This window comes from Rhipicephalus microplus, chromosome 2 (genome assembly GCF_043290135.1).
Source record: "Rhipicephalus microplus isolate Deutch F79 chromosome 2, USDA_Rmic, whole genome shotgun sequence".
NCBI classification, from domain to species: domain Eukaryota; kingdom Metazoa; phylum Arthropoda; class Arachnida; order Ixodida; family Ixodidae; genus Rhipicephalus; species Rhipicephalus microplus.
Genome location: NC_134701.1, coordinates 169,446,428 through 169,518,516, shown reverse-complemented (window position 1 = coordinate 169,518,516; position 72,089 = coordinate 169,446,428).

Below are 72,089 nucleotides of genomic sequence, written 5' to 3'. Positions count from 1 at the left end.
TTTAAAAATTCTCGCTTGGCAACATCTGATTTTTCTCATCTCAAGTACCCCTGGAAAAATTGACGGTGCTCTTCTAGAATGGCGGAGATATCAATTACGAGAATATGATGTCGAGTCTTCCCCCATTCCCCCCCCTCCCCTGAATTTTTATCTTCACAGCTTCGGTCTGGTACTGTCTCCCAAATGCCTCCACTTCAATGAGAGTGAATCTCTTCATCATTTCCTCTTAGCATGCAGGTTATATACAAATCAATAGTACAGACTGTCAGGAGAACCTCTCCGTAGGATGTCTCTAAATTTATCCCTTCCGGTGGTCTTTTCTTTGGGGCAACTGAAAAGGTATTTAGCCACAGGAACGTTTGCGAGGCCGTATGCGATTTTCTAAAGGCAACAAAACGTATAGAATGATAAGCTGAGATATAAATTCACTTCATTTCAAACCATATTAGCTAACTCTTTTTATTTTTTATTACATTTATTAATTTTATTCCATATAGATCGTTTACCAGTCTGTTCTTTGTTGAAACATCTCTATCTAAATATTCCGGCTGGAAAAACAATTCTATCTCACAAATGAGATACCGTCCGTTTCGTGGCCGATCCCCCGTGGTGGGTTGCGCCTGGACTCCTAGGAACAACCAACCAACCATTGCGTAACTGCTGCAAGCACACTTTCTTGATACCCACTACGCCAATTGCCGCCAGCGTGCCTTGTGGCCGATACTGGGGAGAATGAGACGAGAGATCCTCGCGTTCCTCTCCGAGGAGCTTTTCTTCCTCAGGGAGCAAGAGTTTCTGTGGCATTGGTCGTGCCCTTTCGTCAAGGTGGAACACGAAAGGATACAACTCATTTTTCGACCGACTTGGCGCTAAGCAGCGCCCGTTGAGTTGTTATATATGAATTCATTTGTTACAAATTGTGTTTCATTTGGATCTATTGTATCGTTATACCCTTGTATCGTGATACCACAATTAATTCTTGTGTACATGTATGCCAACATAATCATGTATATTAGAGCAAATGTCTTCACTGTAACGTAGTGATGTTAGTCGTGAAATATAGATGTGCCGAAGTGTATCTGCCCTGTTACTGGAATGGTATGAAGCCTTTGTGTTCTGTACATGCTGTAAATAATTTTTTCTAAACACGGCAATAATAATACAATCTTTAGGGTATGTAGTAGGCTGGCATTCGTTATGCTATTTTTCGTTATTTTTTTGAGAAGCATGGTATCCGCTAAACACCTTCAATAAATTTTGTGCCAATCGTTCATACAGTTACTGACGACGATGAAAAATTACGCCTAAAGTGAGAAGCACCACAGTAATTAGCTGAACAAAACAAGCTTTTGTAATGTGTTGGAGCATTGGACGACCTACTCATTACGCTATTCGCATTGTGCTACGACGAGTTGTTCTTTCACTGTTTTAAAACGCTTTTAAAGTCGTATAAATGCGGTTGCTTTCCCGACATCAAGCCTGCCTAAGAAAAGTTCGCCAACAAGTCCCAAGCACCGGTGTGACTCAGTGGTGGAATACTGGGCTGGCACCCAGTGGACCCACGTTTGAGCCCCACTGTGTCATTGATGCTAGGATTTGTTGTGATTTTTTTGCGATCTGGTTACGAGCACCGGTGGTGGTGGCGGCGGACAACTGCGCGCGACCCGGTTGTGATCTCATAACATCTTTCGCTGTAAGAAAACACGCGCACGAATAATGACTAGTGCACGCAGTAATAGCAATAAGAACATTTGGCATGAATGAAGGTATTGGAATTGGCATAGTTGGAGTGTGATCGTGACTTCCAATGAAGACAGTTAGTATACAAAGGGCTTCCCTGGGAGAGGTGTTCGGAAGGGAAAAAGTTGAATGCGCCGAGCACAAAGAGTACTGGAGCACAGCGTGAGCCGACCTAAGAAGCAACACAGATAAAGTGTTAGTAAGAAATAGGGGTATTAAGAGCTACAATTAAACCAGCCTAAGCTACTGTCAAACTAAATTATTCATACTATGCTGTGATAACTGACTTTATACGTCGCAAATAATAATATTACAAGTTTCTCTGTCCAACAAGGCATTAGTTATGTAGAAACACAACAGTATCACGAAAAAAAAATGTGTGCTTCATGACGTAATGTGCATTGGTTTATGACTCAGAATTTCCTATTGGCATTGATAGCAACCGAATACTTTAAACGTATTTCGGTTAAGCGGTTTGTTCTTTGTACAGGCGCATTTAGGTATAATTAGGATGCAACTGCATGGGCTGGCAGTCTTTCAGCCAGTGGCTGATTGAGTTGTGCCGACGTACCTGATGAAGTTTCCAATGTAGTTACACCACGTCTGAAATGTTTGCAGAAAGAAAAATACACAGGAATACGCAATCAAGTGCAGTCTTAAGAACTGGTACACGTGTGTCGCTTCGCATTTCTTGTTCCACAGGTGACTAAAAAACCACTATTCCTAAATAGTTAGTTCTACCAGACAATGGTGTACTCACAAACAAAGAGCCAATATGAAGAACGAACACTTCCAATGCTTCAATTGGCTTATTCGAAATGCGTGGATTGAAAAACATGCCGCTTAATAAAGATGAAAACGGTGGGCAGCAGTCAGAAAAGGAGGCAGGAACAAATACTATCTTGCCTGTTGTTGCGTTACTACTTTACGCTGAATGCTGTTGGGGCTTATAATACAGCAAACACAAACACGGCTCACGCGTGCTGTCTGCGAGCTGGCAGCCAGAAACTGGCAGCTGAAGCTCTCCTCGTATACGTGACTGGCAAACGGGAAACAGACGCTGTTCTCGAATTCACCCCTTGTTTCCCTCTACAAAGAGCCTCTCCTCGTCGTCTCTGGGGAAAGACTCTCGATTCTCGGAGTTAGTATCGGGTATTTGTCAACTCGTTTTTCTCCGTTCAGCCTTCATTCTGCGCCAACATGCTCCATTACGTTTCCCGTTTGTGCGAATAAAATATCGACAAAATTGTAGCTGCACTTCAATGAAATGTCTGCACAGTAGTGGTATTGCAATATGATAGCGGGAAAATTGTCTGTAGAAGTGCGCAGCATAAACGTGAATGGCGTTTTTATTTTCTACACTGTCGTTTCTTACTAACCATAACAGAGTAATTGAGGTGCATGGCTGTAATCCATTAAACCAAGATTGAAAGTAGGACACCAACTAGCAAAAGCAAGTTTGAAAGAGTTAAACTAACGCATGAGAATAGAGATTGTTGCAAAGTCTGTCAGCAGCAGGCTGGTAAAGCCGTTTTACTTTCTCACTCTTCGTCTCTTTCGGTCACCATCTACACTGCACGAGCACTTTTATTTTGATTTTCTTCACAATTCGTTATTTTTCGTAGCGTGGAATAACGGAGCATGGCTTCTCACTTATCGTTCGACCATGGCGTGCGAAATGAGTTTTGTTCCGAGTACAACTCCACCATCTATCCTGGTTTCTGGATGTCGCAGTGCTACTGCGGCATTTTCTTTAATCTTCTTTTGCGTCCACGTCTATCTATCTTTCAGACCTATTGTTAAGCCTCGGAACTTCTGCACGCCAGCTGTAGTATAGTCGCTGCGAAACTTGGCTTGGAAGCCAGTATATCCCATGTTGATCAGCGCATTATATCGCTGCAAAATAAAAAAAAAGAGGGATACATCCTCGACTGTTACTTCTCAAGAGTTGTAAAAAGAAGTAGCGGGAAATTAATGGCCTTTCGCGCCTCTGGTTTCAGATGACTCGAGTGCACTTCGTTTGTGTTTCATGTCTCTGCTTATCAGAATAATAGACGTATGGTGGTTGGTGGAGGCCGAGGAATCCGTTATTTCTGCCCACGTCATGTGGCTCTATATGTATATGCGCTTTGAGGCAGGCGTATTGTGAAATACGCTCCTCTCTGCGATGAAAACCTTGAACCACGAGGCGTGCAATGAAGTGCTGTCGCAATTATTACAGAACGAAATGACTTAGAGCATAGAGCTCGAAGGAGCTTTGCGGTCTTCATGAACCATTTTTCTGGGACTCGATATCTGCGACAGCGTCTTCGTATTATGAGCTTATGTATGCGATCCCAGCATCAGGATAGCGTATGTATGAAACCTCAATAACTGCGTGAAACTAGAATTTGTAAATAATGTAACCTATTGGAATTCCTCTATTGCAAGCCTTTATATAGAAGAAAATGTACTAAATAACTTTCTGAGACTGTGCTGCCTTTTGTTTGATTGTGCAGTTGCAAACTATTATTACGCGGTCTAAAGCAGTGGAGTAGAAGATAACAGGAACCAAACAATAAATGTGCTTTCTGTAGAGGCACTGGGAAGAAGGAAGGACGGTAATGGCTGGTACGACAAAGAGGTGGCTAAAATGCATAGTATTTGAACATTTAGACTCAGTCACACAAATTTTTAAATTAACTTCTATTTTTGAATTTCTAATTTCCAATGTTCTAATTACCACAAGTATTTTTTACCCCTGTTACAGCCTTCAATAACAATAACATTGTAAATAATTTTCTTTTTTTACTGCTCGTTTGATTATTCTGAAACGGCTTTAAAACAATTGGTGTCTCTTATTCACAAGTGCAGTGCCAAATTTATAAAAGAAAACACGGCACCACCTGCGCGCTCCGACGGCACGTTCAAGCGGGAGCAAAAGCAACCACAGCCTCTTTTCGCGTCATCTTGAAGCGAGCGAAACAAGCAGTCATTGGTGATACAGATATGAAACCAGCGGCAAGACTGTAACCGCCTCCCTTTTGAAGAATAATAGTCAAGAGGCCAGTAATCGCTTTGTAGGGGGAGGGCGTTGGTATCTCGCCTCTAGTGGCATATCTCTATTTACTGCTTGTATTGTTCGCCTCGAGATGACACAAAGAGAAGCTGTAGTTGCTTTCGCTCTCACTTGAACGCGCTGCCAGACCACACCGGAGCACGCAGGCCACGCGGTCCCATGTTCCCTTTCATAAAAATTCAGTGTACAGACAATCAATAAAGGAAAATATGAACTGCGGTTAAGATCTTTTCAACATAACTGCTGTAACATGTAACCGTTACTACGCGTAGGACAAACTGGTGGTTGCTCGACAGGCTTCGCGAACATGCTAACAATGTAACAAACAAGACGGGGGAGGACGGCTTTCACTTCATTGCAACAGTGGTGGCTGCTCAGATGAGTTTCCAAAGTGCATCACAGTCTCAAAAAGCACCAAAAAATGATGCGCATAATTTTTTGAGGCACATAATCACCGCGGTCTCAAATATCAATGTGTAAGCTAAGCGTGTATTTTTCTATCAAGCAAAAAAATAACGTATCTCAGTAGCACAACACGTGTTTAAGTGTTTCGTATTCATATGTACTATTTGTCAAGCGCTATGTAGTTCTATATCGGTACATAAGGCTACATCGTTCTGCTGAGAAAAATGTTCATAGTGTGCACTCCGTATGTTTCGCTGTGTCCTTTTCTCGCACGCACTCGTAGCGGCAGGTACAACACATGTGTGAAACGACGCACTTTACCCCCGAGTTTACCTTCGTTTTGCCTATCCTGGAAGGCTGTGTTTCTTTTTCAACCATTTTGGTGAGTGGTGTACCCTTCTTTTTTTTACTATTTCTGACTTCTTGGTGTATTTAATACCGTGCACGTACATTTTCTTGTGAAAGGGTTTGTTTCTTCAGAAGGGATCTCGCTAATGAAAAGAAAGCCATTCGCAGACAAGGCGAAAAGTCCGTTAAGAATCTCGAACTGGATACTTCTTGAGCAATCTCCAAGACAGCACCATTTGGCAGGTATAAGCTTCGAGTTCTTAAAGCTAAAAGGTCAACCATGCTCTTACACCAGTTTTACCAGAAAACTGAAAAAGACCATTGTTCCGGCACAAAAGAACAGATGTCTAAGGGATTGCTTTTATCGATTTTCACGATGGCACACCAGCCTTTCAGGGAACGTCTAAACCTGCTACGACGTACTCATCTCTTCCCCTCTTTATTCTTCTCTGTGACCACGCAATCAGTGAGCTCTAAAATGCTGTACTTCGCTTCTTCTTTTTTTTTGACTCTTGTAATGTCCTTAATGGCGTTCTAACGTCTGCTGTGTACTTTCGGGATTTTGTGTTTTCTTATTTGCTATTTTTGGTAGTATTTCTTTTATACACTCTTCATATTTAGTTAACCTTAGCACATCGAAGGATAAAGACAAATTCTATAATTACAGGATATATTCGTGACACGCACGGCTAAAACATATTTCATACTTTTTTCTAACTCTCATACATAGTTCAAACAACCCTTTGCTTTTCCAATTGGCTTTGGCATTCTACATCTTTTAAACACCGATGCAAGAAACAGCTGTGAAAACATAGGCGTTAATAGACTGCTTAAAGCATACCGCATGAGGGGACTACTTGCAGAGTGCCATGGAAACCCAGCTCTCCTAACTAGTGTCAGCGCAGCACTCAGGTAGTATAACGCAAACACCTAGATTATGATTGTCCAATACAGCTTTTTGACCCAATTTTTTTATTTAGCCTCTATCACAGTCTTCCGAGTAGCAGAAATCCTGAAAGAAGCAAGCAAGGATGCGCATCTGAAGTTATTGAGAACGTGTATTGGAGATGAACTGTATTCAAATTTCAATGACCACGTAGTTTTGTAACTAGTGTATCATCATTGCATTTCATTTGAGTTGTTTAAGTGTTGCTGTCAAGACGAGCCATATAAGTTGCTCGATGCTGTACAAAAACTCGAAAAAATATCGCAAGACACGAGATTGAACACGTATGGCTCAAAGAATCCACAACAAACACTCCAGTCAGTGTTTCTTCCTTTTGCCAATAGAACTATTTCTCAGCGGTTCAATAGGCAAATGGGTGAAATAGAAGAATTCAACAGTGCGTTTATGGATTGAATGAAAAGTGGGCGAAGCTCCGGAGGTACAAAAGTAAACCATGCATCCTGCGAAAATCTTGTCCAGTTGGTCATCTAGTAAAGATAGTCAGCACGCGCTGAAGCCGTTTTAAGAGCCTTTCCCTCTGCTACCTTGTCTTCGTCGCTCATACTCGATGGACACAGACGGCTGGAAAAATAGGAAGTGCGCCAAGAGCGAACTCATTTCGATGCAAGAGCAAACGTGATCTCATATCACACGAGAGCACGCATTGGAGTGGAGCGAGCACAGCAGCACCAGCTAGGAGGGCTCCGGAAATTTCGTTTACTTGGGGTTCTTTAACGTGCACCCTAATCTGAGCACACGGGCCTTGCAGAACTTTCGCCCTCATCGAAAATGCAGCTACCACAGCCGAAATCCAATCCCGAGACCTGTTAGTCAGCAGCCGAGTACCTTAGCTACTAGCCACCACAGAGGGGACACATATGTACTTGTTCTTTCACATGAAACATCCTAAAAAACAAACTTTTATTCACTAAAAAATATTACCCAACGCAACCTTTGCCCGTTTCTCTTGCCTTTTTTTGTATGTTCGTTTGTAGGGTACTTCTTTTTTTATTATTTGTTAGTTTGTTTTAAAACTCCAGCAGGGATAAAGCATACTTTCCCCCCAAAAAAAAACATTGCACAGCTGAATTAGCCAAAAAGAAATCTCTGCCGCAAAATTTTGCACAAAAAAGCGGAAAATGAGACCCATCCGGGCGCATTCGCTTAAACCGAAGGCATTACCTGTAAGTTGAAAGGTCTCCTCTGAAGTCAACATCATGGTGGCAAAATAGGTCTTTAGGTCATCCACCTGCCATCAAGATGAAATTTTTGTTCAGACTCCGACTTGAGGCTTTCCTAATTAGAAGCTTGCGTATTCAGCTGTACCTTATTTTCTATCCTTCGGTAATTTTATTACTAGGTTTGTCACATGCTGTTGCTTAATTCTATTTCCGATGCATGTCTATAAGCTTAGTATAATAGTCACACTATATCACGCAATACTGTGCAGTAGCTCAATAATGTCGTGATGATCTTCGTTTTTTAAATGATTCGTCACAGAAGCGCTAAATATATATACCCCACTAAACGCCACCAAACCCCATTTGACACGTTTCAAAAGCAAAAAAAAAAAGCTTGGTTGGCTTGAATAATCTCAGACGAATTGCGCTAATTTTCGTTGATGTATTTGCTTCCTATAATTGTTTTGGCAATATAAGCGTTCGCAAGTTTATTAGTACTTAGGTACTCCACGGCACATGATTATTTTCTGTGGTGGCAAAACTTCATAACTGTAGTTATGATCGACATCACATGAATTTCATAGAATATTTATAGCTTTAAATATTACACTAAACATGTAAATTAATGCGACTAATGTTTATTTATTCACAATACTGCCAGTCTCCAAAGAGACCATAGCAGGTGGGCACTACGGTATACAGTTACAAAGAGCACTTAACACTTTCAGGATTGTAAATTGGTAAATAATGTGTAAAAATACAAATCAGCAACCTTGAAGCATACAATCAGCACTTATGCACACCATACACACCAAATACAAGTGAATGCTGGTTTGCATGTCACAGAAAAGCAGACATATCAAGGACACGAAAAGACGTTATTTTCAATTCTTGATAAGAAATCGCACAATGACTGGGCATTAGTGGTGAAAGGGGTTAACAAATTCCATTCGTGGATGGCAACTGGAAAAAAAGAGTATTTAAACGCATCATTGTTACATTTATATTCTAATAGAGTATTTGTATGTTGGTGCCGGGTAGCTCGTGTTTGCGAATATTCAACGTAGTTTGAGACATCTATTTTGAAATAATTATGTAGGAGTTGATAAAGAAATTTCAAACGTGCCTGCTTCGCCCGTGTTTCGAGCGTGGGAAGCCCAGAAACAGCTAGAAGGGTAGTGGGTGAATCAGCCAGTTTAAATTTGTTATGTATGAATCTTATGGCCTTCCTTTGTACCTTTTCTATTTTTTTATGTTAGTCACGGTATGAGGAAACCATACAGTATTTCCATATTCAAGGATTGGCCTAATGAATGTTTTGTAGGCTAGTAGTTTCGTTGAGGTGGGTGCCAGATGGAGCGATCTGCGAATAAAAAATAGTTTTTGCATAGCAGAAGAAGTAACAATATCAATGTGAGCGTCCCACCTTAGATCTGATGTTATTGTTAAGCCTAGATATTTATGTCTCTGTACATTCGTGAGAGCAGCACCATTTATGTTATAGCGAAAATTAGAGGGTTCTTTTTTCCGTGTTATCGTCATGCATGCAGATTTTTTTACGTTGATTGTCATCTGCCAATGAGAGCACCATTCTGCAACGGTATTAAGAGACTTGTTGAGAGAGAGGTGATCTTGTTGATTGTTAATTTCTCGATAAATGATACAGTCGTCTGCGAATAACTTTATTTTACTATCTATATTAGTAGTTATATCATTTATATAAACGAGAAATAACAAGGGTCCAAGCACGGAGCCCTGGGGCACTCCTGACGTCACTGGTACTGTGTCTGATGCAAAATGTTCAAAAATAACAAACTGGGATCTAGTAAACAAGAAATCTTGAACCCAAGCAATCATTTCTCCATCTCCGATAAGGCTTCTTAGTTTAGCTATTAGCTTTGTATGACAAACGCAATCAAATGCCTTGGATAGGTCGAGTAGGATTATGTCGGTTTGGCGGTGATTGTTAATGCCTAGCGCGAGGTCGTGTAATACTTCGGTTAACTGTGTTATGATGGATAAACCTTGGCGAAAACCATGCTGGTTATTGGACAGAATGCCTTCTTGTTCAAGAAAAACGGTTAAATGTTTTAGAATGATATGCTCGAGTAGTTTACATGCCGTGCTGGTTAGCGATATTGGTCTAAAATTTGTTTCAATGAATTTATCTCCTGATTTGTGTATCGGAATAATTTTTGCTATTTTCCAATCTTCTGGGAGTTTGGATGTTGAGAGGGATTTCCAAAAAATAATCCCCAGGTATCTGCTGCACCACTGTGCGTATCGTTTAAAAAATTGATTTGGTATATTGTCCGGACCGCAGGCTTTTTTGGTGTCTAGGCCAAGCAGAAGATTAAGAACACCGGCGTCTGTGATAACGATTGGCTGGATAGTGGGACCAGGCCGCGGATGTAAGTCCGGCATGACACCATTATCTTTAGTGAAGACAGAACGGAAGAATTGGTTGTATCTGTTGGCTTTATCTTTTTTTAGGAGCGAAGCTCCTTAAGGCGTGGGCTGTGCGTCCCCTGTATGTAGCCACCTCTCGTGGCTACATACAGGGGACTGGGGACTACATACAGTGGCTACATATAGTGGCTAGCGTAGCATTACGCTAGCCACCGCCCGATCTAAAGGGTACAGCCATATCCATCCGTCCATCCGTCCATCCGTCCATCCGTCCATCCGTCCGTCCATCCATCCATCCATCCATCCATCCGTCCGTCCGTCCGTCCGTCCGTCCGTCCGTCCGTCCATCCATCCATCCGTCCGTCCGTCCGTCCGTCCGTCCGTCCGTCCGTCCATCCATCCGTCCATCCGTCCGTCTGTCCGTCCGTCCATCCGTCCGTCCGTCCGTCCGTCCGTCCGTCCATCCGTCCGTCCGTCCAAAAGATGCAAGATGTTATAAACTAGACGGCGGTACGTGTAGTTGATTATGAAAGATGCGAGGTGTTATAAAATTGGAATGATGCCACATATGGCGCGTGTCATCGTTCGATATAGTGCGGCGACGTACGCTAGGGGGAGCGTTGCAATAAAATCGAGTGGGCAAAATGTACGGAGGATTCATGGTTTACCAGGTTTACCTCCGGAGCTTCGCCCACTCATCATCATTCACTTCGTGGATGTGGCGGCATTTTTTTCAATGGACGAAAGCTTAGTTGTGAGTGTGTTTTTTTGGCTGAAGTGGTTCCAAAATCTATGTGGGTTGTTTTTTAAGAAACTGGGGAGTACAGTGTTGAAATAATGACTTTTCGCTTCTCTGGATTTCTGTTTAAAAGTTTTTACTGCAAGCGCTAGCCTGGAAGCGTTAGATGGGTTGGTGCCTGGTACCTTGTTTGCCTTCCGAATCCTTTTGAGTTGGCGTTTTGCATGTATTACTTCACGTGTAATCCATGGGTTATTTTTTAACGGTTTTTTTAACCGCACAGGAATAAAATGTGTTACACAGTGCGACACTATATCTTTGAAACACAACCAGACATCGTTTACATCAGACAAGGGATCTCAGGCCAATTCCGAAAACACTGGGAATTTATGAGCCAAGTAGGTTTGTATGGAAGCGTCATTTGCTTTGTCAAAATTTATTATGGTTTGCGCTGCCGTTTGCATCGGTATTGAACAATCTAGCGGTAATACATACATCGGTATTCTGTGATCTGATATCCCTTCAATTATTTCAACCTGTGTTTGTTCTAAAAGGAAGTTATTACTCAACAAGATTAAGTCAAGTACACTGCGACACTCGCCTTGTACCCTTGTGGAGCATTCCACAATCTGGTGCAGGTTAAATCTTAGCATAATGTTAAATCTTAACATAATGTTCTATTATGTTGTCTGCTTGTAAAAGGAAGGAGTGTTTTGAAAAAGAGTGTACAGACATCTACATCCTCATAACTCGAAAAGAGTCCCAGGTGCCCTTTCTTGATTATTGCAAACAATAAAATTGAAAATAAAAGAAAATAGTATCATTGTTCGGTTGACTGACACGAAAAAAATATGACACCATATTGAGAACAATTTTCTTCATATTAATATACAAACAATAATGAATGTATGAACTGACAAGCCAGTGTACAAACACAGAATTTTTTGGCTCTTTATATATTCAAAAATAAATTTGTGGAACAAAATGAATAGCAGTCTGGTAGAATTGAAATGAAGCCTGGTACATCAGTATCTGTGAAAAAGTCGCCAAGTATTACTGTACTGCCATATGCGAATTGTCAGCACAGGAAAGAACAAGAGTTTCAGCATTCTCAGCACGTAGTGCTGCACATACCCGACTTGTCGTCGAATCAAGTCTCATTTGACGCGATCACGCTCAAAATAATATGGTCAAATAAAGACCTGAAATAGAAACATCAATTGTCCAACCCGGGTTAAACTAAGGAACATGGTGTAAAATGACATTGTTAATAAAAATAACTGGCAATAAATTGCAATAATCTTTTCAAGTCTCTTACAACAAATCGAAAAGAAGTGACTCGACCGGAGTCGTGCAAGAAAGGGTGCCACCGCCTTGCTGAGCACGTCATTCTTGCTCCTACCACCAATCTTCCGAAGCCCAATTAGCACGCCCTGTGTTAATTGCATCTGCACAGGGCCCTTGAAAATCATGCACGCTTCTCCACTTTCACTCTCTATACCGATCCCACCGACCACGAGCGCATCAAGCGTCACTGAGCAGCCACCACTCAACAAGCTAGACATGGACAGCGACTACATTCAGTGCCGACTCCTTTCCGCAACAACACAGCCATAGCATAACAACATTTATTCATCCTTACATAATACCACACAAATTACCACGTGATGCGCTGGGGACACCATAGAAGCAACTTTTCAACACCGGCATTGATAGCCTCACTAATATATTGGCGGTGGATCTGTCTGCTTAGCCGCAAATGTCATCTAAAGACGATAGTCTTCGGTCGGTCATGCAGCTTTTTATATTTTGCCTTCACTCAAACAGCGCCTTCTCTATGTTGAATTGGCCACATCTGGCTGGCATTGGTAAAATAGAGGAGGCACTGCGTAAGAAATGGACTCCATCTTCACGAAACATGAGCTTGTGCAGAAGCAAAGGCCACTGCCAAGTAGTGGTGGCGGTTGCAACTGCGAACATGCACGTTTCTAAGCTTCTCTGTTTCCTGTACAGATATCGCAAGCGCTAATCCAGGGCCTCTTCCCCTCGAAGTAGTCTACACCGCATGCCCTTGTCGACTGAAGCCCGATCACAGTCTGCTGTGCGGCGAAACGGCAGTGCGGTTTTCTTCCGACCCTATAAAGAAAGCATCTCGTCTAGAGCATTGACAGTAGTGGCGGCGGTTGCAACGGCAAACGAGCGCGTTCGTAAGCTCCTCTCTTCCCTGCACAGGTGGGAGTGAATTTTGTCTCTTCTAGTTATTGTATATTGCAACGGCCGCCACTGAGAAAGTGTTGATCTTTTATTTATCATTCCCTCGAGTGTTGAGCTCGCGAAACTTCTTGACGTACTTAAAAACGTCTTGCAGGGGTAACTGTCTAGCCTTGTAGAACAAGTTTTTGAGAGCGTTAAACTGAAGGTGTCCACAGTACCCCAAATGTTCACTGAAGCCTTTAAAAATGAGATGAACGAATTTCAGGTGAGCTTGGCGTACATAAATGAAACTGATGAGAGTCTGAAATTCAAAAACGAGAAACTAGAAGTACGAACTCGTCTCTAGCAAATCAAAATGCTGCTCTAGAAAAGAGAGTACATGAGCTTGAGCATTGCTCTCGCAAGCAGATCGTGTCGCAATTCTTCAAGCCGTTGGAAGCAAAATTCATTGCCCTGTGTTGAAGGATGACATAGACATCACTCATAGAGTTCCCTCTGCTTCTTATGCGAAAAACCTGATCGCGAGATTCACTTCGAGGGCTAAGAAAGCAGAGTTTATTAGAAAGGCTCGAAAGGCGCGCCTTCATATTCGCGACATTGGTTTCCGTGGAGCATAACCTAGGCCTCTGCATGTCAACGACCATTTGACGCACGAAAACAAGCAACTGTTTGCGAAGACTCTGTCACTTGGCAGTTCTTATGTTTGAACTCTGTCTTGGCAGTTCAAAACGTTGGCAGTTCTTATGGACAGGCGACTGCCTGATCAAGGCAAGGAAGAACGCAGACAGCAGAGGTTTTCGCATCAGAGACGAGGATGATCTGAAAATCTTCTTAACCAAGCATGAAAGGATTTTGTTCTTGTTTTTTTTACTTACAGTTACATTGATTAAAAAAAACTAGCACCTTTATTGTCTAATTCCTGCTGTTCAGTTATTTATTTTGATGCAAGAAGTTTTAAAAAAACACTACGATGAATTTTACCTGTTCTTATCATCGTTTCCTATCCCATTTTCTCCGGTGTGCGTGTTACAAAAACTTGTCTAAGCCATAAAGATAAAAACTTGCTTTCACTCCCATCATACACTCCGGAATGCTGTCATCGCGTATCATCAACCCATGGCAGCGCTGCTATCTTCATTTGTCGAGATATTGACTATATACGCAGATTAGATTTAAACCTTGACCTGCCAGACTGTGAAACAGTGCGAATTGAAATGAATAAGTCATTGTCTAATACCAGTGAAAAAAGCATTATTTTTGGCTGCATTTACCCGTCCCCAGGTTCCAGCGTGACCACATTTCGCCATGCTCTTAACAATATACTGCATATTGCTTCCATCGAAAACAAGAATATCGTCCTACTTGAAGATATTACTCTCAATATTCTGGATGAATGTAGTTTTCACAGCAAAGAGTACGTTAACATATGCCATGAGTACGGTGTCGAATCGTTACTTCATCTACCCACTAGAAATGCTACTAATTCAAGCAATCTCATTGATCATGCGCAAACAAACCTGCTTCATCCCCCTGAGGCTTTTATTGTCAGAAACAATATAAAAGATGATTTCCCAATCATGTTGAGTTTTTAACGGTTTAATCATGCCTTCAAAATTATTTGCATTATATAAATTTTGATAAAGATCATTACAAAAATCTAGCCACCAGATCAGACTGGTCGCTGAGAGTTCTTACATGCTGAGACTTCTCAGGTGCTGAGGCTTCTTACAAAAAAACTTGTTGAACTAATCAAAGACTCTATATCCTCCTCTACAAGAGTGGTCAAGTGCCGCAAACGTTTCACTTCTCCCTGAAATCCCATGTGTAAAAAAGGAAACCTATATCGCAAATGTAAACATCAGCCATTTAACCGATCACTTAAGGTTCGCTACAAAAAGCTTTGCACTTTGCTAACACATCTGATCAAAAAAGCGAAGAAAACTTACTATGAAAGCTTGATAGTTAAAACTGGGCATGATTCCCGAAAATAATGACAGATACTTAACGCGTTTCTGAGTAAAAATAGTATTAGTAAATGCGTGACGGAAACTCAAGAAATAAATTTTGACAAAGCAAATGACGCTTCCATACAAACCTACTTGGCTCATAAATTCCCAGTGTTTTCGGAATTGGCCTGAGATCCCTTGTCTGATGTAAACGATGTCTGGTTGTGTTTCAAAGATATAGTGTCGCACTGTGTAACACATTTTATTCCTGTGCGGTTAAAAAAACCGTTAAAAAATAACCCATGGATTACACGTGAAGTAATACATGCAAAACGCCAACTCAAAAGGATTAGGAAGGCAAACAAGGTACCAGGCACCAACCCATCTAACGCTTCCAGGCTAGCGCTTGCAGTAAAAACTTTTAAACAGAAATCCAGAGAAGCGAAAAGTCATTATTTCAACACTGTACTCTCCAGTTTCTTAAAAAACAACCCACATAGATTTTGGAACCACTTCAGCCAAAAAAAAACACACTCACAACTAAGCTTTCGTCCATTGAAAAAAATGCCACCACATCCACGAAGTGAATCATGATGAGTGGGCGAAGCTCAGGAGGTAAACCTGGTAAACCATGAATCCTCCGTACATTTTGCCCACTCGATTTTATTGCAACGCTCCCCCTAGCGTACGTCGCCGCACTATATCGAACGATGACACGCGCCATATGTGGCATCATTCCTATTTTATAACACCTCGCATCTTTCATAATCAACTACACGTACCGCCGTCTAGTTTATAACATCTTGCATCTTTTGGACGGACGGACGGACGGACGGACGGACGGACGGACGGACGGACAGACGGACGGACGGATGGACGGACGGACGGACGGATGGACGGACGGACGGATGGACGGATGGATGGATGGACGGACGGACGGACGAACGGACGGACGGACGGACGGACGGACGGACGGACGGACGGATGGATGGACGGATGGATGGACGGACGGACGGATGGACGGATGGATGGATGGACGGATGGACGGACGGATGGACGGACGGACGGATGGACGGACGGACGGACGGACGGACGGATGGATGGATGGATGGATGGATGGATGGATGGATGGATGGATGGACGGACGGACGGATGGACGGATGGACGGATGGATATGGCTGTACCCTTTAGATCGGGCGGTGGCTAGCGTAATACTACGCTAGCCACTATATGTAGCCACTGTATGTAGTCCCCTGTATTTAGCCACGAGAGGTGGCTACATACAGGGGACGCACAGCCCACGCCTTAAGGAGCTTCGCTCCTAAAAATGGGCAGAGCCTACGTGCAGTGGGAGTCGATGATATGCGAATCACGAATGAGAAATGTTGATATATCACTTTATAATCAGCTAAACATTACGAAGTGGAAGTAAATGATGCCGTACAAGACTTCCGTGTCATGACTATCATGTTTGGATGTGTCGTTTACCTGCGTCATCTATTCACGTCATATAATGCTAAATTTAGTATATGTGAAGCGAGGGAAACGGCCGGAGAGCACGCTATAAACGTGGTACGTTGTCCTGTTCTTACATGACACGCATGTCAGGATTATCATGCTTGCACCAGTCATATATTACGTCCTCCATTAAGGTCACGTAACACCAAATTTGGTATATGTGGAGCAAGAAAAGCGGCCGCGAATGCATAATGAAGGGCCCAATATACTCCAACGTGACGTTGACGCACGCGCACGCTGGGCACAACGACGCCATACGTTAGCAAAATGCGAGAACTCTATAGTCTTACGCCAGGCGTGACCAGCGTCCATTTGCACGGCCCGATAGTAACCAAAGCGAAATGCGACATGCTGCATTTCGCTCCGATGCGTTACCCAGACAGCACTACATCTGCCTCTTTTCGTGACGGAGGGACGCCGGACGCGCTGAAACGCGCATGCGTCAAAGCAACGCATCGCGCCTGCGAGTGCGTGGCAGAACTGGCGCCAGGAGTGGCCGCGCCGGCGTGACGCGACGAAATGAACGCCGGCGCCCACGCGTGACCTGTCACGTCGAAGTGTATTGGCACCTTGAGTGTGGCATGTAGTCATGCTGTCAGATGACACATATCTCATGTTTATCATCTTGCACCAGTCACATACCTTCGTAATCCATTCACGTACCGTAATACCGAATTTGGTATAAGTGAAGTTAGCGAAACCGCCGCCAGCGAATCATGAGCGTTGCATGTAGTCATGTTGTTAAATGACACACATCTCATGATTATCATGTTTGCACCAGTCACATACCTTCGTCATTCATTCACGTAACGTAATACCAAATTTGGTATATGCGGCGCTAGCGAAATCGCCGCGAGCGCACAATGAGCGTGGCGTGTAGTCATGTCGTTACATGACACACATGTCATAATTTTCATATTAGCATTTTTCGCTTGTGTTCGCCATGCAATCATGTCTTATCATACCACTTTTGCAACATGTTATTTGAATTAAACTACCGCAAGAGCAGCAAGATCATGAAATATAAATCATGACATTCATGACATGCATGTCACGATTTTCATGTTATGACAAGTCAAATATGCTCCTCATACAGTCATGTTATGCCATACCAAATTTGGTATCGATACCATTATTAAAACGGCCAGGAGAGCTAAAAGTCGTAGGCGGATAGAGATAGATAGATAGATAGATAGATAGATAGATAGATAGATAGATAGATAGATAGATAGATAGATAGATAGATAGATAGATAGATAGATAGATAGATAGATAGATACGCTCAAAGTAGCCAAAATTCGCCAAGAAATGCTTCGCATTTGAAAGCGTAAAGAGGGTGTTGGGCATCCCCGTGCGAACAAGCACTGAACAGCTTATGCAGCTAGGAGTTCATAACACCCTAGATGAGATCATTGAAGCCCAAGAGACCGCACAGCTAATGCGCCTGTCGTCTACGTCGGCTGGTAGGAAGATTCTGTCCGTCCTAGGCCTCAGTCTGGCGCTCCTTGAGGATCACCGTCTTCAACTACCGGATGAACAACGTAGTGCCATCCAGGTCTCTCCGTTTCCGCAAAACGTCTATCCTCAGCAGAACGTAGGAAGGCGCTGTGCTAGGGCCATCACACTTCTGAAGGACATCGGGCAGGAACAATTCTTATTCAGTGTGTTTTGTCGATGCCGCTAAGTACGGTCGCTCAGCTAGGTTTTCTGTTATTTCCGTCAATCATATGAGTTCTATTATCAATGCTGCGTCAGTTAAGGACAAAACTTCCTCAAGAGCCGAACAGTTGGCTATAGCCCTTGCTCTTTTGGATGACAGTGGACTGCAAATCTTCACCGACTCAAGGTCAGCGGTCAAGGCTTTCGCCTCTGGTTCCGTTTGCACTAAAGTATTTAAACTACTTGAAAATAGGACATTTTCTCCACATACCATTACCTTGCTTTCTGCACATCTCGAACTCCTACTGGACTCTCTAGGAAACCTGAACGACACTGCTCACTCCCGGGCGCGCGCACTAACCCTCCGCGCTGGGGAGGACGTAGTCCCGCAGGTTGGCAGTGAGATGTTCAGGGACGCCTTAATTACATTCAGAGAAGTAGCTAAACACTACCAGTTGAGTAGGCGGTCAATTGCTCCTGTGCACAAGTTGTCTAGATCTCAGGCCATCACGTTTAGAATGCTCCAGCCCAGGTCCTATCCAAGCCTATTTTTTCTCAGCATAGTCTCCTCAGAGGCTTTTGACTCTACTTGTCCTGATTGTGGTGAGGTTAGTGACTTAGCACATATTCTCTGGCAGTGCCTCTCGTTACGGGGCCCAAGTCGGCTCACAGAAGAAGATTGAGACTCTGCCTTACGAAGTTCAGAGTTGCTACCACAACTACGGACTGTCCAGAGAGCCCACGATGCTGCGGTGAGGCTAGGCCTCCCTGTTCCTACGTGGGAGTGGCCCGCGACATTGCTCTAAAGGAGCAGCGTTTCTCAGAGCCCAATAAAGTTTTTTGTCTGTCTATCTGTTAAGCAGTGGGAAAAGCATTTCCGAATAATATATGCCTATAGTCTATGGCAGCTGGAAATAATGAGCATTTCTGTGAGTTCGCGTGATTTACAAATTGTCTGGGTATTTTACTGTTGCCTGTTCGAAGGCATTACCTCGCGTGACAGTGTAAGTATGCCTAATTATTTTATTCTAAAGTGCCTATGATAGAGATGATAAATAAATTTCAACCTCCACATTATTCAGCGAGCAGATATATCGAATGTAGGTCAGCTTCTTCATTAAAGAGGCTGACGCTGTTACTTCGTGAATACTGCCGACAATTACCGACATGTAAATAACGCAAGACAAATGTCGGCATACGTATATTGTCGACAAACTATTAACTATGCCCCTTCTTGAATATATACTGTGCCGATTTAAAAACGTACAATAGTTAGCACTGTCTTCAGTGGGCTCATTGTCTCATGTCACACAATAATCTACCACACTGCAAAGAAAGATGGACAGATGAAGCTTTAGAACGTATAGGAGTCTGTTATCCATCAGTGAAGCGAAGGTTGGGAGTTTCTTGCTTGCGGCATACAATAAATTTGTGAACTGGAGATTATCGCAGATCTACTATGAAACACAACACCAAAAAGTTATTAGCTGAGTATGATAGTAAAGGAAACCGCGGGCAAGGAATACTGAATGTCGGGGGGTGATGGATGAAGTTCAGCAATTCATTTGCAGAGAAGCCACGAGAAGAATCACGCGGAAGCCATCTCACAAATGACGGAGGGGACCCAGAGGGCTCGTAAACATCGAGCACTCAAGACCGCTGTTCACTCACCTCAATGACCTTGTACACTTGAGGCGTTCACTGAAGGCAACCTCCAGGATCAATCACAGTTAGCGAACCTCCTGGGACACATTGTTTTATTTTTGGTTCAGAAGCAGCGAGCTGACAGAAAGCTTTTGGCATCTCTGGGATACTGCTAAAGAAAGTTGTGAACCGGTTAGGCCTGGCGTCTTCTGTACTAACTGTTCCTCAACTGTTCAACTAGAATAGGTACATAAAGTTTTTCCGAACTACTGGATAAACTATAGGAGCGAAGCTCCTTAGGCTCGTGCGTCCCCCGTTGTCGTGGTGCGTAACCACTGCATATCCGAGAGAGCAGGTATGTGCCTCAGGGGAAGGAGAGAGGTGATCGCGTGACCATAATCGCGATGAAAAGATGCGAGATGGTGGTACTTGGAGCGTTCAGTAGATATACGGGCAGGCAGACGCACGGATGGTCAGACAGACAAGCAGACGGACGGATGAATGGACACGCGTATGGATGGACGGACGGACGCATCGATGCACAGATGGATGGACGGAAGTGCGAACGGACTGTGTGACGCTTCGCCCCACTCATCATCATTCGTCCGTGGATATGCTGTGATTTTTTTCCCTTTTCTGGTTGCTCTCGGCTTTCTGAGAAAGTGCAAGCGTACCGCCTCAAGCGTTGCAGTCCAACTCACCCAGTTTTACGCGCATGCGTGGTAAAACGCACACATTTCACTCATCACTGCTTCTGCCTATTCCGCACTGCAAAGGCCTTTTGCACCACATTGCATCTACGTAGAATGCCGAAAATATTGCTCATAACCTCATTACGTTCCTTGATACGGCCGTATGAGGCCCTTGTTGTAATTTAAACAATTGTTTTATTTTTTTTGTTTAAGAAATTTAGTTTTGTTCTGTTCCTCGTTTACTGAATACCTTCCAACTGTCATTAAGCCACTTAACAATATTTAAACGAATACATGGTTACACACCAAGAACACATGGCCCACTTAAGATGTGAGCACCACACGTGTTATCTGTCGCCATTTGAAGCGCGTTATAAACCAGTAGAATGCAGTCATGTGTGCAGACGGAGCTACCTTTATGCTTGATATCGATTCTGTTTTGTCTTGTGAGGGAATACGTTGAAGATAAACTACGTAGACTTGATACATTGGCATAAAAGCTTGTCTATCAGCGTTTTCTGCAGGAAGGTACAGGAAGAAAACACCTATGAAGACGATGACGAACAATAACAACTAGAGTGCTGACAATTACAAAGCAGATAAGGAAGGAAGCGGAACTTTAGAGCATAATATTATAAAGTCTCGTGAATAGTAAGATCCAGACAGTTAGTCGGAATAGCAGGCTTTCTCGCATGCGTGTCAACGTGCTGTAGTGAAACGTCTTGCGAAACCCGGTGGGCTCGGCGGGGTCTTTCCGAACTGACATCGGCTCTCCATTTTGACGCCCACGGAAACCACTCGAGACCATTATTTTATGCCTATTCTTTCGCACTAAGGCTCATCACTGCCTCCACTCTATCTATAAACTTGGCTTTGCCGGGCATGGCCTTTCTGGGAGACAATATCCTCTTTGCCATAATCTCCAAGAGGCCTCAGGATTCAGTGCGAATTCCGCATTAACGAGCCGCGCATTTATGAATTGCCCAGCCTGCGTGCACGGAAAGAGTATTGCTCAAGAAAGGCCTCCTGACACGAAGCCTCAGATTAGCATCCTTTGGTGTATTGATTATCCTTTTTGATGGCAGAAATGACGTTTCAAATACACACTGTTCAGCCGTCATAAAAATGCTCGCGTTACAGGCAGCGGATGCGAAAAACATACAACATAGAAGTAATATTCAGATGAGCAGACCTGCAGTAAAAAACAGCCAAAGATGAACGGAGATTCGCTCTGCTTGAGTCGTTTCTGTTAGAATAGCCTGAAGAAGTACGGGCTTGTTACCCTTTCCTGCTATTCTCGAGTGCTTCTTGCCGGAAGAGGTTCTTATTAATTGGCGAGGTTTTTTTAAGGTGCTCTCCAGTCACCGTACAAAAGGCGAAGTGGCTTCTCGTGTATCGCGTGCATGTGTTATTGTCATCGCCATGAAACTGCTTTCAGAGCGGAAATATCAATTGCTTCTACTGCACAGAATGCATCATCGCGGCTAATCAGAGGACATTCCTTCTTTTCTTCAGACACCGCATGTCTTGAACACGGTGTACACGCTTCTCCGAAGCTCACCGCTCCTTTCTAAGGCATAATATATTACCTTTCTTTTGAGTAAAATGTAGGGCTTCCATTTTCAATAGTGTAATAAGGAGTCTCTTGCTAGTATTCTGCATCTGTACTGCTACACATAGTCACGTTGTTTTAAGCAATACGAAGATGAAATCGCTTAAGGAGGAGCATATACCCACAAGTATATATCTATATTAATGTAAATATGATAGTTTGTCATTATTCAAAAATTTTACAGCCTGATCTTTTTTTTTTGAATTATTCGTAATGAACTGAAAAGGTGCTCCAGAAAGCTTGAAAATTCACAAACTTGTCAGCTGTGAGATTCCGCGGCGATCGACGATTTCTTTCAAAGCAATCTTTATTGGCCTCATTGCTTGTTCTTCAAGTCTCTACTACGCGTAATACGTTCAGTTGACATCCAGAAAAAAAATGCATCAAACACTTTGTCAAAAACTACGTACTGTCATCATCATTATTATCATAGACTATAAATGCGAGAGGAACGCATCTAAAGAACACTAGGGCTTCAGCAGAACTACCGTTCCAAGCTCATATATACGCCACAAAGTGGTCGCGGAGATGACCAATGCTATAGCTCAGTTGGTAAAGCAACAGGCGCAATTTTTGAAAATCGCAATTTTAGTCTCTACCAACAGCAAACTATATTTTCCTCCAAATTACTATGTAAACAGGCATGTCGTAACTACTACAAATAACATTCTCTATACTTTCCTCCACTTTCTTGTTTGTTAGTTCCCATTAGTATTGATTAACAAAAAACAAGTTCTTAATAATCCCCTTTCATTCATTCATAACGAGGGCCTTGTTTTGGCGGACTGATTGTATCCGGGCAGAATGCGTTGAATTATTGGTCAGCAGTCAAGTAGTGAAAAAATCACGTGTTGCATGGTGCCGGCTCGCAGATAGAGCATGTTCCATACAGGCCGTTTTGACTATTAGCAATGCTCACTAAATCTATCAGGTTTCCATAGCCCTCTTACAGGGCTGTGGTATATAAAGTAAAATAAACAACAAAAAAACGCCAGGACTGTGTGGAAGGCCGTGCACAGTCGCAGTCAAAGCTAGAAGAGCAGCCTTTCAGAGCCTTTCAAAACACACATCGGGTAACTACTGTACACATTGGCTAACACTTGCTTAATTTCCACTGGGACATTAATAATAAAAATTTTAAGGTAGTAGGCCGGCCTTGGATGCTATACTTCATCATTTTTCTGAGAAGTGTGATATCCGCTAAACACTTGCAAGAAATTTTGTGAAAATTGTTCATGCACTGGCTGACGAATTATGCCTGAAGTGGGTATGTGCCACAGTTATTGGCTGAAAAAGAAGAAGCTTTGTAATGGGTTGGAGCATTGGACGACCCACTCGTTACTCTATTCACATTGTGCGACGACTTGTTGTTCTTTCGCTGTTTTAAAACGCCTTATAAGTCGTATTGACGCGATTACTTTCCCGGCCTAAGCCGGCCTAAGGCAAGTTTGACAACAAGCCACAAGCACCGGCGCAGCTGAGTGTTGGAATACTGGCATGGCATCCGGGGACGTGGGTTTGTGCCAACTTGTGTCATTATTGCTAGTTTTTTTTTTACTCAATTCACGCGATGTTGTTATGGACGCCGGTGGAGGCGGTGGTGGACCGCTGCTCGCGACCCGAGCAGTGATCTCACAACCAACAGCTTTCGCTGTAAAAAATTACATGTTCCTTAAAGTGAACGGGCGAATGGCTGCTGCAGTATCTTTGATGGTAGAGCATCGTATGGGTTATTTGAATGTGCAGGTTCGGTTCCTGCGTAGAGCAAGTTATCTTTCCGCTTCCAAAACCCTTTCATCATAACTACTGGAAATCACATATCCAACACTTTAAATGGCTTTGCCTGATAGTTAGCATTATTGTTCTGCGCCTAGCTTGATTTTCTACTGCCTCCAAGTGGTTTTATTGCAATATCAATTATAAAGAGACTCTCGGCCTCGGCGGGATTTTGCCGCCGGCGTCAGCGTCGCGCCCCGGCTCTCGCCGTATATATATATATATATATATATATATATATATATATATATATATATATATATATATATATATATATATATATATATTAAAACTCAAGAAAGCAAAAAAAAACTAGAAGACTTCAGCGCGCGGCAGCGAACGTGGGACCTCTGATGAGTTGTGAATGCGAGGCGTTAACCACTGAACCACTGAGTAGCAGCTCATTTACCGTTCGAACATCTAGCTATTTTTATCTACCACTTAAAGCTCTTGGTAGGTATCTTGAGGGGGAACTATCGCGTTTTCAGCATTATCAGCAAGATAGCACAATGAGCTCGCGGCGGCTCTCATCTTTCGCGCGTACTTTGGCCCACGGAGAGGAAGGGAGTGGACAATCTCTTGTGCGCCCTTATCTCCAGGTGGGGAGGATCATACGCCTTGGCTAGCGTTGCGTTTTCACTGAAACGATTCTGTTGTAGTAACGTGCTGCACAAAGGTCACTGCAATTGTTCCACAGTCTCCGTTTGCGAAAAGATGTGCTTTTCAGACGCAGCGAATTAACAACTGAGATGCTTATTGGCGTTTATCTGTACTGTGATTGCATTTCGTGCGTCATTTGTGCGTTGGAAATGCGTGCACGCTTCGATCTGCTTACCATTCTGCGCGTGACCTTTCAGCTGGTTGCTATCACGTTCATTACTTCGCCTTTGCGACAAAGCTGTGACTTTTTTTTGCACCTCCCGCGATTTCGTGCTCTCCGAGATGGCCCAATCATTGGCGAAGGAACGAGGTCGTGGAATAACTTCGTCAGCCCTATGCGACGTTACGATGACCTCATATGATGACGTGATAGGATGATGATAACTTTTGCATCTCCCGCGTCACCACCACTGATAGCGGAAGATGTCACTTGCACATTATATATGCATGGAATCATAAATGATTACTGGTGCTTTTTTATGAAAAATTACGCGTCAATATTACAAAAAAGTATCTGTAGTGCTGATAGTAGCAGAGGACTATTTATGTGCATTCAAAAACGGACGTTATACCTTTGGGCGCCCTGATTAGCTTTCGTTATTCTGAATAAATATAGCTAAGTCCTCCAATGTCCTCTACCTAGGATATAAATGCCTCTCCATTCCTTGTTGACATTTGTTCAAGTTCATTTCTTGGTATACTTTTATGCAAACTTAATTTTACAACCTATTAACCCCGAAAGCGTGGGAATCTTCAGATAATTATTCTTGTGCTTATGATACTGTAACGTCTTCTATACTATGAAGAATTTTGTGCTGTTAACTATAGCAAAGCTGCACCTCTTACAGAAAGGACTTCATCCGCTAATTGAAGCCACACTAATTATATATCACGGGAGTCTAAAGAGCCTAGGTATCTGCCCTTGTTAAATCTATTGAAATAAAAATTGGGCAATGCCTTATTGTAAGGTCAACCCAAAAACAGTCCTGAAAAGTAGTCGTCAAACGGTGCGTGTATTTGTTTCAATTAAACTGAAGCTCATATATCGAACTAGTACTATGTCAACTGTCATAAAGAGAACGACCAACGTCACATTCCTTGTTGACATTTGTTCAAGTTCATTTCTTGGTATACTTTTATGCAAACTTAATTTTACAACCTATTAACCCCGAAAGCGTGGGAATCTTCAGATAATTATTCTTGTGCTTATGATACTGTAACGTCTTCTATACTATGAAGAATTTTGTGCTGTTAACTATAGCAAAGCTGCACCTCTTACAGAAAGGACTTCATCCGCTAATTGAAGCCGCACTAATTATATATCACGGGAGTCTAAAGAGCCTAGGTACCTGCCCTTGTTAAATCTATTGAAATAAAAATTGGGCAATGCCTTATTGTAAGGTCAACCCAAAAACAGTCCTGAAAAGTAGTCGTCAAACGGTGCGTGTATTTGTTTCAATTAAACTGAAGCTCATATATCGAACTAGTACTATGTCAACTGTCATAAAGAGAACGACCAACGTCACAACTTTCAATTATTTCATTTTTGTATTGAATCTTTGCTATTACAATTTATTGCACAAAGAGTTTTTCGGGGAGAATTGGTACTTATTCTTGAATACAATGCTGTTGGGCCAAACATTTCCCAATATAAAGAGGTCGACTTTGTCACTTCTTCTTGCTTTTCAGAGATCAAGTTTTGTACTGCAATACCATGTCCTTCTTTTAAAGCAAGAGATTATGTTAAACGCGAATATTTTTTGCGTACTGCAGAAAACTTGAGCGTCTATCTATCTATCTATCTATCTATCTATCTATCTATCTATCTATCTATCTATCTATCTATCTATCTATCTATCTATCTATCTATCTATCTATCTATCTATCTATCTATCTATCTATCTATCTATCTATCTATCTATCTATATATATATCTATCTATCTATCTATCTATCTATCTATCTATCTATTCGTTTGTGTCTAGGAGCTCTCGCAGTCGTCTGCTTAACTTGGGGTGAAACAAAACCAATGAAAAAAAAGTGCTTGATTAATGTTACTGTGTGGTTATCACACAATTATTGAGAAACCTGTCGCGTATAATGATAAATGTTCTATTCCAGACACAAGTGACACGTATTTGTATACCACTGGTCGCAAAATGGGGGTATGCACCATAGGTCTGTGGCTGTTATTGTTTCCCGAGGAACAAAATAGCGAAAAGAAAAATTGGAAATTTAAATGCAAGAGCGTTAATAAAAGCAGATATTCGTAAAGCTGACAAAAGGAAAGCAAAGGAAAATTGTGGCAGCAGGAATCGAACCTGACCCTTTCGCGTGGCAATCAGGTAATCCACCATGAACCATGCCAAGTAACTGCTTTCGAAAAAGACCTTACGCATGCCTATTGTGAGTGAAAAAGCAATTGTGGTTGCAGTGTCGCTCACATAATTTTTAGAAGCATTACTTATGTAGTCCAAGGATAGATGCGTTGTCGGGCTAACGTCATTTGTAGTGAGGTGCCATTCACTGACGTTGGCTACAACACTCGAAAGTACAAGTGCTACATTTCAGCTTACCCGTTCTGGTGTGGTTAGTGGTGTCCTGTGTGGCTAGTGTTGTCTGTGCGGTGCAGTGCCGTGACTCCGGGCTGCGTAGATGCAACGATAACAGGATGTTACAGCTACGTATTGATGGCCGAAAATTCTCCATTGCTTGCACCGTATGTAAAACACAGAGCTATAGTTCTAGCAATTGTTTATCAGGCCACCTGCTTAATCATTCAAAGGGGCGAAAAACTACGTGAAAAGAGCAATGGGCGGAGTCCAAGTTGTCGCGAACCGTTGATTGATTGATTGATTGATTGATTGATTGATGTGTGGCGTTTAACGTCCCAAAACCAACATATGATTATGAGAGACGCCGTAGTGGAGGGCTCCGGAAATGTTGACCACCTGGGGCTCTTTGACGTGCACCCAAATCTGAGCACACGGGCCTACAACATTTCCGCCTCCATCGGAAATGCAGCCGCCGCAGCCGGGATTTGAACCCGCAACCTGCGGGTCAGCAGCCAAGTACCTTAGCCACTAGACCACCGCGGCGGGGCTTGTCGCGAACCGTGTACAGTATTCTCGACAAATTAAAACAGGGCTTTCTTGTTTGCTTTTTAAAATAAAAACATTTTTCTATAGTGACTGCCATGGAACAAGCTATAGCATCAGGTATATCTAAGACAGTTATTTATTCATGTTTTCATTCCTATTATTTTTTTCAAAGCGAAAGTCATTGCGCCAGCGATAGGTTATGAACGAGTGAGAAAATGCGCGGAACCACTGGAATGCGTCGGCTGGTTGAAGTAACCTTTTCAGATGGATTCGGCCTGGCGGGTTTGGTTTGTATCACTTGTACTTTCGTATCATCAATAAAATTGTTTCACTCACTCATCAGCTAGTTATTCGGTTCATGTATTTTCAAAATAATCGAGAACTATTCGGACGTGCTCCTGTACAGCTAACGGTTGGGAAACTGTTACCGGAATCTGTGGTGGCATCTGGTTGTATCAAATCAAGCATTAGAGGGTACCGCAAAGTAATAGTTATTCGTCTCCTCCTAAAATACATTTTTGTTGGAATATCTCAGTTCAGTTTTGTGAAAAAAATATTATGCAACGGTCTAATAGTTACAGGTCTTGCTGTTCTTCTTTATAGAACGTTGTACCGTGTAGGCTCAGGTTAAAATGTCTTAAGCTGTGTAAAAAAAAATGCAGGTAACATATTGAGCAAAATCTTTTTTTCTTAAAATCGCACACTGAAACTTTGCCTCTGAAAACATAGATGCAATATAAAGGCTTATCGTTCTTTGGGGTTGACAAATGCAATTAGTCGAACACAAGCAGGCATGTTTTTCTCGACTGCTGGGATGCAGTCTTTTTTTTTTGAGGGGGGGGGGACAGGCTACACGAGGCTTTTAAAAATGCGCCCACCTCCTCGAAGGCACAGAGTTTCCTAAAAATTAACTAAAGGGGACTATGGTTCAGGGACCAGGAAAATGATTGGTAGTATACAGATTTGCCTAGTCTTTTTATTTTATGATGGCAAATCGCACTTAGGGGTTCGTTTATTACTGTGTTTTGGTTTTGTTTCTAAGGAAAGAACGAACAATTTTTAACTACATAACCTGATTTATTTTGGTAAGCCTAAAAGAATAAGGTGGTAAAGCGCAACCACTGAACATTTGCTAATTTTTGTTTCGTGAGATAACAGCTCCAAGCCACACGAACACGCACGGAGCCAGAAGTATGAAGATTAGACAAACCCCCCGTGTACTGCCCATAACTTCCATGCTCACTGAAGCGCCGTACGCTGCAGCTCCCATAGACACTCGCGCCACAGTTTTTCAAGTGTAGAAACGACGACGACGAAGTTATTCTGGCGTAAAACACTGCTGTCACTATCTGGCATTTTTAAAGACGATAGTCTTTCTTGGGGACTTTTGACGCAAAAGTTTTGGTCTGTCTGTCTGTCTGTCTGTCTGTCTGTCTGTCTGTCTGTTGGTCCACTCTTAACTGCACCAGGTACTTGAAACGGCCGACTCCATGCGCAGCGCCCAGCAATGTTGCTCAAGGTTTACCGTTCATACTTGTGCAATTGTCCATTAAAAAGCAAATATTGCGCATGTCTGGGGTACCATAAAAGCACGTATATATTCTGCAAGTGCGTATTTTACAAGAAAAGATATACATAAGCAATTTTAAGTACCGTAGCGCTTATCACGCTGCGCTTACCATGCAACACTTGCACGAAAAGGTGAGTGTTTCCGACGCTTTGCCAAGAGCAGACGGTGGTGGCACCTACCCGTCACCTTGCGTTCTACACCTTATCACGTCTTAGAAGAGCGCGCACACCCGTCTCAGAGCCACGCGCTTCCTTTTGCAAGATGACTGCCAGGTGGCGCTCATGTCTCACGTGTGACGTGGCTTGATGCGCTCGTTGGCCTCCGCTGCACGCTCGAGGCACTCTAACGGAGCGCCTCCAAAATACCAATCACTGATATTCTTGCACAGAACATCAAATTATTTGTTCACTCTCTCCACACACAAGACTATCGTCTTTCGACGACATTTGCAGATTACATGCAGATATGGGACCAATTTTTTCAACTTTTTCTGTGGCTTTGTGAAAGACACCGTTTCAGTGACTATGGCGATGGACGTGGAATTGCCTGGGTTCCACCGCAACCATTGACGTCGTCTGAAGCTACCACGAGAAAGCGTACGGGCCACCCGAGTGATGCCGAGAGCGAGGACACGCTGATTTACTCTACGGCCAGCGATGAAATCTCCGATGAAGGCGACTTGATGCCTATGACAAGGCGGCAGCCACAAAGAAGACTAGTGATGCCGTCTCCATCAACAAGTAAGAATACGACGAAGACGTGAGAGCCTACGATATCCACAATTCTGTTTAAGTCGGTCGATGCGGCTGATGGTATTAACCGGCTCAATCGTCAAGCCACGTCTAGGTCTCTTGAGGAACTCGCCCAGGGACAGTTCGCGGACGTGCGGATCAATGGCCGTAAAAATATACTCGCTGTAGACGTCACTCAACGAAGCACATTGGAAGTGTTGAGCAACATGAAGATGTTGGATAACATCAATGTTCACTCATACATACCTGATGGCTGCGACTATACTGCAGGCGAAATTTACGATGTCGACATTTCCATCAGCGAAAGTGACTTTGGTGCTCGCATCAAACCGGTGTCTGCAGAACTTACCATACTGCAAGCCCGTCGCCTTGGCAAATCATGCTGCGTGAAACTCGTGTTCAAGGGAGACAGCCTTCTTTTGGAAGTCAAGGTCGGCCTTTTTCGACGCACTGTGCGAGCCTTCGTACCGAAGCCCCTTCAATGCCGGAAATATTATAGATTGGGACATGTCAGTGCTGTTTGTAGAAACCTGGTTGTCTGCTCGCTACGCTCAGAATCACATGTTGCAGACGCTTGTCAGGCAGAACTTCGAAAATGTCGAAACTGTCATGGCCCTCCCGAAGCATCGTCGAAAGCTTGCCCAAGCATGAAAAAGTAAATGCGAGTGTTGAGGCAAATGGTTCGTGACGGCTCAACTCACAGGGAGGCCGCTGCCAAAGTGCGACGCCGGCGGTCTCGTCGCCGGAGGCCCCTGAGGAGGCCCAGTGCCAGTGCAAGGACTGCACCTCAACAAATGATCGCTGGCATACCACCTGAAGCGTGCAGACGTGCCGACGACGAATCATCCAAGCAAGACAAGAACATCACCAGCTCGCCTGCAGCATGGCCAGCGCTACCAACGATAGACCCGCCGTTTGAGCCGCCACATCGCTCGTCTACAACCAGTTCAGAACGAGAATGTGCTGATAGTCGCCATTAGAAAAACTTAGCCATGGTAAAGGCCCTCATGAATACCACTTGTATGCTCTTCACTAGCATTGACAGTCCGGCTGCTAAGAGTGCACTACAGTTAGTGGATGCGCTAAAGCCGGTGCTGTCGTCTGGAAAGGCACCATGGCTCCTCCTCTGCAAGCCTTTCGTAAAGAAGTCAAAGGAGCTTCGATTTTTAGGTGGAATGCCCGAGGCCTCAAGCCCCGTATTTCAGATATACGACAATTTGTGTTTAAAAACCATTTTTTAATTATTGTTATCTCTGAGCCACGGCTACACAATGTAAAACGACTATCCAGGTACGAAGCCTTCAAATCCGCTACCTGCAACGAACAAAGTAAAGTCATTATATATATCAGATGGGACCTTACCTATATCGAGCACAGTGTAGCACTTCGCGATGACAACCAGTATGTCTGCTTGACAGTAAAACGTAGACACCTCAATTTCACGCTAGTAGGCGCATATATATCACCTTCAAGCCTTTTTGAACCTGAAAGACTACGTGCACTGTTAACATCCACACCTGGACCATGGATCATCACCGAAGACTTCAACGCTCGCGACCACTATGGGAAAGTCAGAAGATAGACCATCGCGGAAGGCAAGTATTCTCCTTTGCTCTGGAGCAGCAGCTGATTTGTGTAAACGACGGCAGCCCAACGTTTCTACGGGGAACGACATGCACCAGCTGCCTTGACTTGCCATTTGTGTCAAGAAGCCTAAGTGTAAAGGTTAAGTGGTTTGCAGACTATGAAACTTGAAGGAGCGACCACAAACCAATTTATTTAGAGATCAAGGGCCCAAAAAATCGCAAAACTACGACGCTTCGACTCCCATCGACTAGATAAAGTTCAGGTCACGAACGGAAAAGAGTTGTCAAGAAAATAAAGCACCTCCTTTCGAGACCCTCGAGGATATGATTAGAGGTGCTGCTCAAGAAGCGACTTATCATATTCCACATACTTCAAAACATTGCCAACATGAAGCGGAATAGAAACGGCTCAGAGCAATGCGTCGTCATGCAGAACGAAGATATAGGCGCACTAAGTCCATTCACGACATGAGGAAGGCAAGGCACCAACAGAAAAAAATTCAGCGGCGAATAAATCCACTTCTGTCCTTTCGGTGGAAATCTCTGTGTGAATCGTTGGATAAACACAAGCCTTTCACGCAGACATGGAGGATTCTTCGTGGCCTACAAACCTCGCTACATCAACATCACCCCTTCAAGTGTCTGTCTCTCCACCAAGGCCGCACCTAAACTGAAGTAGCAGAAGATTTCTGCATGAAAGTTGCCGGTCAGGTGTCCGCGTGCACCACGCGACACCTAGAAAACGCTCCAGTCTCCAGAGATTCAAGAATGAACACCTTTTTCTCTCTAGAGGAACTTCAAGCTGCCTTGACGGCATGCGAATGATCTTCATCGCCTAATCCGGAGGGCATCACGTGCATGGCTCTTTGCAACCTCAGTGAAGCAGCTCGACGGGCCCTTCTGTCCGTGTACAACCACTCGTGGAGCAGCGGATTTGTCCCTCATTCATGGAAATCCAACCTCATCGTCCCTGTGCCTAAAACAGGCAAATCTCCTCTGGACTTGACCTCTTATCGCCCCATCGCGCTTACCAGCTGTTTCGAGAAAGTGATGGAGAGGATGATTTTGACTCACCTAGAGTGGTACCTGGAGCACCCCGAGGTATAACCTGAAGCTATGACAGGCTTTCGGCGTGGGTGGTTCGCAATTGATAACGTTATTGAGCTGGTCTTGTCTGTGCAGCATCAAAAAAGACTGAAACGCTCATCTGCGGCGTTGTTCTTGGACGTGAAAGGTGCATACGATAATGTATCACATGAAGCCATTCTGGATGTCATGGAAAATGCTGGATTGAGGGGTCGGGTTTATGAATGGATCAACAGCTATATAAAGGCAGAACTTTCTTTGTACAGACGGAGAATGGCATAACAACGCATCGTTGCATCCGTCGTGGTGTGCCTCTAGGTGGTGTTCTTAGCCCCACACTTTTCAATCTAGTGCTTCTCGACCTGGCTGACGCACTTCCAGAGTCAGTTCATCTATCATTATATGCAGATGACATCTGCATCTGGGCGTCAGGCGTAACACGCCTTCATTTGCGTGCCCGGCTTCAGAAAGCGGCTGCACTAGCGACAAAGTACCTGGAAGAACGGGGACTAAAGCTGTCATCAGAGAAGTGCTCGCTTATAGCATTCACGCATAAGGTGATGAGTCCATATGTTAATAAATCAACGGACACACGATAAACTACGTGAAGAGCCACTGATTCCTCGGAGTCATAGATGATCGGGACCACTCTGGAGCCCTCAAATCGCTCACATGACATTAAACTCACCATGATCACCTACGGGCTGAGGTTGCTTGCTGGAAAAACGTGGGGTGCATCGGTACGAGCAGTGGTTCAACTCTACACTCTTCTGTTCCTCGGTTATAAGTGATACAGCTTACTCGTGCTTTGCGGGATCTCAAAAACAAACTTGTGCGTCCTCCGGTCGGTCCAAGCCCAAACATTGCGAATATGCCTTGGTCTACCGAGCAGCGACAGTCATTGCGCGTGATTATCCAGTCCACGCGTACATCCACCTAGACGCTTTGAAAATGCACCTAAAAAATTTCGCTCGGCTTCCATCACATCAGCTCGCCTCTCTTCGAGCTTCTAGGCCGCACTCAGCAATCAGCGCAACTGTAGCTCAGCATTGCGCAGTGCTTTCATTGCACTTCCCGCATGTAGCACGGCCGCCGATACTATTGTGGTGCCTACAACCACTCAAAGCTTTTCTTACCGTTCCTCGCACCCAAAATAAGAAAAAGTCATCGCATCTAGCCCTGAAACAGGCCACATTACCCTTCCTGCAAGAGAAGTACAACGGACGCCTTCACAGTTACACGGATGGCTTGGTGCCTTCCGCAAGTTCAGCAGGGGCGGTGGTTATTCCCGTGAGGCACATCACAATTACATTCACGACATCCCATTTGACGTCGTCAACAGCTGCAGAACTCGCCGCCATACGTGCTGCTCTGGAGTTTATAGTGGAGGAATCTTCACGAACTAGATCTATCTTTCGGACTCGAATGCAGCTCTTCAATGTCTTACGTCACCCTTTCACCGTGGACCTAATGAGCAGTTAGTAGCTGAAATAAGGCTTCTTCATCACCAAGAAATTGAGAAACAGCACAGCATAGTGTACCAGTGGATACCAAGTCATTGCGGTGTATATGGCAATGACCGCGCAGATGGGGCTGCTAGATCTGCACACGACGGTACCCAATACACAGCCATCCCGTTCTCAAGAACCGACGCAGCAACAAGACTTGCGCGTGACCTCACACTGGTACAGTGAAATTCAACAGAATTCGCAAACGCACGCCTGCATAACTTGGATGCCAATCTGCAGCTTCGTCTTCCCTCAGAGATATCTCTAGCTGAGGAGACTCTTCTATGCCGCCTGTGGCTTCGAGTGGCCTTCACGAACGCATACTCGTATCTTATTGGAATGGCCAGCTCGTCTACATGCACTTACTGCAGCTGCGAAGAAACCATCGCGCACCTTCTAAGTAAGTGCACCCATTTCAACGCGCCAAGACAAGAACTGACTGCCGCTCTGGACAGACTGGATGATCGGCCTTTGTCGGAACAAAGGATTTTAGGTCATTGGCCAAGACCATCCTCAGCCCAGAAGGCTTTGAAAGCTGTGCTGCGCTTTTTGCGGACAACTGGCCTCAAAGACAGGTTTTAGTGTCTTATACTCTTTGATTTTGCCTTTGCTCGGTCACAATTGTTTTTGTAATTTCTCTCTCTCTCTCTTTCTTAGCAACATTTCTTTTTATCATCTTTTATTGCCCTCACTCCTTTCCCCAGTACAGGGTAGCCAGCCGGTCTAAAACTGGCTAACCTCCCTGTCCTTCCGCTTAAACTTCCCCCTCCTCCTCTAATCTATATTTGGAAACACTACGGCTGCAGGGAATCATTAGGAAATGCGATTGCAATGTAGAGCGTCCATAACGGTATTTCGCACATAATAATAAACCCAGCGTTAGCAGAATATTATATCCTGTGCAGACTATAGCGCCTTTCGCCACATGTGGAGTTTTTCGGTCGCAAGAACGGCGGTACGCGTTCCCAGCTCTAGTAGCTTGCATGCACGGTTAAAAATACCATGAAGTAAACAGAAAGAACAGCGTTCTCGGCTCGTCGTTGGAGTTTTCCACACACATTTCCGGATGTTCTTGAGCGGCACCCAGCCGGAGAGCGATTGAGAGTGAGGAATGAGCGGACGGGAATGAGACGGGCGCGCACACCCGTCTTAGAGCCACGCGTTTCGTTTTCAAAAAAAAAAAAACTGCCAGATGGGGCTCATGTCTCACGTGTAACGTGACTTGATGTGCTCGTTCGCCTCCGCTGCACGCTCGAGGCACTCAACGCAGCGCCTTCAGAATACCATTCAGCGATTTTGTTGCGCAGGACATCAACTAAACGTTTTGTTCACTCTTTCCACACGCAAGACTATCGTTTTTCGACGACATTTGCAGATTTACATGTGGATACGGGGCCAATTTTTTTGCTCATGTGCTTAAACGGCAGGTTTGCTTTAAAGTTACAGTATAGTCAAAGAGAGCACGAAGGTTCCTTCACTTGCTGCCACGGCCGCGTTTAGGAAAGGAGTGCGCTGCTCGAACAGGAAGAAGTAAAATTGTGACGGTTGTTCACGCTCGTCCCGTGCCTACCTGTGCGTTCGTTTCATGCGTTTTCCTGTTTGAGCAGTGTGTTTTAAGTGTCGAGCTGTGGCAATTGTTTGTCCGCCCTAGTCGAGTGTATCCTGATTTTGCACGTGCTTCCTGCTTAAAATACGTGCTCCAAGTTGTGTATAGAAAAAGTGTTTAATGATTTAGAGTAATCAGTACTCTACATGTTGTAGACCTGACAGCAGTCCCACATACGAGTACGACGTCCATAACAACTGAAGCTGCTCGCCATTTTTCGCGTGGAATCGCAATTTGTTGCTTTAGAATTCAATACTTCACCCTTGAAGCTAGACATTGCACAATAAATGCTCAACTACCTTTGTTAAGACAAGTTATACTTTCGTGCTATATCGATTCTTAAAAAGAGCGATCAGCCAGCATTTCCATAGTCTTCTTTAGGCATAGTTTAAAAAAAAGATACCAATGTGAATTTGCTTATTGAGTAAAATCAAGTATTAAGCGTTGGTGAGGTCCACGAATCCAGCAGTCAAAGTCGGGTGGTCGGCTAGGCCTGAAGCCTGTTGCATGGAGATGACGACTACGGCTGGTTTCTGCGTATTACCTTTGATCCATAGTTCTTGCCTATTCAAAGAAACTATCAGTAAAGATGTTTTTTTCTTCACGATCGTGCAACTTAGACTGCATAGTCTGCTGATAAATTGCCGAATTTTCGCTTTAGCACTAAAGGAACCCTCAATCAATTTGCACTTGAATTTTCTGATCGCAGATGCGTGAAGTATAGTATCACCTATCATTAATATATTTAAATCTCGCATAGTATTGTTCATAAATTTTATCATTAAATACAAATGCTCTGAAACAATTTAGCTTGACTGCTACTCATCATTAACACTCATGTATTATGTTCGTTTTGCTGAATTTCAATTCGCATGCCTAATTGTTTGTGTTATATTTGTTCTTTTGTCATATTTTTAAAGTAAGGTATTATGCAGAATAGTAAGGAATATTTAGTCGTTTTCATTGACTCCTAATGAAGTTGTTATTATGCGTTCCTTTAAATTTATCTCAGCTTGAATACGCTCTTCGTCATATTTGTTAATAAAAAAATCAACGTTCACCTTTTCATTTATGTATTTTGATGACATTCATCATCAATTATTCTTTGTGAAGAACAGCAGCGAACTTTTCAAAAGAAGCCATTTGCGTAGTAATTTCCTCCATATATTTTATATCAGCTATCAAATTAGAAGCGCCTCTATCCTAACAAGGAATCACAACACGACGTTTGTTCTCCAGAATTTATCTGTCCTATCAATTTTGCTTCCAAAAATTCCAGGAAGTCGTCTTTGCTAGCAATATGGTTTCTTACTTCATGTTTTTTTTTCTCAAATCAAGCAGTTTTTATTTTCAAGGTAGGTTGGATAAGTCGAGAGTAATAATTGCTGTAACTTGGTGAAATCTCTCTTTTTTTAAATACGTCTGTTTAGTCAAGTTTGGCGCACACGCTGAACTTTTCTGCTCCGAAGATGTGAACTAACTCCACAAAATCTATTGAACTTCCTAATTGGGTTATATTTTGAGGAAAACCTGTACTTTTCTGTGAACAGGAGTGCAAAAAAAAACTTCAAAGATCAATGAAAGGAATAGTTATTAATTTCATTAAGGTGTTTAGGATTACTTCTTTTTTAGCGCAACGTAAGTTACTGATGCGCATTCAATAGAAACAGGTAGACCCTGCGTGAACTTTCCGATCTTGAACTGGTTCTTTGAAAAAAAATAATAAATAACGAAAATACCATTAGCAATCTAAAGCGCTGTTGCGTTACAAGTTCGGAAATTTTGGCAATAGTTTTCATTACGAATTATGTATGATATACTGTCAATACGTGGTAGCGAGATGTGATTTCTGGCACTACATTTTCTACTTCACATGTGGTTCATGTGCCGTGGTTTTCTAATGCTTTATTTAAGCACATGCAAATGTATGATATCTATTTACACATGAATCTGTGATAAACTTTGGTGATATGCAACAGCTCATCTATATGTGCACCAACAACTTGTTAGCATGCCTTATTAAAACTAATTCTCTATTAGAAAGTAGACCACATTTCTCTTCTAGTTGTTATTAGCATAAAGTGCATATTTACACTTATGCGTTTCTTTGGAAATGTAAAGGAAACATTTTCACATATGTTAGAAAATAACATCATTTGAATCTTATCTGCTCATATCTGAAAACGCAGATCAGTTCGTTCCTGGCGTTTTAAGTTTCCAGAAGGGAACGTTTGTCAAGGACATTCTCATATTATACCTTTCTTGGTGTGTAACAAGTTCTGAACCTGTGGTTACCAGGTGAGAACTTGGTGGTCAGCGTATCATTACCTTCGTTTTGATGCCTGATTAAATTCTCACAGAAGGACATCTGTTTATTAGGAACATTCATCTTTTTCTGCTAGCAAAGCCGAACGAACCTAGCTGCTAGCAGCACACAGATACCAGTCAATGCTTGACATAAATGAATTTACGTGAATCCAGTTTGCCGCCTTGTCTTCGCGATTAGCTTAAAGCAAGAAATATTAGGAAAACACTCGATAGATCAAAAAGTGATTCGATGGTGATAGGGCGTGAGCACTGAACATTCGTTTTGAAATAGAAGTTCTTATTGCGGTAAGTTATGTTCTAGCTTTGAGGTAGACAAGTCTGCTTGCCGAAATGTCGGCTCGACACAACCCATGCTTACGGATTTCCATCGCTAGCTTCCATCTTCCCCATTATACCATTTTTTGGACCTACTGGGTTACATAATCTGTAAACAAAAAAAAACTTTGCAAGCCTTATTTTATTCAACACCACCAAATGCGTGTTGAGTGTGAAATAAAATGCGGAGAACACATCCATACAAAAAGAAGAAGAGACACCCGAGGCGGGAAGCTAAATCCAATATTCCCTTGTTTCGCGTTCTGGTTCCCAGAAGAACCGAAACAGACGCCCTCAATTCTATGGTGGGGTACGATTCATTGTAAGAATAGACGTTGTCCCAAAGGATAAACGAAAGACACTCGGTAAAGATATGCAATAGTGAAAAAAGAGAGAAATAAAAGGCAGTCTGCAGTGAAGAAATGAGAACCTTGGCACGTGCTATGAGTTCTAACGCTCACTCTGTGTGGCGGCGTGCGTAGTGCGGCCTGAGCATGCATGAACCCTGGTGAAGATGCTTTCAGCGACATCTCTGCTGCTTTGTCTACGAGTTTCTGCTAATTTGTCTAGCTTAGAAAAGTTTACTCTCTACCAAAAGCGACGCAGCCAGCAAAGAATCAAAGTACAGAACACCACAGACTATAGAACGTACTATTCTAACATTTCGCTAAATGTAAGACCTTTTTTTTTTAAAGTCACAGGGTGCTTATGCCACCACCTAACGCGACTAAAAGCGCAAGTGATCTAATTTTTCTTCCAAGTCCACGTTTAGGACCGAACACAAATCCCACCAAGGCCTTTCCCCGCCTAAGGTGATTTTCCTCTACTGCCAAGATTTGAGCCAGCTCACGTTCATTTGCACTGCTTGCGTGATAGCTCCACCTATGACCACACGATGATGCAACAGTTTGACATCATCTTGGAAAGCCATGTTTTGAGGTGTCAGAGGGTGAGGTCAAAAACTGTGACGTCATCAACGCGCTCATGCGCGTTGATGACGTCCCAGTTTTTGCGATATCTAACGTCACAGTGACACCGTTTGACGACGTCATAACCTGATGTATAATTTTGGGGTCTGGACGCCGGTGAATAGAACTCTCCCTGTTTGCAAACAGTGTGGGATCACTGCGTGCACCCCGCCTACCGTCCGCTTTCTCAGAGCCGGGGCTCGTTGGCAAAAAATACCGCCGGCGGGGTCTTTCTGCATAGCAGCGCTTCGAAACTTCTGCAGATTACTATATTCTATATTTTAAAGTCACAGTGTTCAAAAGGAAGGGTCAATGCCCAATTAGCTCGTCGTAGAAGGCATCCATTAGTAAATATATTTTCTCTTCAAAATTGAACGTTCTGTTTGTTAACTTTACTGACAGTTTCAGAAATATTTGCATCACATGGATGTCAACGTAAACAATTTGCGCCGGGATATTTGCATGGTTGTTTTAAACGAGGTAGTTCAATGGTGGCAGTATAATTTCGAGCTGCTGTGCTTGAGGCCACAGATCACGTTCTCACTCACTGCGCTGAATTATGGGCGGAGATGAATGAAAAAACAAAAAAAAACACAAGGATACACTTTTTTCCATGCAATCAGCTGAGATTTACAATCAACCTCCAAAACTAAGGCAAAGTATTCTTTAATTTTATTTTTTTTATTTTATTTTGTAAACACTGCAGTCTTTAGACCAAGCAGGAGGGGCGAACAAAGCATTTTTTTACTATCCTACGCAATAACTGAAAAACAAGTAGATACTAAGTAGAGTGAATTAAATATCCACTACTAGAACGAAAAAAAGGCACAAAATGCTTGAAACAGAAGCAAAGAAGTAACGCAACAGAACTGAACTCATGACATGGCGTTATATGACAAGGTATCAACAATGTTAACTAAGCAAAAATATGCATGAATTTTTGGAAATCAGGAATGTTATGTTCAGTAAAAGCACATGTAGGCAATATATTCTATTCGCTAATGATTTGTGGAAAGGAGTGTTTGAAAATGGTGATACGTGCAAAGTGATTGTGGTTATGTCTGGTTTGCCTGGAAGAAGACGGCGATAGGTATTTATGGGGATCAATAATAGACTGACGATTTCGAAGCAGGATACGAAACTTAAGTCTAGCGATAGCTCTACGCGTTTTCACAAGTGGAATGTTTTTGTAGCCATCATCGATGAAGGTGAACAAAGAATGTGATAGGCAATATGAATGAATCTTACCGCCCTTCCCTGGACCATTTCAAGTTTATAAATGTATTTCTTTAAATATGGGTCCCAGGCCCCACATGCGTACTCTAGATGGGTTTTATAAATGTACTGTATGCAAGGCGTTTTATTTTGATGGCTCGTTTTTAAGTTTCTGTCTTGAAAATCCTAGTTTTCTAGAGGCGGAGGAACAAGCGTTGTCAATATAGTTTCTCCCCGACAGTCGCTTCTTAAGCTTTACTCCTAAGTATTTAAAAGTTTTCACTTCGATCAATGAATTTTTATTTGATATGTACGGTGACGTAACAGGAGTTTTTATTTGTAATTCGCATAATTACCGGTGTACTAATTCAACTCTATTGACCAAGAATTGCACCAGTCGGAGAGAGATAGGTTGTTCATCAAGCACTCTTGATTCCTTTCACATTTTATGGGCGTGTGGATGTGGTCATCTGTAAAAAGTTATAGGCTTATGGCAGAGGTACCTACTGATGAAACTATATTATTGATAAGGATGAGAAACAAGGCAGGGCCTAAGACGCTGTCCTGGGGAACTCCCGAGGTTACAGGCAAAACCTAAGAGCTGCAAGCCTGCAACCTAAACAAACTGCTTCCGGCTGGTGGGGTAAGAGCGAATCTACTGAACTATGTTAATAGGTAGGCCAATGTTTCAAAGTTTTTAGAGTAGTTTACCATGAGAGACAAAGTCGAACGCTTTTCTAAAATCTAAAAATTTGGCGTCTATTTGGCCGTCCTTATCAAGCGGTTATGCGAAGTCATAAATAGTGGTAATGACTTGATTGCTAGTCGAGAAACCTTTCCTAAAACCATCCTCAAAAGGCATCAAAATATTGTTTTCTTCAGGAATGACACTATGTAATGCGTGATGATGTGCCCAAGAAGTTTACATAAACCGGAGTTAAAGATATAGGGCGGTAGTTATCATCATTCAGATTATCACCTTACTTAAAAACAGAAATAACACGCGTCGTACGCCAGTCACTCTTTATTCACATGAGTGAATAAAGAGTGAAAAGAATGATAGAATTGGCTTGCAATTTTGGTTGAATCGTTAACAATACACCCATTTACTGATAACTCGCTTGGCAATTTGTTCGTGCCACTCGAGTACCACCAGAATCTGTTCGGGATAGTTTTCAAATGTTAGGAAGCGAATGGTTGAGGTACGTCGCCCTAGCTTTGCTTAGCCGAATAGCAAGCTGGGCTTTCAACGAGATAAGTCTGCTGTGGTTTTTGTTTTTCTGTTTAGCACGCTTTAGCTTGCGGTGCAATGTTAGATGTCTCTCGTGATCCATGGGTTATTTCTGTTTTTTCTAACACGTTTGCTTGGCGCAAACTTGACAATACAGTAGTGTGTGGTCGTTTTTATTTGATTCCAAGCAGTCGACAAAATATCTGAAAGATAATCGCATCAGAACCACAGATAATTCGAAATGGGCTCGTCGTCCGCCTTCGAGTAATCCCTAGTAAGGTGTCTCTCTCCTGTCCGTGTACTTTTTTTTTTCACCAATACCATAGGATAAAAACAATGCTTCATTGTCGAAGAGGCCTCCTCAGTCCTTCTCATAACTCACGATTCCTGCTATTTTAAACTTGACACTTTAAATATGTACAGAGAATATTAAATAAATAAGGTACAGAGTACCCCAATCTGTAAGACTGAGATTGGAGTACGTATTAGTCTTCAGCTGTCTCCGGGCAACCATCAGCTCTCTCCTGAGGTTTTTGTGAGGAGAGGGGGTAAATCGTCTTCAGAGCTTCCCGGTGTTGTAACATTGTTTCCTAGCGTTTGGTAACTGTGGCTGCTTCCTCGTCGTTGTGCGCCCCCGCTCGGCGTATGCTGGGGAAATGGCATTAGCACAGCGGTTCTCTGTTACAGATTCATGGCCTGGTTTCGACGTTATAGAGCAGCTCGAGAAGGTGATTTTTCTTACCTTGAGAATGCAGATGGCATCAGTAATAACGCACCCGCTGCTATATTGTCTACATGCTTCTTACGAGTCAGTAACTAATTCTGTAAGTCCTCGCACTGGTAGGTGATGTCGAGGGCGATCACTACTTCCTCAGCCTTCGTGATGTTGTTGCTTTTAGTAGAAGCGCTACTAATTTTCCTTGTGACGCGAGCGCAGCTCTTCCTCATCGGCTCGCCGTCCGCAATCTCCTAACGCCGTTTTTTCTGGCCGAGTTGTGCCCCGTCTTCAGACTCCATCGGTCGTGCCCTCACCCCCTCCTCTTATCTATCACTCGAGACTCCACTGCCACATGGTTTTTCGTTTCTGCTAGTCATGTACAGCTTCCGCTGTAACACTGTCCGACAGTGGTGTCAAAAGTTGTCTCCATTGGCTATGTTTTCACTAACGTCGTTTGCAGCGTCGTCACCAAACACGCGCGCCATTGGCTGCGTTGTGAGCGACGCCGTTCATCCCAGCAAAATGAGAATGACAAGTTGGGTGAGCTGGATTACGTTTATAATTGAAAATTTCGCCCAAGCACACCAAAAAACTTATGGAGAGAAGAGGCTGACAAAGAGAGCGCTTGCTTTTATAATTGAAGTTTCAAAGTAAGAAAAAAGATATTTAAAGCGACTACATGGGTTTTGACGCATGTGCAACAAAGAAGGGTGCAACAAAAAAAAGCACACAAAGTGGGATTACGATATTGCCCGTGGTATTTGTCGTTTATATTATTTCGCAAGCACTACGTGTCCAGATAGGCGCATTCATTGTCATGCAGCACAATCGTAGCTAGTCTAACACAGCCATGTCTCCTCTTTCAGATGTGGTATGATTGAAATTGAGAACACATTTGCTGGTGCTAACATTCAAGAAGCGCTAATCCAGTGTTCAATTACGCATCTGGGCACTTAATGTTGGCAAATAGAAGGATAGTGAGACGTTTTGTCACGTAGGCGTTGTATAAATTGTGTGAAAATTTACTCAGTGAAAGTTTCAAGAGACGATTCGGAAAATTCCAGAACGCAGGTCACCTGAAACAGTTAATTTTCTCAGTGTGAATGGTCTTAGGCAGAGAAATGAAGAGTAAAAAACAAAGGTTCAGTTTGGAGGCGAAGAAGCGAGGGAATATAGCTCTCATTCCAAACGTACACAAGTTGGCACACAACTTAAAGCACGTTGGAAATAGATAGAGCATAGACGGGAACTTTTTGGCATAAACCAAACTAGCAAACTTGTGCCCACGCGTCAATAAGCCCATAGGTTCCAAAGCTTGCTGGGTAAAACACCGAAACTTCGTCGTAAAATGCGTGAAAGGGGTAGCATGTATATTACCGTTTCATTTGGAAGAGTCTACATCGGGCAGTAAAAAAGGTGCGTGAATGACTGCCTTAGAGAACGCCACGCATCTGTTAAAGCATCAGGCAACACTCATCTTGCAGTTTACTGTGAAAACTGCCGATGTTAGTGCTGTGTCGGGGTTGACTGTGGCCGCGACACCGACGAAGAAGAACAACGAAGGTCGCAGGAGACCGACGCCGGACCGACGCCGCATTGCGTTCGAGATCGAGTAGAAGCACCGTGCCGCGCTTATGATCCAATATGGTGACCATTATGGTGACCATTTAGGCCATTATGGTGTTCAAGCGAGCAAGCAAGGTTCCCCGGTTTGATAACGTCAGTTTGGATGGAAGCTACAGCGTGCCCTTGAACTCTGATCGAGCGGTTTCCTTCCGACTCTTTCGGACGGTGGTTTGGCTGAGCCTTGGGTGAATTTCACGTGTTGAAACTAGCTGACGTTGCATATTACATGTTTAGGCGATCGAATCAATGGTAATGTCTAATTTGTCTTCTGGCCATGGGCAAAGCCCTTGGTCAGCCTCCTTGCCTATTGATGACTTGCCATTGGAATATTTTTTTCCGCAGTGATGTTAGTAGCACTCCTGTTGTGCTGGTGCCCTCGAGTGGTGGATTTATTAGGCTCAACAGCCGAAAGGCAATCCAGGCGAAGCTGCAGGTCATGACGCCGCACTTCTAGCTGATAAGTGATGTTCGTCAGTTCGGAAGAGGTGGTTTGGTATGCAGATCGTCGGATCCTTCATGCGTTTCTGACATCCTAAGTGCAAAACATTTGCTTCGGTCACGGTTAGTGCGTTTACCCCGCCTCATGTAGCGTGCACTAAGGGAATTGTTCGAGGAGTCAACTCTACACTAACGCCCGCTGCAGCTCTGGAAAAACTGTCTGATGCTTGGACCGTAGCTGTATACCGGTGCAACCGCTTAGTTAACAGTGAGAAAGTCTCCACTGAGTCGGTTATTGCTACCTTTGCCGGCACTTCCTGTCCATCAGAGTTCAAAATATGGCCACTCATTTTCAGAGTCGATCGCCTCGCTACTCGTCCTTTCGAGTGTTAAAACTGTTGGCGTTTTGATCAAAGTGTAGGGGCTCTAAATCAAATTCACGTTGCCGAGTCTGTGGTGATGCCCATCCATCAAAGGAATGCACTGCCGAAACCGAAAAGTGCTGCCTCTGTGCAGAAAATCATGCGGCCGATTACTTGAACTGCTCCGCAAGATCCAATGAAACCCAACTGCTAGAAATTATGGAGAGACGTCGTTGCTCGCGGCGAGAACCGATAACAGTGGTGAAGAATAGGGCCTTTAGATATGCCGGAGTCACTTCGAGGCAAGAACAACTAAGTGAGACGAAGATTTTGAATCCCATTGAAGCAGCACCAGAAAAGGCAATGTCGAAAGCACTCGAACACATAGTTACGAGCGTAAGTGAGTGCAGCTCTCAAGTGTTTCACCCACAAATGACACAGCTTGGTTCCACAGTAGCAGTACCGATAGCCAATTAGACACCTTGTGCAGTGAAACAGATGCCGAATTTAGCCCCACAGCGGCCACCCCGAGAAGAGAAAACCCCGATTTTGTCTGAACCTTCTACGTCAACTCACGCGGAGGATCAGAATGAAATGGACATATGCCAAGACTTCAGGCGTCAGAAGCGCACTGGATCTCCTGTAAAATCTCCTTGCCCAAACTCATAACCTGAAAGGGGCAACGATAATGCCAGTGCACTTATAAAGAGAGTATCTTAGAAGCCACCATAGCTGAAGTGATTCGTTCGTCAACATGGATACCTTGTAAGTAGTACAGTGAGATTGTAGTTCTTTGATTTCTGCTTCTACACACTTACTTGGCTTAATTATTCAGTCGAATTCGGATGTAATCTTATTACAAGATAATTGAATTAACTCGGCTAATAATTATTATGTAAACAACTTTAGAGCATTTCGGCTAGACCGTTCATCACTAGGAGGTGGTTTAATTATACTAGTCTCGAATCAACTTTGCCACACAGCAAACACAGCTTTTCAGCGTATGCCCTCAGACTGTGAAAATTTGGCAATAAACCTCAGTCTGTCAGGGCACCACCCTTTTTCACTTTTAAACGCATATTTTCCTACAGTTGTGCATATTACTCAACAATTAGTTACTGCATTAGCTAATTGAAAGAATGAATTCCTTCTGATTGGTGATTTAAACTCACATCATGTTTTGTGGGGATTTTGAAGAGACCCTTTTGGTATACTTCTGTGAAATTGAATGATTGATAAAAACCTTACCTGACTAAATGAAAGACAGTCTACAATTCGCGGACGGACATGATTTGTATTAGGTCTTACGTTTTGCAGCTCGAGTGTTTCAATGAAGTCTTGGAAAACAATTGATTTCTCTTCAAACGGTGACCATCTTCCTGTATACTTTGGAATCACATGTCCTGTGAAATCTCTCGAAAGGACAGAGAAAACGTTAATAAAATACAAAAAATTTAAAGACTGCTTGTTTTTAAACATTAGGGCAGTGTCTGGTGGTCAGAACGAAGACCTCGTCTGAAATGTCTGTTGCGCTTTAGAAATCTTCAAGAACACTTCAGAATTTGTAATTGCTTCGGCTTCAACCAAAAGTGCCTAACCTAGCAGACTGTGGAATGCTGAGTCCACACGAGTCTTTGGAAGAAGAAAAGCTGCATGGAAAATACTTTTATGTAATCGGAGTCCAAAGTATTGGAAGGATTATCAATTCATTGCGGCAACATTTAAACGCACTGTATCGCGAGCGAAAGAGCAATATGATCAAGAACATTTCGAGTACCTGTCTTAATCGATTAACAAACGTGATTTATTCAATTTCCATTGTGGTAGGAAGAAGATCCTTATACCAGAAAACGTTGACTCAGTAGTTCACATCTCACAAGAACTACAGGAATAAATCAATAGGCTCAAGCATTGGAAAACAGGTTCTCAATGCGTCTTCCTAATTCGGTTTACAAGCCAGCCACCTATGACTACACAGAAATATCGACTTCCGAATCTCAATCAGGCTATGGAAAGATTGTTAAATGCAGCCCCAGGCTCCTATAGAATAACAAATACAATGCCAAATATACTACACATGGAAAATCTGAATGATGTTTTAGGTCTCGTCAATTACTCCCTTAGAAGAGCATGGATACCTCATGAATGAAAGATTGCGAAAATTATACCTTCGCTTGGGAAAGAAGGGGCAGACTATAACTTAGACAACATACGACCGATAGCCTCAACATATAATGTAGTAAAACTTAGTGAAAGGGTACGTTATGGCCGTGTAATTAGGTTAATAATAAGAAACATCTGTTGAGTTCTTCTCAAATTGGTTTTAGATCTGGATATTTCATACGGCACGCACATCTAGACACGGAAAGTTGTATTAATAATGCCCGTCACAAAAAGCAGTATGCGGCTTCAGTAGAGTTAGACATATGTGAAGCATGCGATAGTGTAGAGCATGCTATCTTGATTAATCGCTTATGGAGTCATGGGCTTCCACCTTATATAGTAGTAGTAAAGCATACGATAGTGTAGAATATCATATCTTGATTAATCAGTTATGGAGTCCTGGGCTTCCACCCTATATAGCAGCATGGGTGACGGAATTTTTAAGTGGAAGAAAATTCTATTGCTTTCAGGCCAGTTTCTCTTCCTGTAAGCACAAGCAAACCCGAGGTGTACCTCAGGGGTCTGTACTTTCCCCCGTATTATGCAACATATTGCTTAGTACCATACCCGTTCGACCAGATGTGAAAACCTATGTTCATGCCGACGACATTGCTTTCTTTGCTATGGCACATGACATCCACTGTCATTACACTATCTTGCGAGCATATCTAAATGAAATAGAACATTGGCTGGATGGATTGATGTTAAACCTGTATACCAATAAAATGCTGTTCTCCTTTTCCTGTTCAAGATCCTGTGCACATATCTATTAATTACAAGCTCCAAAATATCCCACAAGTACAATCAATGAAATACTTTGGAGTTATGTATAATGAACATCTCAACAAGCGCTCTCACATTGAATACATCGTGACTAAAGCAGAACGCGCAATAGGCGTATTGCGGAGGTTGAGCAATTGTAGATCAGGTATGAGAAGGAAGGCACTTTTGATGATATATAAAATGTAAGTCCAACCTGTGTTTGAGTTTGGCTGCGTTTTTTTTTTCTGGTGCGACAGCCTACAAGCATCGGCTGCTCGTTGTATTGGAAAGAGAGGCTTTACGGCTGTGCTTAGGACTCCCAAAGTACACTGCATATGCAGTGTTATACCTGGAAGCACGAATACAACCCTATTACATCGCTTTAACAATCTTACTGGGCAGACATATTTACAATAATTAGAAGTAACCTATAAACCCCTATAATCCTGATCAAATATTGTTTTCGTACACCTATTTTTCTCCGTGCATTGGTCCAATTTTCACAAACCACAAATGGTATTTGTTCAATCGTTACTTGAGCCTCTAAATGTACAAGTTCGTGATCTGCTTCCTTTAACTGTGCAACAAATTTCTCCAGAAAATGTTTACCATGATATCTTCCCAACTCACGCTAAGCTATTACCTACAGGTATTTTAAAATATTTATTGCAGGAACATTGAGGTGCTCTGCCAACATATGTCATTATTGCAACGAACGCATCGCAATCAGATGAAAATTCAGGCGTTGGAATATATTGACCTGTACTTTATTGGTAATTTCACTTCGCTTACCAGATTCTCTTCCTGTATTTATGGCTAAATTTATGGTAATAATGTGAGCTCTGTGAAAGGTAAATACTTCGATTCCAGTCGTAGAAATCATAACTGATTCATTATCAGGGTGCTCTTCTCTGTCCACATCCAGTTGCTCACCCATACTGAAATTTTTCAAATCATTGGCTCCTTGTCATTTCCGAAGTATTCATTTATTCTGGGCACCAGGGCACAAAGGTTTGCTGTTAAACAAAATATCTGATTCTCCTGCGAAGGCATCGCTTTCGACACCCATCATTCCTATTTTCCCTCTTACAGTACACAATACGGTGGCGCGATTTTGTGCACTTAAAATCAGGCAAAATTTATCGAACACTGCACTGACGGCTTCTTCGGAATACAGCCACTTGTTATTGCCCTGGCGCAGTGAACTGTCTAATTCAAGGACGATGAAGGTTGTCATCACAAAATTTCGTTGCCGCGTTACCTGCCTCAATTTTTTACTTGCATAGATCGGGTTTATGGAATTCCCCTATGTGCATTTACTGTAATGAAGAGGAAGTGATTAGTCATTTTTTATTTTAATGTCACCATTTTCATATTCCAGCAATGCATACTAGCCCCACCTCTTCAAAAAACTGGGCTTGCAATTATCAGAAACTGCTCTTCTTCAATTTGGAGCCACCACACTGGGTTTCACCCACAGGGATGTTTTATTCACTGTTCAGGAATACATCACTGTGACTAAACAATTTTCTTGATAAATTGCGGTCTCACTATTTTTCTTTTCCTTTATTTTTTCTTCGTTTTCGCAATTGTCCCCTAAATTATAATTAAATAACTAAGGTTTTTTTTTTTTAGAAATGAAGCAATGCAGAGAGTATCGGGCAAATTCACCTTATAATCGGCCAATCCCCTCCTTTGGGTACGAGCCATGTGCAGAGGAAAACAACAACAACGACGACGAGGCCGGTGGGTGCCACGCACGATGTCGGTGGGCAGCGCTCAGAAAGAAGGCAGACAGACAAAGAACTTTATTGGTTCCTGAGAAACGCTGCTCCTTTAGAGCAACGTCGCGGTCCGCTCCCACGAAGGAATGAAGGCGTAGCCTCACCGCCGCGTCGTGGGCTCTCTGGACAGCCCGTAGTTGTGGTACCAACTCTGAACTTCGTAAGGCAGATTCCCAATCTGCCGTTACGGGGCCCAAGTCGGCTCACAGAAGAAAAAAGAAACACGTCCATCTCACACCGGGACCCGTAACCAACTCAATTATTTACAGATATATACATTTGATACAAGACACTGCCACACGAGCCGCCACATAACATTTGAAACGGAAACTGAAACTGAAACTGAACAACACAACAGTTAGCTTGCGCTTAAAGAAATATAAACACTATCTTCATAAAACGATGTGCTGACACGTGAGATAGTGGAATCAAATCGCAATCAAAAGAGGGGCATGACTGTGTTAGCCAAGCCACAATTGTGCTGCGTGATAAAGAATACGCGTATCTGGACACAAGGTGCTTCCGAAATATAATAAATGACAAACAACACAGGCAGTTTTTTAATCTCGATACGAGTGTTTTTTTTTTTTGTTGCAGCCTGCTCTACTGCGCATGTGCGACGAATCATGTAACCGTTTTAAATACCTTTTATTCTGACCAATAAAACATCAGTTGTGAAAGAAAACGCTGTTCTTGTAGCCTCTTTTTTACGTCTGTTTTTTTTGGGGGGGGGGGGATTGATTTAACAAATTTTCAATTACGATGATCCAACCCTCCGCAGCCGCGGCGCCGAGCGCGGAAGCATCAGTTTCTCCTCAGACCTTCCACATGGTTATGACAAGGCCAACTCTAGAAGAGCGCCCACAGTAGAAACGCAAAAGAGCTCGTGTTCGCCGGGCCGATGGTTCACCCCGCGCACAGAAATAGGCCCAGGAGGCCAAGTGCCGGCAGAAACCTCGTACCTATTGTTACGTGGAAATAACAGTCCGCACCCACAACGCAGCTCACCAACAAAGTCGACCTCTTTACATTCAGTCTGAGGCACCCTTTTAGGGTATATTCCACTATGCCCTGTTACTGTCACGCGAAATCCCGTAACACTATGATCCGGCAACGCCCCAAACTGCACTAAACTGCGAATGGGAATGCAAGCGCTAGTGGTGGGCGGATCCTGCAAACCATGCCGCCGATTTAGCTCGCGGTGTCAAGCACTTACAACAATGCCGCGCTGACCAATGATTGCGTGGTTCTTGAAGCAGGGGAAAAGGCATGAAAATTTTGTCTGCATGTAGGCGACACTCCACAGTGCGTACGCCGAACAAGTGGCGTTGCTGCGTTATTGTGATGATTGCGGGAGAGAGCTCGACAAAGTGAAGGCCCGCATTGGGCGGGAGTTTATTCAGGGGCACTTTGGCTTCGATTCCAACATCTGTGACCGCCAGTGATTTGAGAACAACCATTGTGAATAATACGTCGGGAACACACTTAACCGCTCATTATACTCCTCCATGACCGCCATCATGCGAGGCACTATGTGAGGCATGAGAAAACAAACAACAACAATGTCGCAAAGTCAACTAAAACATGCTTCTAACCTCATTAAGAAGCACGAACATGTAACCAATAGTTGTGAAAGGCTTCAGTGCCACGTCAGATTGAACGCATTGCTGAACAACCGGGCTGCACGTTTCATCCTATTCTGGTTAATTATTTGCACGGAATGCTTGGGCGGTGATCTTTTATCGCCCTTCTTCCACCCACTACAAGTTCCTGAGCCGGGATCCTGTGAGGGCTGCAGATAACCGTGTCTTCTTTCTTTGCAACGATTCATTCATTCATTCATTCATTCATTCATTCATTCCTTCATTCATTCATTCATTCATTCATTCATACTTGCATGGAAGCTAGCAGCAGCAATAAAAATAGGTAAGGAGTGATCTTGCCAGTCGGTTAGATACGTTGACGTTCAACGGGACACAATAAAAAAAATTACGGCATATTCACGGGGTGAATGATGATTAATGGGCGAAGCTCCGGAGGGATTCATCGGTAAACTGTGAATCTTCCGTGTAATTCGCCCAGTCGATCATCATGTAAAGACGTGAGAAACGCTGTGTGTGTATATATACAAATCAACTTTTATTTGTTCTTAGACGATGGATGGCTTGCGATGTCCCTTGCCTCGCGCGCTCGCACATCGGGATTCTGTCTGCGAGCGCGCGCTGCTGCCGCCTTGCGCTCTCTCCGCTGTGCAGCCTTATCCATCCGGCGACTCCGAGCGCGCGCCAACAGCGAACGGATTTTATTACAACGCTCCCCCTAGCGTACGTCGCCGCACTAAATCGAACGATTGCCTTCAACCAATGACACGCGCCATATGTGACATCATTCCTATTTTATAAGATCTCGCGTCTTTCATCAACTACAAGTACCGCTTTCTAGTTTATAACATCTTGCATCTTTTCATCATCAGCTACAAGTACCACCATCTAGTAAACACTACAAGAACTAAACGAGAGGTCGCTACATACAGGAGACGGTACCGCCATCTAGTGAACACTGCAAGAACTAAACAAGAGGTGGCTACATACAGGGGACGGTACCGCCATCTAGTGAACACTGCAAGAACTAAACTAGAGGTGGCTACATACAGGCTACAGGGGACGCACAGCCCACGCCCTAAGGAGCTTCGCCCCTAAAAAATTGGCCCCGCATCTGCATGTAATCTGCAATCATCGTCGAAAGACGATACACTTGTGCGTAGACAGAGTGAACAAAACATTTATTTGATGTTCTGCGCAAGAAAATCGGTGAATGGTATTCTGGAGGCACTGGGTTAGAGTGCCTCGAGCTTGCAGCGGAGGCAAACGAGTGCATCAAGTCACGTCACACGTGAGACATGAGCGCTATCTGGCAGTTCTTGTCGGAAAACAAAGCGAGTGGCCCTCAACGGGCGTACGCGCCCGTCTCAGAGGTGATAAGATGTAGAACGCAAGGTGACAGGTAGGTGGCACCACCGTGTGGTCTTAGCAAACCGTTTGAAACATTCGCTTCTTCGTGCAAGCGTTGCATGGTCAGCGCAGCGTGATAAGCGCTACGGTCCTTAGGATTAGTTATGTATGCCTTTCCTAGTAAAATACGAACATGCAGAATATATATGTGTTGGTATAGTGCCTCAGATATGCGCAATACCTGTTTTTTTAATTGACAATCGCACATGTTTACACGCTGATGCTTGAGCATCATTGGTGGGCACTGCGGATGGGATCGGCCGTTCGGGGTATCGACTGGTGCTGTTTGGAGTACCCAGTTCGTGGTAACGGTGGACAAACAGACAAATGTACAGACAGACCCACAGACAGACCAAAGCTTTTGCGTGGAAGGTCCCCAAGAAAGATTTAAAAAAGTACGGCATATTCGCGGATGGAATATTGATGAGTGGGGCGAAGCGTTCGTCTGTCCGTTCGTGCATCCGTCTGTCCGTCCAACCGTGGGTTGAGCTGTTCGTCCATGCGTCTGTCAGTCGGTACGTCGGTCCGTCTAGTGAACACTCCAAGTACCACCATCTCGCTTCTTTTTATTATATATTGATTATATACGAGTACCGCAATCTAGCGGACATGTCAAGAACTAAACGAGAAAGGGCTACCTACTACATACATCGAGGACGCACGACGCACGGCATAAAGAGCTTCGCCCACCAGTGGTTACAAACGGGTATGTGTCACCAGTGGTTAGAAACGATAACGGCATGAACAGGTGACGCCATTAGAAGCTTCGCCTCTAAAAAAACAAAGTGGTGTCTCCCGAGTGGCCATCAGTGCCTTGACGAGAGCTGCGCCAGCAGTGCTTTCGCCCCTCTGCAGTTACTTAGCGCGTACCACGTTTCTCCGCGAAAAGACGATAATGGTATGGAAAATTCTTTCTTCCAACAGTAAAGTTTGGATTTTCGGTGAAGACAGTACTATGCCGATGTGTTTGCAATAGTTTCCCTAAGTCAGTTTAAAAAGGATATAGAAACGCCACCCCTGAAGCATTTCCTCTGAATTTCCTGAGTTCTGTGTACGGAGAACACTAAAAATTTTTGATGGATGGATGGATGGATGGATGGATGGATGGATGGATGGATGGATGGATGGATGGATGGATGGATGGATGGATGAATGGACGGACGGACGGACGGACGTACGGACGGACGGACGGACGGACGGATGGATGGATGGATGGATGAATGGATGGATGGATGGACGGACGGACGGACAGACGGATGGATCAACGTACGAACGAATGAATGGACGGATGGATGGATGGATGGATGGATGGATGGATGGATGGATGGATGGATGGATGGATGGATGGATGGATGGATGGATGGATTTCATGAGTAGCTAACAGGCTGCCCCTTTAGAAGCCACGACAAAGCCGTAATGAAATTATCTGTGATTTTACATGGTAGAACCACAATACGATTGTGATGCATGCCCACTAGATAGCATTGTTTTAGAGCCCACTGAAATCTAAGTACTTGGGCGTCCAGCCTTTCACTTCCACTGAAAATCAGTCGCCTTGGCTGGGAAAGAACCCACTCATTTCGGGTATGCAGCCAACCACCGCAGCCAATATAGCACCGAGGTCGGTGCAATGTAAATGTGTAATACTGCATGTTTGAAAACAAACTCCGCACAAATATTACAATGGCCAGTGCACCCGTGCATGTTCTTTTTATTATGCTAAGGGGAATATTTACACAACAGTCAGGCGTGTTCAGATTTTTGCGCCGTTTTTTCCGACCTTCAAAGAACCAAAACAAGCGCAGCCTCAGAGCGTTCGCGAGCCAACTATCTCTCAAGGTCTGCTGGACAAGGACACCTCTGTTTTCTTCATCCGGCATGAAAGAAACAGTCAAGAATGCACACACGCATGATCAACCGAGTGACGTAAAACGTTTCGCCTTATTGGTTTCTGTAAGCTGCCTGGGCTGACACGATAAGAAGATTGCCTGAGCGCCTACACCTTTAGAACGAATGCACCATCTTCCAATATTGCGGAAGTCGGTAGGGAAACGCAGGAACGGAAAACCATAAGTCACAGCTGTCGACCTCAGAAGGGCGCAGAAACAGAGGCTGTCTGAAAACCCTTACGTAAAAACGGTGATAGAAAGAAGCAGCAACAAACGAGTGAAAGTTAGCAAAGCATGGACCACCGTATTATTATTATGGCAAAAAAGAGATAGAAAACAGCAAATATGTGTGCTTCTGTGTAGAAAAATTTATTAGGTACAACAATTGAGGGAACATGGAAAGAAAACAGGACGCCGCTGTGACACGTAATTGTGACACTAGCGCCAGAACCTCTTGATATGGAAGAATCAACGTGATAAGCTGGTTGTCACGAATATTCTTGTTTCTGCACAGAGCACACTGTTACACTGAAGCCCATATGCGGCTTGGGAGGACATTGTGGCAGGACTTAATGCTGCTATGAAACCTTGGGGCTATATTTCGTTGTATACACTGGCAGTGATCACATTACTATTGTGGAGTTATTGAAGGTACACAAAAGTTCCGTACGTCCTTCACCACGGCCAAGCTGTGTACGCTAGTAACATAGCAATAATTTCTTAAAGGGCCACTTACCAGGCTCTCAAAATACAAAGAACATAGCGCAATATTATTTTCTGATATTTCTCATCCTTCTTGGTACACTACCGTGATGTAGACAGTCGTTTCCGTGACGTCTACACCGTACACGCTCTCGATTTGTTGATATGCGTAAAATATCACATGTTATTAGTCTCCTGCATTGCTTTGCCATGCAGGCGCCCATCCATTTATCTTTGTCTCGCATGATTATTGTACACAGTCAGCCAATGAAACTTTATTTTTTGTGTTTACAACTGCGCAAGTGGCGATGACAGCGTGCAGCCGAGAAGCGCAAGATCTTGATAAGATCTAGCGCTTAGTGCGGATATTGTTCATGTGCATTCAAGAACTAATGGGCGAAGATGGTGCATCGTGTGTATAAAGGAGAGGAGAAAATCTCCCTCTCGTCTTTAAATGCGGGTTGATAAGCAGCCCTTTAACATAAAAAAAAAGCTTTACGATCATAGGGATACATATATAGTCACCTCAGTCAAAAAGATTATTGTTTTCATACTTCCCCAAAGAACCAAGAAATTACAAATAGGGACCACATCAAAAGGCAACGCATGTGGCTTCTCAAGATGAAGTTCGTTTAGCGAAACTTGCTATTGATTAGAGGTGTGTACACTACCACCCACAAAATTGAAGCACACATATGCACCATGTCAAAAGATACGTATCTAATGAAGGTACATAAAAGGCGTGAAAGGAAAATTGTCACAAGTAATAATGGTGTGAGCAAATAGTGACGAATGAAATGAGCATTAGTGTAACAATTTATGCTAGACGCCAGAGACTTCTGGGTTCAACAAAACATGTGATTGGTAGCTCAAATAAGAGCCACTGTTTTTTGTAATCATTTGAGCTTCTGCCTATTCCTTAGCTGTATACGTGGTGCCTTTACGAAAGCATGTGCTCCACCGCTTCACGAAGTGGTCCGCTGTCGCACTCTCTGCAGTTTTTGTGACGATGTTATTAGGGCCTGTAATATGTGACTTCGAACGAGCCAAATATTGTATTTTAGGAAAACCTATGCACCATGCTGGAGAGAGAGAAAGAGAGAGAAAGAATAAATTAAGGCAAAGGCAGGGAGAACTTGTAGCATGTGGTTAGCTACCCTGTACTAAGGATGTGGCAAAGGGAAGAAAAACGAGAAAATTGAGACAAAAAAGTTGACGGACAAAAAAAAAAGGTAATGCACCATGTGTCCAACGTCGAAGCCATAGTGCACCTTGTGAAGAAGGCACTTGGTACTAAACCGAGTAATCGTTTTAATTCAGGCTATAATGACAACTTTAGAAATACTTTGCTGGTGATACATACTACTGTTATTGTGTTACGGATGAATTACATTAAGCAATGCCATCGATGATGAACTAATACAGTTTTGGGGTTCGTCATCTACCAGTGGGCAGAAAAACCAAGATAAAACAGAGAATGACGAAAACAGCTACTGCAATAACGATGCAAAAGACGCCTATTAGTTTACGAAAAATATTTGTAGACACACTCCACGACAATTTCGTAGTCCGGGATTCCGCATTATTATTTGTCGTCACTGATTCAAAGGTATTTTTGTGCGGTGGCTATCAGGTGGGCACTCAGAAATTTTCATTAGGTTTTGTTAAGTTTACATGAGTTCAGGCGTTGGGTTAAATGGCTGTAACATAGCCTAGCTTCCCATGCTTTGACGTCTCAGTAGCAATCTACAATTTTTAGTAATTGTTGATAGCTTAGTGCCAGTAAACAGCACGTTGTCTGCATTTCAATAAAAACTAAAACTCACTAGTTGGGAAAAAAAAAAACTGTCGCGGTAATCAGAAAACAGTATGTCAACTCAGAATAGAGGGAAGTGATGTTTCAATAATCCAGCTCTTGTCTGCGTGGCGAACGTCTTTTTGTGTCTGTGACTCGGAAAGCAGAAGCAAGCACTCGAGTGAGCATAGTCACAAATTTATGCAGGGAATTTCACGCTCCGTTTCCGAATGCTCATGACATTTTTACTTGTCGCGCGTATACTTTGTCTTCCTATGCGCTGTTCGCGGTAGGTGCATTCCGTGGGAAGTGTATTCGCAGCTCGACGACGTGTGCATTGTATCTTTTTCTTTACTGTTCCCGCAGGATCTTGCTCCGCGGAGAGCAGTGGCTCAATTTGAAGAAGCAGAAATTGAGTTACAAGTGGTTTGTGAAGTTTCACAGCTGCTGTCGCCCCATGTAGCCATATTTTTCTTGCCAAGTTGTGACACCTCTTCCTATTCTAACTTTTGGATTTCCTAACAGGCAAACTCTTACAGTCTGACGTTAAAACTTCCTTCAATCTTTGGCGTTATTTTATTCTTTCTCTCGCATTTTTGAGTTTTATTCAACACCCGGACTCTCGGATAAGCTGATTGGAACGCGAAAATTGCGGCTGAGAACTGCTTGAATCTAGCCTTCATAACGCTCGCTATTACTTTTAGTTCTCGCGATTGCAACATTTATATGTGGTTCACTTTCAACTGTTCTACTTGGGTAGCGTGTCTTGATAACTGTATCTAAAGTAACTCATTCTTTGAGCCCAGAGAAGTGTAGGTGCTTTGCGAATCTTCCAATGTTTCGCGGCGACCCTGAAAATCCTGAAAGACGAAAGCTACGCTAAACAACCAGTCACTGGTGATATGAAACTGGCGTTCAGATTGCGACTCTCTGCCCCTTCTAATCGGTTACGCGAAAAGCCAAGCCAATGCAACCTGGATGATTTAAGGCCTCCTCACTGTGTCTGCCAAGGGCTCTGACGTAATTACGTTTGACTGGCGTGTTTCGCTGCACAGACCTTCGTCGTTCGTCGCTCGACAAACAAGCATTGCCAAGCCTGACGAGCGTTTTCGTGGCGTGTTGGGGTGCTTGTTGGCGACTCGAGAAAAGCGTGTTTTTTGTGTCCACAAACTGCAACTTGGTTTTGTGCTGCGCTTTGTGCACAGGATATTCGTAATGTGTACGGCTGCAAAGTCAATTGGACGGACGATGCTGCGTGGAGAATTCTCTCGGCAAATGAACTGAAATTGCCAGTGTTCTCGTTTCCTAAGGGCAACGGAAGAACAAAATGGGACCACGTCATTCGTCGATCTGACGGCAACATCCGTTTTCTTTGTGACCCAAAGGTACTTGTGCCCGTACTACATATTTCGAAGTCGCACCAATGACACCATTTTCACCATGTTTCGTTCTTCTCTAAAATAAAGGTGTCATGTGCTTCTGACTTGCAAGCGTAAACCCTGGCATTAAAACAGTAAACGCGTGTGGAAGTACATTTTAAGAAGAGGCGTTTTCAGAATAGTACCTCGTACAACCTACAACCGTTAGGTTGTACGCGAGGGACTATTGGTCAATTGCCAGCTCGTATTGAGTTCACGTGCTACGAGACACCGGACAGGCTCATAAAGAGCGTGCCACACTCCCCTCCATGGCTACAGGTGGCGCTGGCTGACATTCCCACGTTTAAATTCACATTAAACCCAATAAAGTGGCTGGGGGGATAGCCGCCGTGGTAGCTCAGTGGTAGAGCATCGAACGCGTTATTCGAAGGTCGCAGGTTTGTTTCCTGCCCACGGCAAGTTATCTTTTCACCCACTCTTCTTTCTTCACATTCACATTACAATTGGTCTAATAACTTCCCCTATACATTCCTCGGCAGTATTGTTTGTTAGAACTCATTATTATTGTGTCAAAACACGGAAAAGCGAGCCCTTAAGTATGCACTTCTTTCCCTATATATATATATATATATATATATATAGGTGGTGTTGCCCCCTGGCCCGGCCGCTTGCGTAAGAGCCTTGGAGGGGGACTGGATTGCAGTATTGCTGCTGGTTCCATATCAGCAATGACTGATTGTTTTGCTCACCACTATATGACGCGAAAAAAGGCTGTGGTCGCTTTTGCTACCGCTTGAACGCGCTGCAAGCTGCTGCCAGAGCGCGCAGGCCGCGTGCTTACGTGTTTCACTTTAATAAAAATTGGCAGTCTACGTCCATTTTAATCGTTTCCTGAGCATTAAATTTTGCACTGAAGTCTAATGTGAAGGCTTCCTTTTCTTTGTTAGACACAGTATTCTCGTTAGTACGGGGTTCTAGTAATGCACGAAAGGCACTAAAAAAACTATATTCACATTTCCAAGCGTTGTTTCGGAAAATACAAAAGCAGAAAGGACACGAGTAAACACATTAGCTACAGCGTTGGCGGATTCTGCAGGCTGTGCCAAAGCAATACACATTGGGGCATACCGACTCACCGCTGCTTCACTTTCTACATTCACTGTTCTCAGTGATCGTAATCCAAACCAGGCACTCGATGAAAGTGTTTCCCTTTGAACTCTGTTCATCATCATCATCATCATCATCATCATCATCATCACCAACACCATCCTGGCTTCGTCCACTGCAGGCCAAAGGCGTCTCTTATGTTCCGCCAGTCAACTCGGTCCTGTGCTTGCTGCTGCTACTTTATACCCGCAAACTTCTTAATCTGATCTGCCCACCTAACTTTGTGCCTCCTCCTAGCCCACTTGCATTCTCTGGGAATCTAGTCAATCGCCCTTAATGACCAGCGGTTATCCTGCCTACGCGCTACATGCCCGCCCCATGTCCATTTTTTATATGATATCATTAACCACGGTGTGTTCTCTCATCCACTTTTCTTTCTTCTTGTCTCTTAAGATTACACCTACCATTTTCTTTTTCATCGCTCACAGCGACGCTCTCAAATTAGGATGAACCCTCTTTGTAAGTTTCCATATTTCTGCTCTACAGCTAAGTACCGGCAAGATGCAGCTGTTGTATACCTTCCTCTTGAGGGAGAGTGGCAATTTACCTGTCATGATTTGAGAGTGCTCGCCCGATTTCGCCCCAACCCATTCTTATTCTTCTATTTACTTCAATCTCGTGGCTCGGCTCCGCGGTTATTACCTGTCCTAAGTAGACGTAGGCTTTTACAACTTCAAGTGCACTATTACCTATCTAGAAACGCTGCTCTGTTCCGAGTTTGTCGTACATGACTTTCGCTATCTGCAGACTAACTTGAATACCCACCTTTCTGCTCTCCTTGTCTAACTCGGTAATCATGAGTTGCGATTCGTCCCAAGAGTTACTCAGCAATGCGAAGTCATCTGAAAACGAAGATTACTAAAGTAGTCTCTGTTACTTCATATCCCTAACTCTTCCCACCTTAGGCCTCTGGAAACATACTGTAAGCACGTGATAAAGGCATTTGCGACATTGTATTCCCCTGCTGTTATGAGACTTCGAAACGCGTCACGTGTGCATCGTCGTTGTACACCGCCACCACTGGTGTCTGTAACCACTATCAGACGAAATAAGAAAAAAAAGTCACTAAATACAAAACACCACGAACGCACTTGCATTAGAACCCGGGTTCCTTACCACTGAACCACGCCGCTGCTTGGAACTCTTGCAAATCAGCCCTTAGGCAGGCATGATATCGGTGAAGAAAGTGCGTTATTGTGAGTAGTAAAGCGTTATAGAACAGCAAACGAACAATTAGGTCTCAGAGAATGCGAATTGCCCAACTATAAGGTTGGTTGGTTGGTTGGTTCCTCAACACCTTGGCGCAACCCACCTAGGGGGATAGGCCATGAATGGGACGGTGCCTTGCTTTTTAAATTAATTCACTTCTTGAAAAAGAGGGTTGGATTAATTAGGTAATATAGGTAATAATAAAAAGGTGTTAAATTTCTAAAAAAACCTTGAAAAGAAAACATATAAACATACAAAAAAATTATACATAAAACAACTGAAGTTACTTATTTTTAGCATTCCATTCTTTTAGATTCTCGTAAGAAATTTGTAACAGCGGTAAAAACGCTCCTGTGGCTGAATCCAAATGCGGCTGCGCCAAATGACAGAATCACCGGAAGTGTCAAGTTTAAGCCCAACTTTCGTAGGGGTTCTTCTAGTATATTTTCCCCTTGAGTTTTGAATTTTTTGGCATGACAAAAAGAAGTGCTCCAAAGATTCTCTCTCATTGCAATAAAGGCACAAAGGCAATTGTGCCAGACTCGACCTGTGAAGGTAAAAGTTCAATGAGGGGACTCGACAACGCAGCCTGGTAATCACTATTTCTTCCTTTCTTGATGAACATCATTTGTTCTTCCAAGGGTAATTTAGCTGTGGGAAGTCTGAGGCAAACAAATGGGATTTTTCAAAGTTATTGGCCGTTGTGCGTTTTTCGAAGCGTGCTGCTGTGATATATTCCGAAGTAGGCAAAATACGTAAAACAGGACAATCAAGGGAAGATACAGCTAGTGCATCTGCATGCTCATTCAGAGCTAAACTTCTATGGCCTGGTACCCAAACTAGTAGGACGAGTCACACATGTGTAGGAATGAGCGAGTAGAAAGTTTCTAAGGTACGCAAAAAATTTGGTGAGCTTAAGGCAGTACAGACAGAGAAATAGTCTGTTAGAACAATCACCGCTGATAGATCTTGCGGCACTTTACACAATGCAAGGACTATTGCCAGTAGTTCAGCTTGGTAAATAGGTGTAAAGTCGGGTAATCGAATGGAGAAAGCCCAATCTAGAGAGGATGATACGATTCCAATGCCAGCCTTCTCTTCATAAACCAAAGCGTCAGTCGCTATCACAATGGATATTTTTAGATTGGCCAAATGATCTTCTAGAATGCCATTTATATACTGATATGGTAAATTGTTTGCATTCTTGGGATATATATCGTCAAATTCTATCCAAATTGCATCTACAGTGTTGAGCACAAGTGTTTCCCAAAGGTTAACTCTTAAGGGCTCCAAAAGTTTCTGAGTAAATATTACTTGAGAACACCTTAATTTAGGCCATTGGTGGTTGAAGAATGAGGTATGCTGTTTAATGAACACATACCGTGCCCTCCGCTGAGGTGATGCATAGATTTTAAGGAATGTACGTACTGTTAGAATATGAAATCTTTTGATAAAAGAAGGCAGGCGGGATTCTTCGTATAGGATATTGTTGGCATTATATTTGGGTAGCCCGAGGCATAAGCGTAAAGATTCGCGTTCTAGCAGAATCAGTGGTTGAACTTTGTAGGCCGGAGCGCCAGAAAACAAAACACAGCCGAATTCTAATATCGGTCGTATGTACATGCAATATATCATAACGAGCACGCCTCTACGCAAACCGGCACGATAATTACTGAGCCTGCGCAGCATCCATACGGCACGTGCTCCTTTAGCAGCCATGTTTTTATGTGGGGACTTCAGTTAAGTGTTTCGGTGTAGGTTACCCCAAGTACCTAACTGACTAGACCTGAGGTATGGCGTCCTGTCGGTACATTAGTGAAATTCGCACTGGGGCACTTTGTGCGAAAACTATGATTGTACTTTTGTTTTTATTGAGGCATAGGTTGATAACCTCCAGCCATGTTTCCAGACTATTCATGTATGTCTGCAGAATCAGGTACAGTGTGTGCATGTCCGCCGGCGCAGCAAAAAATGCAATATCATCGGCATACACATAGACCTGTACATCTTGCTGTATGGGAATGGTACATAGAAGTGCATTAAACAATAAGGACGATAGTACTGACCCTTGCGGTATACCTCTCGTTTGCCTGTATTTTGAAGAGTTGACACCCGATTGCGAGCAGTAAAATTCTCTATCACCTAAGAAAGCATGGATCCAGGCCAAAAAGTATTGAGGCAGTCCTAAATTCTGAAGTGAATCTAGCAGTTTAACATGCTCCACGCTATCGTAGGCTTTTGTGATATCTAAGGTTACCAAAGCGGAGTATTGTTTCTGATATCGAGCAAGTTGAATTCGGCTTTCGAGATCCACGTGCGCACATCAAATGGAGCAACCACGCCTGAATCCAATCTGACATGGGCTCAGTGTCAGTTTTTCTGACATCCACCGATTTATACGTCTATATAAAATTCTTTCAACAAACTTTACTAGGTTCGATGTAAGTGAAATGGGCCTGATATTATCTAAGGTAAACCCAGCGCCTTGCTTTTTTATTAATGGAATCACTTTTGTCATTCTCCAATCAGGTGGCATCCAAGAGCTTCTAAGTGAGTGATTATAATTTGGAGTAGGTCAAGTGAGTATATTTTATGTACCGATTTTATCACCGATTTCGTCATGCCATCAGGACCAGGAGCCGAATGGGGTAGTGTTCTGACTACGTTTGCTTATTCTGCAGGCGTAACCTCTTCAAAATCCTCAGTCCTTTGGGGGGACTGGGCTTGGTATGAGAGAAGTGTCGTAAAGTGACTTTCTAGGCCCTGAGCTATATCTTCTAGAAGGGCCTTCAGTTCAACTGGTGATGATACTACAGATTCTAAATTTCTTTGTACCGGAAGAACTTTCTTAGTTCTCAGAAAGCGACAAAGTGCTTTTCTATTGACCGGCTTTGACAGGAACTCACATCGGTCGTTGTTAAATTTGTCCTTCGCACTAGCCATGGTTCTCTTATAAATAGCCGCCGCATACTTATAATCACTCCAGTTCCTGGGACACTGGTTGAAGATTAATTTTTTCCATGCAGCCTTTCTTAGTCGATAAGCCCGCGAACAGTCCGCATTCCACCAAGGGTTCGTAGACGGTTTAGAGCTTTCAATGGTGAATTTTGATTTATTTAACGTCTCTTTTAAAATGTCGCTAATTCTGATGGCGTCTAGTTCTGCATCATTCGTTTGGTTAGATAAAGCGCCTCGTAAGGATTTCTCGAAAGTATTAAAGTTTACATGTGTTACGGAAGATCTATTCTTAGAGGTTGTTGGACATACCACCTCGAACAATATTGGCATATGATCACTACTTGTTCCCGAGGTAATCGCAGACCATGATAAAATGGAGAGGTTAACGTTAGAAAAAGTAAGATCGAGTACCGAGGAGGACTGAATACACATAAAAGTAGGAGTTTTTGTGTTTATGCATATAAAGTTATCATTGTTCACCCAATCCCCTAAACGTTTGCCATTCAGATCAGTTTTAAAACCCCAAGAAATATGATGGGAATTGAAGTCACCTACTAATACATTATCTTTTTTTGGCAATAGTGAACTGCAGTATCTAGGACGGAAGAATTTAGAACACCCGCAGGAAAATAAGCATTATTAATTGAGAATGGGAGGGACCCAGGAATAGAAATGCCTAATGCTAAAATCTCGCTTTCGGAAGCCATTGACTGATAAATAATTTTAGCTCTATAGGCAATTTTAGATGAGATAAATATTGCCAAACCTCCACCCCGAGTTGGGTGGTCTAGACGAAATGTGCGGTAATTTTTAATCCTAAAATACTTATTTTCCGCAAGCCAAGTTTCTTGTAAAGCAACAATATCAGGGGAATAATTATCGCAAAGTTGAAGTAAGTCTGTAGCTGCTGAAAAAAATGAGTGACAATTCCACTGTAGTACTTTTCAATTCCCTATTTTGAAGAGATACCAGCAGCACTCACTGCTTTCTTTAAGATGCTATCTTTTAAAAAATCCTTTTTTGATGGGTTTTCCTTCTGATATATCTTATTTCTTGGTTTAGGACTGATTGAGGACCGTTGTGCCTCAGGAGAAGCACGTCGTTTCATATTTCTTGAGTCAGAGTCCATTTGTTCTGGTTGTGAGACATGAGAATCGAAGTCCAAGCTCCAATCTAGGTCATGTACAAGAGGCATAATTATTCTATGGCCAGTGTTCGGCGTGTCTGGCTTTGTCTTCGAAGGGCCTGGTTCCGATCGAATATCAGTAACCTTAACTGGTGAAGGTAGAGAAGGGGGCACAGTAGGTTGGTTACGTTCCTGCAATATTTGACTGAACTGAGTGCTGACTATTTGTGCCAATGACTCCGTTAGGCTGACGAATAGAGATTCCATAAGTTTTGTCATGGCCTTTTCCACCGTTGATGTTATTAAATCAGGCACCGACGACTCAAGCATCTGGTTCGCCCGGTTGGCAACGGAGGCATAGCCACGTGAGCGCTCAGAAAGAATAGATCGGGCCTCACGCCGGGAACATCGTCGTTGTTCGATGATTTCTAGAAGTTGCAACTCACATGTCCTCACGGGGCAACTTTCATCATCAGCCACGTGATTTCCTCTGCATAGACAGCATCTCACCTCTTGGGTTGAACATTTGTCGGGTTTATGTTGGTCAGTAGATGTGCGACACCTCACATCCGATCTACATCCCTAGACGGTATGCCCATACCTCCAGCATTTTTTGCACTGCAGTGGACGAGGGGATAGTGCATCTACACGATAAAATAGTGGCCATGCCTTAATTTCTGTCGGTCAAGCCGTGCCGGCAAAAGTCACAATCACTGATTCTGTGGGGACCTTTTTGTTCTCAACGTTTCGCGAGCATCGAAATACAGAGACTGCTCCTGCGGCCACAAACATTTCAAGTATTTTGGGTGGTGTAAGACTCAAGTTCATTCCTCGAACCAGTCCCTTCACACAGGCCAAATGGACAGGTACGAAACAGCTCACCGGATTTGAGGCAAAAGTTGTGCATTTTAAAAGATCTGTCATGCAGGCCTGGTCCGGCGAGCAGCGCAGGATGCCTCCACACCCAAATTGACGCACCTCAGTAATAATTTGGTAATTATCGGAAATCTTCCGGAGTTCTTCCTGAAATAGTTTCGGGTTTTTCATGCGAATAGACACGCCGTTGGTTGGAACCAGGGCCACAGGAACGCTCTTCAGACCACTGCGCAAAAATAGATCGATTGGCAAATCACTGTTAGGAAGGGAAGCCGACCAGGCAGAATATGCCTGGCCGGGAGAGGAAAGTGACATCAGGTTAATAGGCTTAACAGCACCACCCGATCCGGCCGCTCCCCCACAGGAGGAAGCACGAAGGTGCCCTTGCAGTAGCAGTGGGGGTAGATTCTAAATTGAAACCGGACGCTGAGGCCTCAGGAAGCACCGGAGGAAGCACCGTTCTCAGACTCACACGAACGGCAAATTGGAGGTGGGGGGAATCAACCGACGACCCAAGGAAACGCTGCTTCTTCTTGTTCTTGTTCACCAGTTCGTCACCGTCGTCGTGGAATGGCTAGAAGGTCATAGAACGCTCCAACCCTTCACAAAAGCTTTACCGTTTTCACCTAATAAATGTGACGCATACCCACTGCGCCAGATGGGGAGGATTACAAAAGCTTCTGGCATAGTTCTTGATCGTCGTCAGCCACAGCGTACAAAAATTGAACAAAGTTCCTTGCAAGTCTGCAACAGGTACCACGCTTCTCCGACGAAAGACAAATGATGGCATAGTGAATGCCTGCCTACTACAGAGTGATTTATATCGTAGTGGGTTTCCTGCAAGTGTGATTGCAGCAGCTACCCGGATATTGTTTAAAAAAAGGCTCTTAAAGGCCACTCTCCTAGCTTCCGCTGTGACAGTTCTGCTCATTCCGTGCAGACCTGGTGGCCATTTAAATGCGAAGCATTTCTTAGCGAACTTCGTCGACTGTGAGCGTATCTATCTTTCTATCTAGCCGCGTACGTTTGGGTGCTCTCGTGGTCACCCCCATAACTTGGCGTAAACCAAAATTAGCGTGGGAGGGTAAGATAATTTGACGAATATCACGCGCTGGTCAAGACATGAATGATGTCACAATCTCGTCGCGTACGTCATCAACCACTTCCGGCCAGACAGTGGCACATACTCACGGGCGGGTATGTCCCGCTGGTAAGCGGGTATGTGCCACAGGTGATTGACACTTGTATCTACCCAGGAATGACGAGAACACACATGGGCAATTTTAACGCGAGAGCGTTAAGCAATACCCGATATCGGCAGCGTCGACCCAACAAGGGCATAGAATAAATGTCAGTGTTAAGAACAACCTAACATGGGCAGCGCTGGCCACTCGACGAATGAAAATATGGAATTTCAGGGTCCCAGCAGGAATCGAACCCAAGCATTCTGCGTGGCTCTCAAGTATTCTACCACAGAGCTACGCCAAGTCTTCGAACAACTTTTCAAATAGAGGCTAATCTTCGTGAAACGTCAATAGTGGTTGAAGTGCTACCTCCTAATTTTATAAACATTACATATATACTCCTTTTATACAGCCGTCACGTCGGGTTAATGTCGATTGTGGTGAGGTGCACTAAACAGGCTTGTTTAGTGCTTTCTATTAATATAGTCGGGCTTTACCCTGCGAAGACTGCTACCAAGGCTTGGCACAGAACAGCCACTGTGTTTAAGATGGTTGGAAATTGTTTAGGTTGATTCTTTGAAGATAACACACTAGACGTGACTATAAAAAAATTCCTTCGGTCCTTACGAAAGCACCTGCGTCTAGGTTTGAATGATCAACGCCACCTCTAAAAACACCCGAGCCCTTCTTCACCGCCGATCAAATAATCTACTGTCAACGCTCTGTAGAACGCTATAGGTGGACTGCATATGTTTATTGTAATCTAACTTTTAATTTCCTGGGCACAGGTACGCCCAAACAATCAATTTCATCTTTTTTCATTGCGTAAGTTTGCCCAGCGGTATCAATACGTATTAAATAGAAATATGCAGCTTCTTTTGCTCCATGAAGTCGAGGAGGAAGCTGCGGTTTGGACCGTAAATGCATTGCTGCAAGTCAGGCTGCCTGGCGTGCTGCAGTCCCGCAGGCCGCAGATGGCATCGACGAGCCGCTAGAATGCCAGGGCATGTACATGAAAGGTGGTTCAGCTCTGCTTCCCCCCCCCCCCGGCGTGCGACAAAATAGGCAGCTTGAGGTTGTGGCGGTGTAGCCCCACTTCGCTCGGACTGAATGCATCACGGCTGCAATAACGCGTACACTTCGGAGCAATACCTCCTCTTGACGAGTAAGTCCACTCTGGAGGCCATAACCAGGCTTAGGTATTAGACCTCGAACACGCCACCAGATATGGCCGTCAAGAAGCTGAGGGCAATAATGGAGCACCGCATATGATGAAAAAAATACATATAGTGTGATGCTTTTGTACTACATTTATTTGGCTAAATCAAGTGTAAGATGTTGCACTCTAAATAATTGAGCAAATGAAGATCTTGAGCCTGAAAGTGATTCGGCAAACGCCTTTCCAGATTTGACCAGCAACTAGCAGCTCTGCCCAACAGCTTTGATTCAGTAGCACGGGGATCACTAAAAAAATTCTGTATTCGCATAACTTTGTAGTCATAGAGATACTAACGATCGCTGACATGTATAAAAGATATTTGGAACATTTACTAGGTTATTTTTTGTTGGCAAAAACGAAGTGAATGCGTAAGGAATGGAAAAAAGTTCGGTGGATCCCACGTACATTGAGAGTCAACGTTATACGAAGCATATAGGGAGAAGGTGACCATGTTGTAATTTTTATTGAACTTCACGTTAGGAAATTACGCTAAATGTATGTACGAAGCTTGCATGCAAAGACATATGTCGAACAGTTGCAGATGTTTATATAACCAATTGTTTGCACTTGCGCAATGATGCGCACAGGAACATGAGTATTAGCTAAATCAGAAGTGATAAGTTCATATTGTAGCGATGCTGAGGCAGACAGGTTAAAAAAACAAGCGTATTTATTAGGGCGAACTTGTGCCCACGATTCTAAAGACAATGGTCGTCAAGTCCGAGTAGCGGAGTGGCACAGATCGTACTATCTTCCTCTTCATCGTTGCCGGAGCGCACGAACGCGTGGCGCATGCCAGCCAGGTCTTGCTCGTGCTGGTGCCACGATGACTGTGGCTGGCTACTAGAACGTGGCGAACCTGTCGCAGCATTACCCCCCTCCTCAGACGCATCGTCCCGATGCTTAAGACAGTGAAAAGATACATGTGCACTTTCACTCGTTTTTCGACGATCTGTCATGATGGGGTTTCATGCGGACTACGTGTACCACTTCCGTGGGATGGCGGCGTCTTGAACTCACATGTCGAGCGGTTTTGACTTCATAAGTGACGTTGCTGATACGGTTGAGTACTTCATAAGGGCCGAAGTATCGGCAAAGAAGCTTTTCAGAGAGTCCACGGCGGCGCACTGGTATCCATATCCTCACTTTGTCACCGGGATGATAAAGTGCGTCACTGCGTCGCTTGTTGTACCGACTAGAATCGACGTGCTGTTGGTGGCGTATTCGGTATCTTGCCATTTGCCGTGCTTCTTCGGCTCTTTGCAAGAAGCCATCTAAGTCAGGTGGATAGCTGCTTTCGTCCTGTAGTGGTAACATGGCATCCAGTGGGGTGGTCACTCTTCGGCCGAATACTAGTTCGAAAGGGGCAACGTGAGTTGTTTCTTGAACGGCTGTATTATATGCGATTGTTACGTAGGGTAATATTTCATCCCGCTGTTTATGTTCAACATCGACATACATTGATAGCATGTCGGTCAGAGTTCTGTTGAGGCGTTCGGTTAAGCCATTTGACTAAGGGTGATACGCCGTTGTTCTTCTGTGATCGGTATTTGTCATGCGCATCAGGCATTGCATTAGGTCTGCAGTAAATGCGGTGCCCCGATCCGTAATAACGACGATGGGCGCACCATGTCTGAGCACTATGTTGTTCACAAAGAACTTGGCGACTTCGGCAACTGTCGCACTGTACAAAGAGTCAGTCTCAGCATAACGGGTCAGATAGTCTGTGGCTACGACTATCCATTTCTTGCCTGCACACGATGTCGGGAAAGGTCCTAGGAAGTCCATGCAGACTTGTTGGAATGGGGCATCTGGAGGGTCTATTGGCTGGAGAAGGCCGGCTGGTTTTACGGGTGGAGTGTTGCGCCATTGACATTGACGACAAGTTTTCACGCAGCGCTGCACTGATGCGAGCAACTTAGGCCAATAGTATTTAAGGCGAATCCTCACGAATGTTCGGCTCACACCTATGCGTCCAGATGTTGGCTCGTCGTAGCATGCGTGCAGAATTTCCTCTCGCATGGCTGTGGCCACGACTGTAAAAACGTTTCACCATTAGGTTCGAAGTTCCTCCTGTAAAGGACACTTCCTCGAAGGCAGAACGCGGAGAGCCCTATGGAGAATATGCGAGGAACTTGAACGTCTAGACCCTGCAGGTGTTGTATAAGCGCCAGCAAATCCGGGTCATCTCGTTGTAGTTGAGCTATTTCGGATGCGTCGACAACGCCTAGAAACGGGAAGTCTTCCTCTTCAGGTACTCTTGGATCGACGGGCGAGCGTGACAGGCAGTCGGCATCACTGTGTTTCCTTCCAGATTTGTACACGACCGTAATGTCATACTCCTGCAGCCTGAGCCTCCATCTTGCTAGTCGACCTGACGGGTCCTTGAGATTTGCCAGCCAGCATAGAGCATGATGGTCACTGACAGCTCTGAACGGTCTACCATAAAGGTAGGGTCGAAACTTGTTTATTGCCCAGATGACTGCGAGGCACTCTTTTTCAGTTGGAGAGTAGTTAGCCTAAGCTTTTGATAGTTTGCGGCTGGCATAGGCTAACGCTTTCTCTTGACCATTTTGCCACTGGACAAGGATGGCGCCGAAGCCGACATTGCTGGCATCGGTATGGACTTCAGTGTCGGCTGTCTCATCAAAATGGGCAAGTATTGGTGAACCCTGTAGTCGTTTTCTTAATTCGTCAAAAGCTTTCTGTTGTTCGCTTTCCCTTGTGAAGGGCACGTCTTCTTTTGTCAGTTTTGTAAGAGGATCCACAATCTTTGAGAAATTTTCAACAAATCGCCTATAGTAGGCACATAAACCCAAAAATCGACGCACTGACTTTTTGCCTCTGGGTGTAGGGAACCTCTGAACAGTGGCTGTCTTTTCGGGATCAGGACGAACACCATCGGAACTAATGACATGTCCAAGGAATCGCAGCTCTTCGAAGCCGAAGTGGCATTTTTTGGGTTTGATTGTCAATTTCGCTGACCAGATGGCTTCCAATACTGTGCGTAGTCGCTCTAGATGTTTGTCAAACGTTGCAGAGAATACCACCACGTCATCCACACTAGGCATGACTGCCATTTCAATCCGGCAAGGACAGTGTCCATCATTCGCTGGAACTTGCTGGTGCGGAACAGAGGCCGAATGGAAGCGCTTTGAATTCGTAGAGGCCATCTGGTGTTCCGAATGCCGTTTTTTCACGGTCCCGCTCGTCGACCTCTATTTGCCGATATCCGCTTTTCAGATCTAAGGAGGAGAAAAACTTTGTGGATCGCAACCGGTCTAGGGTATCGTCAATACGTGGCAAGGGGTAGACATCTCGTTTAGTTACACTGTTCAGTTTTCTGTAGTCGACACAGAATCTAAGTGTGTTGTCTTTCTCCTTAACGAGCACGACGGGGGATGCCCATGGACTATTCGAAGGCTGGATGACATCATCTGAAAGCATCTCCTCCACTTGCTTCTTGATAATTTCCCGTTCTTTCTGTGACACCCGATATGGATGCTGGCATATAGGCCTCGTGTCGTCTTGCGTTATAATTCTGTGTTTCGTGATTGACGTGCACTGGACCTTCGAGGCACTTGAAAAGCAATCAGAGAATTCTTTTACCAAGGCGTAAATCTGTTTCTTTTCACTGTCCGGAAGGCTCTGATTGACAGTCACAGATGTGTCGATGTTGCAGGCCACTGGTCGAGTGGTTGATGTCGTTAAGCTGCATAGTTCAGTCGCCATACAGATGTCGTGTAAATAGGCAATAGCCGTGCCTTGAGCGATGTGTTGAAGTTCATTGGAGAAATTTGTGAGTAGGACATCTACACGGCCTTTCGTCAAGTGAACAAGACCCCTAGCTACGCAGACACCTTTGTTCAAAAACAGCCCTACATTTGTATCCGCTATGCCTTCGCGGTT